This window comes from Nothobranchius furzeri, chromosome 5, assembly GCF_043380555.1.
Source record: "Nothobranchius furzeri strain GRZ-AD chromosome 5, NfurGRZ-RIMD1, whole genome shotgun sequence".
NCBI classification, from domain to species: domain Eukaryota; kingdom Metazoa; phylum Chordata; class Actinopteri; order Cyprinodontiformes; family Nothobranchiidae; genus Nothobranchius; species Nothobranchius furzeri.
The window spans coordinates 62,274,263-62,346,351 of record NC_091745.1 but is presented as its reverse complement, the minus strand read 5'-3'; the positions used below and the strand labels follow the sequence as shown (position 1 = coordinate 62,346,351).

At 42.3% G+C, this 72,089-nt stretch overlaps 2 protein-coding genes across 6 annotated transcripts in view; one reads left to right on the top strand and one right to left on the bottom strand.

Annotated features, from left to right (window-relative positions):
* rgl2 (ral guanine nucleotide dissociation stimulator-like 2) overlaps positions 1-17,675 on the bottom strand; it is a 40,920-nt gene extending 23,245 nt beyond the window's left edge. Inside the window, exons 1-2 of one of the 3 annotated variants that reach the window (XM_015949757.3) lie at positions 17,458-17,675; positions 14,451-14,620 (exon numbers count right to left, since the gene is read on the bottom strand). In XM_015949757.3, coding sequence (XP_015805243.3) covers positions 14,451-14,609 — 159 coding nt within the window. In that variant the 5' untranslated portion in view covers positions 14,610-14,620; positions 17,458-17,675. Of the gene's footprint in view, positions 1-979; positions 1,245-4,097; positions 4,351-14,450; positions 14,621-17,457 lie in introns of those variants that run through there. The other 2 variants (XM_015949759.3, XM_015949758.3) reach the window with 2 other exon arrangements.
* A 2,348-nt stretch (positions 17,676-20,023) lies between these two features.
* phf1 (PHD finger protein 1) lies at positions 20,024-70,289 on the top strand. Of its 3 annotated transcripts, XM_054740861.2 has the most exons (16): positions 20,024-20,129; positions 20,985-21,094; positions 21,693-21,771; positions 21,874-21,955; positions 24,937-25,023; positions 28,297-28,391; positions 29,100-29,248; positions 29,528-29,623; positions 35,244-35,312; positions 35,462-35,585; positions 38,016-38,083; positions 38,559-38,690; positions 60,436-60,514; positions 61,587-61,702; positions 67,782-67,871; positions 69,809-70,289. In XM_054740861.2, exons 3-16 carry the CDS (start codon positions 21,694-21,696, stop codon positions 70,152-70,154), a joined length of 1,611 nt encoding a protein of 536 aa, XP_054596836.1. In that variant the 5' UTR covers positions 20,024-20,129; positions 20,985-21,094; position 21,693; the 3' UTR covers positions 70,155-70,289. The 3 variants fall into 3 exon arrangements, with proteins under 3 accessions (XP_054596836.1, XP_054596837.1, XP_070407095.1); XM_054740862.2 differs by lacking the exon at positions 20,985-21,094 and having other exon boundaries at positions 20,032-20,129; XM_070550994.1 differs by lacking the exons at positions 20,024-20,129; positions 20,985-21,094 and adding an exon at positions 21,231-21,366.
* Positions 70,290-72,089: the final 1,800 nt, after the last annotated feature.

Below are 72,089 nucleotides of genomic sequence, written 5' to 3'. Positions count from 1 at the left end.
CTCGACTTACTGCCGGCGATGCAGACCAAGCTCTGACACCGGTCATACAGGGACCCAACGGCCCATATCAGAGGGCCTGGTACCCCATACTCCCAAAGTACCCCCCACAGGGCCCCCCAAGGGAACACATGTAGATTCTGATGTTTGACAATCCAACTGACCCTCCTCTCCAGAACCCCCTAATAGTCCTTACCAGGGAGGCTCAGCCCGATCCACTTAAATCAAACACATAAAAATATTCAGTAATGAATTCTTCATTTATACAGTGAGAAGTAACCTGCTTTGTTTTGTTTTTTCAAAAATTAAACTCCTGAATCTTTAGGAACACTTCATCCGTGATCTTTACCTCAAGGATTTCAGAATAAAAGATCTTGAAGATGACAGTTGGTGCTGCGATGGGTGGGGCTGCTCTTGTGTTTACATTTCATTCAAGTCTCGCATTACTTTACATCTATTGCTTTTCCACACTTTAAAACCTACATGTCAAACTCGTGAGCACAATCTGCTGTTCTCACAATGACTCCTTATGACACAACTGGTTTCACCTCCATAACACAATAGTCACACCTTAGACACACTCATTAAAAACACTACTAAAACCCATAATTTCCGCTTTTGGTTCATCCAGAAAATAATGTTATTTTACTTATTGCTGCAAGTGGCCGTTACAAATGTGTGTTCTAAGATGCAGACTGAGTTATAACAGATGGTTAAAGCGGCACAAGCGCCTGCCAAGCTACAGTAATGGTGCCATTATTAGTAATGAGACCATTTTAGCTTCCATTAGCCTCTTTATATTACCTTGACTTGTTCTTTTTGAAGGTCAGAGCTCCAAACAAAACCTCCTGCATTCAAACGGTCCTAAAGCACGAGCACCAAACCTGTTACTCAACCTGCTCTCTGTGTTGGAGGCAAATCTGCCTCAACGTCCTTCTTTCCCACGAAATCTGTTCACAGGCAGACAAAGTAACCAAGTTACCTGCTCCAAGGCAAGTCCTGACAGGTAGCGATCCCTGAGCTTCCTGGAAACCTTCAGGATAAAACCACAGACATTTTTCCTGTTTTCTCCTCCGCTTCTCATCTGGGGTTTATAGTTTTCCAGAGTTTCTCTAAATCCAGCGTCCGCTGACCCAGATCTGAGTTTTTTTGTCTGATGCGTGTCCCTCTCTATGACTCCAGGCTTTGATTCACACACACACACACACACACACTCAAACACACACACGCACCTGAAGCAGAACCCAAGTCCAGCCCCCACAAGACTGCATCATGTGGACACACCCATTACACACACACACTCACCAAACTGAGATAAGAATACGTCGATTCCTGTTTACCGTCCCTCACGAGTTTTATGCACACAAAGGCCTTCATCAGTGAACTCATATATAAGCAACACACACATACACACACACACACACACACACACACACACACACACACACACACACACACACACACACACACACACACACACACACACACACAGAGCCCGGAAGCTATTCCCAGTACAATACACCCTCTCATTATTTCTCCCCTCCACTCTTCTGCCCTCTTTCTCGTTCCGATGACCTTCCTATGCAGATAAACCAGTTTGTCTGTTTCCGCTTTAATTCAACACAACCTCTAACAGGCTAGCGGACCTCAGGCCTCACGCTAGTTTTGTTTGAAAACCCAAGCTGTTGTTTGAGCAGTAAGAGGAGTAAACGCTTAACGAGAGGATATAAATGTTCAGATGTACCAGGAAGTAAAAATGGTGTTTGTTTAAACTGGCAACAGCGTTACAGAGTGGAGTCAGCTTCATACAGAGAGTCATTCACTTGATTGTATTGCTAACAAATATAGCCTTTGTTATTTAGAATATTTTACCAAAAAGCAATAAAACTCCATTCGATTTTTTTGTTAAACGGAAAGAGAGTTGATAAAATGCATTCCAACTAGGAAACATTTTTCATTTAAAAGCTGAAAACTTTTAAAATTGTTAGCTCAACTGCTTGTTAGATCGTTATTTAGCTCCTACATCAAATAAAAAAAATCAAGATGTTTGAATAAGTGCTGAAACATTATTACCTTATATTATTATTATTATTATTATTATTATTATTAGTAGTAGTAGTAGTAGTTGTTGTTGTTGTAGTAGTATTACCAGGACACATATGATGACTTTAAAAAAGTTATAATAGTTCTATTGATTCCTATACTTCAAACTTTATTAAAGACAAAGCAGTTTGTTAGATCAAAACTGATATTGTCATTATTGAACTAATATTAATGTCTTGACTGTTAAGCATCTGGTGTCTTATTAAACGTAGCTTCATCCTTTTCATCCTGTTGATAGATACCAGGCTCCAGTAGGTCTTACAGGGAGGAGTAGGTTTTACGAGGAGGATGACCTTGCCTTGGGACCGACCTTTATCAGTAAAACTCCCTTGAGAATGTCTAGCAATAGTTTTGTTTGATTTAGGGTGCACCTGGGGAAAGTTCAGACTCCCTTTTACAGCTTTCCCGCCTCAGAGTCTAAGGAATGTCAAAATGTGTGTGCGTTAATCTTTGTGTGTGCTTAATAAAAGTTTTTGGAAGGCATCAGTCTGATGAGAGTGAACTGCAACCCTTGTCTGGTGTGTATCTTTTCTCTCCACTTTGCAAAGTCTAAATTGATTGTTTAAGATTGGTATTGGTGTTGATCGATTGATTACTATAACCCCCTGTGCTTTAAACTTTCCCTAAGGTAATCTTGGATTGATAAAATTACCCAACACAGTTGTCCATACTCTAAAATGCCAAAGATGAAATAATAAATAGAAGTAAAATGCCCATAAAAATTTCAGTTACATTTCCCATCACACACCATATAAGCAGTTGTTCCAATATTTAAAAAAAGCCAGAGGAATACTTTCCTGTCACTTTAAGAAAACAAGCTGTTGCTGGCCACACCCACACACTCCCTGACTGGCTGCTAAAAGCTCTGACATCTAGGAGTTCGTGCTCTTCCACCCAGGGAGGTGGCTATGCTAATGTCCCTGTTTGTGGGACTTTTTGAAACAGCAGATTTCTGACACAAAATACTAACAGAAAACAAACGGACAGTTCTTTTTTCATGTTTGGGTGTTTATAGAGCCAGTAGAGACCCATATGGCTGCACAAAATGATGCAAAACGTCAGATATGTGCAATATGTCCTCTTTAATATTACTATTAACTTTGATGTAATATTACACCTACATTAAAGGTGCCTTATGTAAGAAGGAAATAATAATGACATCATGTGGTCAAATTTGGGTACTGCAGCTCACTTTCCAAACACATGAGTAGCTTTCTCACTACCATTTTGAGAATTTCATGTCCGTTGCCAGCCATGGCCCAGCGCCACTAGATTCTAGATGACGAGCTAAAATGAGCCCACACACCATAAGTTGATGAGTGTATAAATATATTTCACTGTAATATTGAGTTGTTGATAATTGAAAAAGTTGTTTGAGATTGTTTAGAGTAAAACACAAAGATGCCGTGGCTTCTAGGGGTACAAGAAACAACTTCTGGGCCGCTCTCGTTTACTGGCTTTATTTACAAAACGCTGCTGCTGGCCTGGGTCGTATTACACATGTCGGCACCGCACTGCTGACTCAGTGCAGACTAAGCAACCCTGCAGTCTCCAAGATTGTAAACGACTACATCCCTCGTTGGCCATTTTGACATGAGAAAAAAAAACTGACAATCCCCTCTGCCTGCTGAGAAGGGAATTGTTTCAATTTAACAGTTTTGTGATCATTTCATTGTAAAATTGCACCTTTAAAATGTAACCATTATTGCACAAAATGAATAGGAAATTTTCTTTGCTTTTATAATTTATGGAAATTAAAGTTTTAATGATTTATTTTTCCCCCTTACCTTTTGAAAATCCCCATCATAAAACATTCTTTCATCTTTTCGTTTACAAACAGCATATTTGAAAAAATATTAGTCTAAATGCTTGTAGAATATCACCTCATCAAACCTCTTCTGGTTTTAAAGAAGTTAAGCACAATTTTCCAGAACCAGGAAGTATTTGGGTAAGATAGACCACAGCTTTTCATTATTTGTGTGTAATTTTGAGTTTACCTGCATCAAAAGCAGCTGGATAAGAATCATGATTACAAGTCTGAGCAGCGTCTCATCCCCGACTTTCCTCTCATCTCTTTAAGCTTCACCAAATCTGGAGTTGTATTTTCTGGAAGATGTGATCTCCTCTTATAACCCTGAGCTCTTCCTTTTCTCAAATTTAGCCCCTCCTCTGGCTAGACTACAAACAGGAAGCAGATAATAAATGGAAACAAACACAGGAAGCAGGACATGCTGTCCCGTTTTGGAGCTATTTTTCATCCCTTCTTCGTCCATCAAAAACTGCAGGTCATATGAACTTCTGAACACAAACGTCAGCTGTTGAATGGCACCAGGAAAGAAAGCTTTACCTCTTCCTATCTAATTCCAATCTCACATAAACAACCTTTTCCATCCTGCCGTGCCTCCGCCAAAAACACGGGAGAAACCCTGACGCCAGTATTTTCAGCCCTGCACCAGTTACTTTCCAGACGGGGTCATAAACACATCTGCTGGAGCTTTATTTAAAACATCACTATTGTTAATTTGACAGCTTCACCAACCAAGCTCTTCTTTCCTGTCTTACTTTATGCTCCTCTTCTCATGCTTTCATCTCAAGTTTCCCTTGATGCTCCTTATTATCGACTAGTTTTCAAGAAAATTTGAGGCATTCAAGGCAAAAGTCTCCTCTCCAGGTCCAGTTATACCAGGAGATTTCATTAGTCTGTGATGTTCAATGTGTTTGGAAAAAATATCAACAAAGATGCAGCTTTACTTACTTCAGTGTGAAGTGGGTTAACTGAAAATTCTCATGTATTCATAATGATGATGATTTTATTTACAAATGATGAAGCTGTGTGCATGGACGTAATTTTCACTTTAGAAGTGGGGGGGGGGGGGGGGGGGGGACACGTGGAGGGGGGGGGTATCTTTATAGTATGCTCTAATGGGAAACAGGCTTCAACACAAATGGTTGTTTTCTGCTTGGTCCTAGAGCTCAACCAGTGTCAATTTAATATAGCGTAATATTGTTTTTGGATGGTAAAAAGTGCAGGGGTCAAAACTTGACTTTGGAAAAAGTGGTGGTGGTGGGGGGGGGGGGGGGGGGGCATGTCCCCCCCCCCCCCCCCCCCCCCAAATTACATCCATGGCTGTGTGATCAGTTACTACAGACTGCCCTGAACAAATTCTCTACTTTGAAAAAGCCATAAATGGAAAGATATAGCTTTAACTATTAATTAACTGATTAAATGCCTCATGCCAACATGTGCTAATAATAATGCCAACATGTGCTTTTAATGCAAACATGTGCTGGTAATAATGCCAACAAATGATGGTATTGATGCCAATGTGTGCTTTTAATGCCAACATATGCTGGTTAATGCCAACATATGCTGGTTAATGCCAACATATGCTAGTAACAATGCCAACATGTGTGAGTAATGCTAACAAGTGCTAGTAATGCTAACACGTGCTAGTAATGCTTACATGTGCTAGTGGCTAACATCTCAATACTAATTCTGTTAATGAGACAGAGGTCTTGGAAATTTAGAAAGAGGCCATTTTTCTTGGATTAAACAAAGGTGTTCATAGAGCTCTCTGTATTTGTTGAGGTTGAGTCATAGCTACAACCGCATCAGACTTTAGCTCAGCATCCATAAAACTAACTCAGTTTGGTCCATTTTTTGTATTTCCAATCCAATAAAATACAACTTTATTAAATTAGCATACTGCATACCATAAAGGTGAGTGCTGTGTGGACAGAATATATCTTCTATGATTTTCGAAAAAGGACAATTTTATTGGATAAAAAGTCTAAAAGGTTTGTATGAAGTATTCAAAATAGTAGAAAAACACGATAATACGCAAAAATAAAATAAAATACAAAATAAGATAAAAATCTGACCAATGTGAGGTAAAACCATAATTTGCAGAGCCAAACATTCAGGAAAATAAATTATAAATATTCTACAGAACCGACACTGATACTTGTCTGATATGTAGAAGCAATGTATTCCAGTTTTTTGGGATTATGGCTGCAAAGGTGTGATCTTGGAGTTTCTGGTTAGTTTTGGGAATGATCTGGAGCACCTGGTCAGCTGACCCAAGAGAAGGTTGGTAGAAAATAAGCAGCTTAAAGTGATAAAAAAAATTACATGGGATAAACATATTCTCATGTGACCCAAAGCTCCATTTAATTAAATAAATGATCTATTACAGCTAAGTATATGATCTACAACTTAAAAACAATGAATCAGAAACTAAATCTCTGTTTTTGGTCCTAAATAATGATCTCTTTGTCTTGTTAGAGCAGTAAGAACCTATCAATAAAAGATGAAGGAATGTGAAATACATAATCAGCATCTTTAAGCCAAACAGGAAACCCATTTATTACTTTAGAACTTCATTGTTCACTTGAGGTTATTCTGTCTGACTCAGATGTCTAAGTTTCCCTCATTACAGAGTGAGCTGGAAGCTTGTATCGGATTCCACTTGGCTAAGTGTCCTTGGAGACTGCCTGTGATACCAGATAGTGTTTATAGTGAGAACAGGTGTGTGCCGCATCAACCAGCCAAACCACTGCATGCATTATTTACTGTGAAGTCCAGCAGCTGAAGTGTGATATTACATCAGAGGAAGTCTGAGCAGTCAGAACCCGAGTGGGTCGCTTCTTTTTATTTAACACTAAGGGAGGTTCGTGAAGTTCAGGGAGAAGTGAACTCACAGAGACGTGTGCAGGTCAGAAGAAATTTTCTGTCAGCCCTCTGGCTGCTGATGAAAATAGACTTGTTTCTAAAACCATCTGTTCAGGCTGGACAAGCCTCACCAGCAGGTACCTAAACATTAACAGAAGTGAAAGGTTGTGATGAATGCACCTGCGTTTGAACTCCCTAACCTCCTCCATTTACATCTCTACAGCTTTGGTCCACTTTGCAAACCCTCAATGGCACAGCGACTCAGTAACTTAATGAAAAGACCAGCTACATGAGGATGTCAACAGTGCCACTCAGAATCAAGTTCTTTCACCAAACCGTTTGGAAGAAGATCACAGACTTCTTAATAGCATGGTGTACAGTGTATTATATATAATGTATATGCTAGTATAGTGGTATAGTATATTATATGTAGTGTATGAGTTTAGTATTGTGGTAAAGTTCATTATATATACTCTATAAATTAGTATAGTGGTATAGTACACTACAGTGGTACTCGCTCTTGGTCCTGGAGAGCTGGTATCCAGTATGTTTTGTTGTTCCTCTATTCCAACACACCTAATTCAGTGGTTGAATCAACTGTTCAACAGCTCATCGAGCTCTGCAGAAGCCTGTTAATCACCTGCTGATTGAAATCAGGCCTGCTGAAGCAGAGGTAACACTAAACATGCTGGATACTGGCTCTCCAGGACCAGAGCTGAGTACCACTGGTTTATTATATATAGTGTATAAATTAGTAGTATAGTTCCAGTATAGTATTAGTTGTATAGTATATCACAAGGGAATGGTGAACTGTAGACACGACCATGCTTGAGAACTGTTTGGTCTAAGTGTCAAGCAGGGAGGCATTGGGTACCATCTTTAAAAGTCTTTGGTAGGACCTGATCATGGATTTGAACCCATGATCTCCCAGTGTCACGGCGGACCCTCAACCACTGGCCAACTGAGCTGTTATAGTGTATTATATATAGTGTATAAATTAGTATAGTGGTATAGTGCACTATATATATATATATATATATATATATATATATATATATATATAGGAGAAGTTTTGTGTAGTGTTATAGTTTATTATAGTGTATCTGTTAGTAGTGATATAGTGTATTATATATAGTGTATAAATTAATATATTGGTACAGTGTATTATATATAGTAAATACATTTGTATAGGGATATAGTTTACTTGTCCGGGGATCTAGTTTTCTTGTCCGGGGATTGGACCGCCAAGGCTCCCGCCTTGGTCTGCCACCCGATTCGCATTGCACCGGACCCTTCATGTTCCTCCTGCGGGTGGTGGGTCCACAGTTGGACGAGCCCATGTATCCGGTTCGGGCTGGGCCCGACCGGGCCCCATGGGCGAAAGCCCGGCCACCAGGCGCTCGCTCACGGGCCCCAACCCCAGGCCTGGCTCCAGGGTGGGACCCCGGTAACCCTCCGGGCCGGGTACTCCGACTCTTCGTTTTAACCGCCATGAAAGATCCTTCGAACCGTTCTTTGTCTCACCCTTCACCTAAGACCAATTTGTCATGGGAGACCCTACCAGGGGCACTAAGTGCCCCAGACAACATAGCTCCTAGGATCATTAGGGCACTCAAACTCCTCCACCACGATAAGGTGACGGTTCAAGGAGGAGGGGGAGAGGTCCTACCTCAAGTGGAGGAGTTTAAGTATCTCGGGGTCTTGTTCACGAGTGAGGGTAGGAGGGATCGGGAGATCGACAGGCGGATTGGTTCGGCGTCTGCAGTGATGCGGACGCTGAGCCGATCTGTCGTGGGGAAGAGGGAGCTGAGCCAGAAAGCCAGGCTCTCGATTTACCGGTCGATCTACGTCCCAATCCTCACCTATGGTCATGAGCTTTGGGTAATGACCGAAAGAACGAGATCGCGGATACAAGCGGCCGAAATGAGTTTCCTCCGTAGGGTGGCCGGGCTCAGCCTTAGAGATAGGGTGAGGAGCTCGGACATTCGGGAGGGACTCGGAGTAGAACCGCTGCTCCTCCGGATCGAAAGGAGCCAGTTGAGGTGGTTTGGGCATCTGGTCAGGATGCCTCCTGGACGCCTCCCCGGGGAGGTGTTTCGGGCATGTCCTGCCGGCAGAAGGCCCCCGGGTCGACCCAGGACACGTTGGAGAGGTTACATCTCCAATCTGGTCCGGGAACGCCTTGGGGTCCTGCCGGAGGAGCTGGTGGACAAGGCCGGGGAGAGGACGGCCTGGAGCTCCCTAGTTGGGATGCTGCCCCCGCGACCCGGACCCGGATAAGCGGAGGAAGACGACGACGACGATATAGTTTATTATATATAGTGTATAAATTAGTGTAGTGGTATAGTTTATTATATTACTGTATACATTTTGTATAGTGATATAGTTTATTATAGTGCATATGTTAGTAGTGGTGTAGTGTATTATATATAGTGTATAAGTTAGTATAGTGGTATTGTTTGTTGGTCTGGAAATTTAGAGGGACAGTAGTCAAAGCAAAATGACTTTGCTCTGCATATTGGTCTAGCCATGCTCCATAGGAGCTTCAGTAGGTCAGCCATTGGCCTGGGCAGTATTGTGTCATGCCAATCAGAGTGATCTATTGTTTTGGTGGGACAATCACAGCCCTCTATTGCAGTGATTCTCAATTCTGGTCCTGTAGGGCCGATATCCGGCACATTTTAATTTTTTCTCTGCTCCAACACACTTGATTCAGTGGTTGATTCACTTGTGCAGCAGCTCAAGCTTTGAGGAAGCCTTTTAATTGCCTGCTGATATCAATCAGGTGTGTTGAAACAGGGTTAAAACTAAAACATGCTGGATACAGCCTTCCAGGATCAGCCTTCCAGGATCAGGATTGAGGATCACTGCTCTATCCATTTGGTGGGCTAATCACAGCACTCTATTGGTTTTGTGGGCAGGATGATGTGACAAAGTGAAACAAGATGGCAATGGCTTGTTTGAAAAGGTTTTGGCATCAACTTTGGTCTATTTAGACCTGAGTCTTTCTTTGAGTCAAGAGCAGATAGAGGTACTTAAGTCCTTCATTTAGAAAATGTATGGATTTGTGTCTTCTTCAACAGTGTTTGGTGGACTACCTCGTTGACTGGCATCCGTAGTGCTGAGTATGTCACGTTGTTTGTTGTCCAATAGCATCTGAAGACAGTTTGAAAGACAACCATGGATTCCGTCCCATGACTGAGCTCTCCCTATGGTCAGACTACATCATCACATATGCAGGACGGATTGCGAGGCTAATAGTTTGTTCTCTATATATATTGGTATAGTTTTATAGCTTGTTATATATAATGTACATATTGGTATAGAGGTATATATTTATTATCCATCTAAAATAAGTGGACTTTTTGTTAAAAAAAAAAAACATTAAAACAAATATTGCCCAGATTTCCCAAGTGATGGATGGATAGATGTAGGGCTTCAACACCACTTAACTTTCTAACTTGTGTGTTTATCGGACCAGTGACGACATGTTTAGCCACATGCTGTCCTTCAACCGCTGGTTTTCTAGGTGGTGTCCTGAAAACAACGTGGGCTACATTGATAATTGGAAAACTTTTTGGGGAAAACCTGGTCTGATGCGAAGAGACGGCATCGAACAGTCTTTGGATGGAGCAGCTTGTCACGCGCACTGGCGAGTGAAGCGGAGATGAGGATCCACTCGCAGGTGAAGAAGGTAGGCAGGCCGACATGATTAAAGGCTTTAATAATGAACACGCTGACATGAAAACAACGAATTGACAAGACACACAGAACTGAGAGGGTTTAAATACATGGGGGCTGGGAGCTTGGGTGATTGGAAAACGAGAGTCAGGTGGGAGTAATCAGGAGACACAAGACAGAACAGAGTGGGGAGACAGGACAGGGTGCGACACAGCTCTTCTTTCAAGGGACATGGACAATTTTGTTAGTCCTCCATGACAACCCAGGGTCCGGACCAAGAAGTCGCGTTGTAGTTTAGCACACCCCTCTGCAGCTTCTGTACTGTTACTCACCCACTACCCCATTGAGACAGTGTCCTGCCCACAGCCAAAATCACACAGATTAAATATCAGGCTTAATAAATCAAATCATGAAAACCATAAATATTAGAACAAATTCAACTGAGCAGAAAACTAGAAAAAATTAAATGTGGGTTATTGAACATTAGGTCTTTTTTTTCTAAGACTTTGTTAGTTAATGGCTTGATTTGTGATAATCAGATTTCTTTGCTCTCTCTCCCACAGAATCCTGGCTGCAGCAAGAGGACTATGTTAGTTTAAACGAGTCAACTCCTGCTAATTATTTAAATCATCATATTGCTTGAAGTACCGGGCAAGGAGGAGTAGTAGCAACCATTTTTCATTCAGACCTATTAATCAATCCCTTACCAATTAATAGTTACAGTTCTTTTGAGCATCTTATTCTTAGTTTTCCTAATACAGATTGTAAAACTGTAAAACCACTCTTGATTTTAGTTTTGTATCGTCCACCAGGCCCTTACTCTGAGTTTTTGGATCAGAGTGTGGGGGAAATAACAATATTTCCACAAAATCCAGTCCTCTCTGACCACTTTTTGATAACCTTTGAGTTTTTTATAACTGAGTTCTCGAGACATGAAAGTAAATTTCACTATAGTCGGTCTCTATCTGTCAATGCTGTTGCATCTTTTGAATCAATTGTTCCATCTTTAGTATCTTCAGCATCTCAGAGGAACGTAGCTGAGGGCAATATTTTCATTTCTAGCCCTTCACAAATTGATGATCTAGTTCATAATGTTACTTCTTCTTTACATGTGCATTACATGATTTTGCCCCTTTAAAAAAAGAAGGTAATTAAGCACAGGAAGTTGGCTCCCTGGTTTAATTCTGATTTACGAACTTTAAAACAAAACTCTAGAAAATTAGAGAGAACATGGCGCTCTAAACACCAGGAGGAATCCTACTTATCCTGGAAAAATAGTCTTGTGCTTTATAAAAACAAGCTTCTACAAACTAGAACTGCTTATTTTTCTTTGCTAATTGAGGAGAATAAGAATAATGCGAAATTTCTTTTCAGTACAGTTGCCAAACTTACACAGAATCATAGCTCTGAATCATCTATTCCCTTAGCCCTCAGCAACAATGACTTTATGGGACTTTTCACAAGTAAAACTATTTCTATTAGAAACAAAATCCTTAGCATCCTCTCTCATGTGATTTCTTCTTCCTCAGTAAGTGAGGCAGCATCAGAGGTAACTGTAGAACCTCATCTGTGTTTGAACCGTTTTGATCCAGTTGAGCTTTCAGAGTTATCAAAAATATTAGCTTCATCTAAACTTTCAACTTGCATTTTAGATCCAATCCCAACCAAATTATTTAAAGATGCATTTCCTTTGGTTACTGCCCCCATTCTAGATTTAATCAATCTATCTTTAGTAAATTAATATGTATCACAGGATTTTAAGGTTACTATAATCAAACCTTTACTTAAGAAGCCTTCTCTGGATCCACATGACCCAGTGAATTATAGACCAATATCTAACCTTCCATTTTTATCCAAAGTTCTTGAGAAAATAGTGGCCAATCAAGTATGTGAGCATCTAAACACTAATGATCTGTTTGAAATTTTTCAGTCTGGTTTTAGAGAGTATCACAGCACTAAAACTGCATTAGTGAAAGTTACAAATGATATTCTCATGGCCTCAGATAAGAATCTTGTGTCTGTTCTAGTCTTGTTAGATCTCAGTGCTGCCTTTGACACAGTTGATCACAATGTTCTTTTAGAAAGACTTGAACATGTTGTAGGGATCAAAGGAGCAGCGCTAGGCTGGTTTAAATCCTACCTGTCTGATAGATTTCATTTTGTAAATGTACATGACAAATCTTCTTCTTACTCCAGGGTTACTTGTGGAGTACCACAGGGTTCAGTGCTTGGACAAATTCTTTTTACTATATATATATGCTTCCAATAAATAAATAAACAGTAGATATGGGATACACTTCCACTGTTATGCCGACGATACTCGGTTATATCTATCCATTTACCCTGATGAACCTAATTGGTTACTTAGACTACAGGCTTGTCTTGAAGACATAAAAATTGGATGACTCAAAACTTTCCACTTTTAAATCAAGACAAGACTGAAGTTCTCATCTTTGGACCTGACATTCAGAAAAGGAAATTGCTTAGTCAATCACCTGACCTGAACAGCATTAAATTAGTCCCCGAGAACAAAGTGAACAAAGTCTTCGACCAGGACATGTCATTCAAATCCCACGTTAAACAGGTTTGTAGGATTTCCTTTTTCCACCTTCGGAATATTGCTAAGATTAGAAGCATCTTTTCCAGGAGTGATGCTGAAAAACTAGTTCATGCATTACATAAAAACTGGATTACTGTAATTCATTACTCTCAGGAAGTCCACAGAATGTAGTTAAAAGTCTTCAGCTTGTCCAAAATGCTGCAGCTAGAGTTCTGATGAGAATTAAAAAGAGGAATCATATCTCTCCTGTCTTAGCTTCTCTACATTGACTACCTGTTAAATTCAGAATAGATTTTAAGATCCTCCTTCTCACATATAAAGCTCCTAATAATCAAGCTTCATCATACATCAGTGACCTGATTGTTCCATATGTTCCTAACCGAGCACTCGTTCTCAGACTGCAAGTTTACTGGTGGTTCCCAGAATATCTAAAAATAGGATGGGAGGCAGATCTTTTAGCTATCAGGCTCCTCTCCTGTGGAGCCAGCTCCCAGCTTTAGTCCATGAGGCAGACACCTTGTCAACTTTTAAGACTAGGCTTAAAACATTTTATATGATAGGGCCTATGATTAAAATCTGATGTTAGCCCGGATCTGGACAAGTGGGGGAGTAGAGGGAGGTGGAGTGTACAGTCGGTAAAGACGGCTCTCCCTTGCCCTGTCTCCAACATGCCTCCATCTAAAAGGCTAGGTTATCCAGAGTTATCTCTGTAGTTATGCTGCTATAGGCTTAGACTGCTGGAGGATATACTGACCACTTTCCACACTCAACTACTTTCTTCTACAATTTGCTCTTTAACTGTATTATCCTGCTATTTCAGCTGTTAACTTTTTTCTCTAAGTGTTTTTCTCCCCAGAAGAAGCTACACTGATGTTCTGCTGAGCTGTGGTAGCCTCATGGAGGGGGCCATCGGCTTGAACACTGTTGCTAACCACTTAAACATTCTCCCTCTCCTGATAATAACATTTTACTTTATTTGACATTGAATGCACTGCTACTAGTTTACCCGTTTAATTATAGATCCACTAGGATAAATACAATAAAGTTTATCCCCCCATTTATCTCATCATTTTTCTGACTCATACAATCTCACACCCCATCTAGATGTCTTCCCATCATATACATTGTGCTTTTAGTCCGTACAGCATCTACTGTGTATTTAACAAACCGGTGGCAGAACTCAGCTTGAGTGGGAACTTGTGACTTTGATGCTAGAGAGGAAGAGTCGATGAACCATGACGAATACAAAACATCTCCATCAGATCGTCTTAAGGAGTGAACCTCTGATGCTATCTGTATATATATATATATATATATATATATATATATATATATATATATATATATATATATATATATATGTAGTTATAGGAAAACATTGTTACAGCTTTATCACATACAATTCTAAAACACTTGAAATGCAAGGAAACATCTCACCTGTGAAGGATCCGAATAATCGTCTTCCTCGCTCCTGTCTGATTGGCTGCTCGGGGCTCCCCTGTCAGGTGATAAGGGTCGGTAGCCAATGAGAGGCACATCAGTTGAATCCACCCCTGGCAGGTCAAAACCACCGGTTCGCAGGTGACGGTGGAGCATGGTTCTAGCTACTGCAAAGTAGCAAATAAAGAACATCAGGCATTCAGTCAATCATATCCATAGTCCGCTGTTTTTCTTTAGATCTTTAGACCCCACGAGAAAAATATTTTAGGATCAAAATCTCCACAAAGACAAAAAAGTGGATCTCAGCCTTATGAGTGTGCACCAAAACAAATTCCTCATTTGTATAATTTGGTAAAGAAACCTGATTCAGATTTATTTTTAGGCTATAAAATGAAATGTCAGAATCTGTGTCCCATCATGGAGACAAAACAAGGACAGATCTGATAGCTTTTTTTTATTTTTAGCTTCTTTGTCATGTGTTTTTGCTGACTTAGCCTGGGTTTGATGCTTTTAAAATGTCAATATTCAGCTAGCTGAATATATGCTTCTGCGATGAAACTAATCTAAGAATTTGCTGAAATTAAATGTATATTTGAAGAGGAACCAAAACGTTACTGTGAACGAACGACTGATTGGAAACTCAAAAATCTTTGTTTTGGTTCACAAACACAGTTTCCAACCAGCTGGTTAAAAAGATGTCACTTTTGCTAATGCTAAATGCTAACGGATGCTAGAAATAACACATTTACTATGCATTGGTTTTAAATGCAGAATTTGCAAGTGAATTATTTTTTAAATGACATGTTAAAGTTGCAATATGTGTTTTTCTTGCTGTTCAACCAGGCATGGACGTAATTTGGGGGGGGGGGGGGGGGGGACATATCCCCCCCACTTTTCCCAAAGTCAAGTTTTGACCCCTGCAATTTTTACCAACCAAAAACAATATTACGCTATATTAAACGGACACTGGTTGAGCTCTAGGACCAAGCAGAAAACAACCATTTGTGTTGAAGCCTGTTTCCCATTAGAGCATACTGTAAAAATCCCCCCCGTCCCCCCCACTTCTAAAGTGAAAATTATGTCCATGCAACCAGGCAATGTTTTGAATGAACAAATTTCTATGGTCCAACACCATGTCCAACACCCTTTTTTCTTCTAAAGGAAGGATTTTAAGTTCAGTGAACTTACAACCATTTTCCCTCTGTTTTCTCCGTGTCTGGTTCGATGACGTCACCTTTGTGATGCGCATTTGTAGTCCTGCACTTATTTTCACACAAAACCTAAAATAACATTTATCCCCCTTCAAAAATAAGCGCATTCTTGGTATCAAAATGTGTATTTAAAATTCACGGACATCATATGTGCAATCCACTGAACATAACAAGCAGAATTAGAAAATAGTGTTTTTTAGCTCCACTGACTTGCATTCTTTTTTTGCTTCTTCCGGGGACCCATGGTCTGGAAGTAGATGGGCGTGACCTAGGCTCCCAGAGACATGAGAGACATGTGCAGAGGGGGGAAGGACAGCCAGGGCAATGTGATGGATGGATCAGGATCCAATCATTAAGAATGGGGCCATCACAATGATTACATAAGGTCTTTCCAGGATTGACTGTTTCAGAGACGATTCAAATTATTCCTTTTGTTGACAAAACATTTAATTTATTGGATGCCATTAGTATGTGAAGAGCAATTTGAGCAATATGGCAAAAAGATTCTCCTGAAAAACACTCCTTAACCTCATGTTTGACTCTAGTTCTCTAAAACCACTCATCACTGGTTTCAGTGGGTCTGAGTGGTACAGAGATCAGAAATTGGTATTTACTAAATAAATTTTTATTCTCATGAAAGATTCAAACAAACATTTTGCCTTCCTGAACGTCTATCGTTTAACAAAAAGCTTCAGTTTAAAGGTCTGATAAGGAAGTACCTCATTGTTTAAGTTTGTTAAACCTGATCATTTGCGTGGTTTTGAACTACTCGCATGTTTTCTTGAAATGAAACAACAACAGGACAGCTGATGGTAAGCTGGAGGCATTGCTTCATTTGTTTAACACATTCTCTGTGCCAGAAAGCAGGCCTGGATTTGCATAGCAACCTTTCCTACCATTTCCCTTTCCCCTCTTTGGTATTTACAGTCAAGATAAGCATCAAACAAACAGCTTGAAGAAGAGCTGTGGTTTAAGATGGATGCAGGCTCTTAGACAGCAATGCTAACCTGAAGCATTTTAATTTAAGCAGTGTGCGTTCCTGTTTATTTCAATCTGAGATCATGTATGCTGCTGAACCTACAGAGTGTGTGGATGACCTTTATATAAAGCAGCTGAAGCAATGTCCCTGCTTTCTTCTCTTTTTGAACAGATTTGCGCAACACCTTTTCTTGCATAATACTGCTTGTTGTAGAGAATCTGCTCACTTTGTCTAAAGAACAAGTTTGCATGGAAGAGAGAGAAGGAAAACAAGCAGGCTGCAGGGGAAACAGGGCACTAACAGTGCAGCATGTGCTCTGACCAACGGCTGTGCAGAAGTCTGAAAGGCTGCTATTCAAAGGCTCTGACCACAAACAGACCATACATGTCTGAGGCACACACACGTTTGGCTTGCTACGCTTGTGGGGACCAGTCATTGACTTCCATTCATTTTAGTGGCTGCATTATAGGCATACAGAGGCATTGTGCAGAGGTTATGTCATTACCATTACGAATTCCTAACCTTAACCCCAATGAAAAGTGAATTCAAACCAAACCTTTAAAACCACACACACACACACACACACACACACACACACACACACACACACACAGCATTTTTGTGCTAGATGACAGCAGCTCGGCTTGGTGTGGATGTCTCAGATGAAAATATGAGGCAGTAAAAGTTTGTATGTGACGCTGGGAGGAGTGACCCGTGTTGGTTCCTGCTGTGAATCATGATGACGAGCAGGAACAGTATAAAAATAAAATACAGATAAACCAAACAGACCCAAACCCTCCTCATGCGGACTTACTCTGAGATCAGTGGGCTTTCCGGATCTGGATCAAAGGCAGCATCGGTTCGGTTGTGGGTGCGATAGCTTCGGGCTCAGCTGGAGGAAGTCGCACCCATCTGTGCCACCGTCACACCACCACCAACAACAACGAGGGAGTCTCCGTCCACAGCCTCGCCTCTCCTCGCCACCACCTCTGAGGTCTCCCCCTCTATCAGCGGCCACACACTGCTGCTCCGTCCAGCCTTCAGCAGCTGATAGCGCACTTTGTTGTCCCTCCCTCCCCACTGCTGCTCCAAACGTCGCAGTTCCTGTCTGCTGCGCGCAAGGTGTCTTTGGCAACAGATCCGGGTCTATGGGTGGCTCACGGTCCCGGAGCAGCTCCTACACCATCAACTGCGGACGTACGGCGTGGAGACAGCGCGGAAGGACGCGTTCTACGCACGGCCGGCTCGCACGCACGCCTCACGCACATTTATTACACTTTTTGGTGTGTTGTCACAACAAACACATTCAGGAACTTGAACTTGATCTGAACACGAGCGCATGTTTAGGGTCTTTAAAGCTTTTTAAATTCATTTTTTTAACTAAAAAACGAATTAAGGTTTTATGATTCAATCATTGGTGGAATTCAAAAGTAAAGTGTTCTAAATGTCACCTAAAACTCCAACGTTTTAATGTTCCTACATTTGGAAAATAAGAAAAACGGATGAATTGTTCTAAGAAGTCTATGGTTCCAGACAAACTGGAACCACCATTTATTTGTGCTTTCAGGTCCTAACTTCTTTATCACTCCCATTTTCTTCCTCGGCATCACATAATGACGTCACAAATTGCCCATTAGTCTGGTTCTAAACCCATGAGCATGATGTTCTTCTCATCTGTGTTCAGAATGTTTGACCAAATGAACCAAAACATGTTGAGAACATAAAACCTTCTGTAAATGAGGCATCAGAATAGTGAGATATGTCCTGTCCGATTAAAATATCCAATTAAGGTTCTAAAGTGTATTTGGTTCCTGGAAAACCACTCCCACCTACTGCATCCCACTGTGGAGGCCATAAACAGCTGCTTCAGTATAGCAAACTGAGACATCCAAGATGTAAAACAGAACTGTAGGTCATTCATCCCCACTGCAGAAAGAGTGTAATCCTAAGTTTAACTGGTGCTGGCATTATCCCGTTACAAGTAACAAGTATCAATGCAATAATAATGTACATTAAATGTCTGTGTCCCTTATGCCGCATAGTTCTGGAAACTAGTTTCATTTTTATTTGTTGTATTTAGTGGTTAAAGGTTACAATAATAGTTTCCTGTCTTTGTGAGTTTACCTGTAATCTTGTTAGTATTTTCTTTTTCCTTTTCTTTAAGTGTATGTGCTACTGTAGCAAGTGAATTTCCCCATTATAGGATTAATAAAAACTCCTCTATTCTATTCTATTCTATTCTATTCTATTCTATTCTATTCTATTCGTTAGTCCCCAAAAAGTAAAGAGCAAGTCACCCCTTACCAGAGTCTTAATCCACTTCCTGTTTGAAAAATGCAACACATGATGTTGCTTGGCGGACCAAGAGCGCAAAGCCGCTAACAAATACACACACAGGCTCGCAACAACATTGTGACATCATATGGTACCAGCTCACGTCATAGGGTACCTCTTAGCCAATAGCGATGGCAGATTTAAATTCTGCCATCGCATTGTGGGGCGTCGGTGGCACAGGAGTTAAGTGCTCACTCCATAATTGAAAGGTTGCAGGTTCGAGCCCCGCTCAGACTGTCGCTGTCGTTGTGTCCTTGGGCAAGACACTTAACCCACATTGCCTGTTGGTGGTGGTCAGAGTGACCGGTGGCGCCAGTGCTCGGCAGCCTCGCCCCTGTCAGTGCGCCCCAGGGCAGCTGTGGCTACATCGTAGCTCATCCCCACCAGTGTGTGAATGTGTGTGTGAATGGGTGAATGACTGATTGTGTTGTAAAGCGCCTTGAGGGGTTCCAGGACTCTAGAAGGCGCTATATCATACAGGCAATTTACCATTTAACTAAATCAAATGCAGTGCAGACTTTTTACCAGAAGAGAGCGCAACACTGACAGTTTTAGGCAGAACATTTTAACTAAAATGCACTAAAGTGCCAAAATGTTGGCTACGTGTGTACATCATGATTAGATACTCATTATTATAGTTTTTCTGCAAAAAAAATTTTGGGGGGTGATGACAGATGTGAGTCATAAAGAATCAGCATCAGAAACCACGTTTAATGTTTATTTTGATCAATATAAATAATATTTCTGTTTCTGTCTCTTGGTAACAATTGCAACTCTAAAATCAGATCAACTCTCATCCTGATCTCAGCTTTTAAAAACCACTGATCTCAGGGCAGTTTTAGAGTCAACATCATCAAAACCCGTTTTTGGTGTCTCTTGGTAAGTCTATTTTCCTGACAACCACACAAGCGTGATTTATGATTGTCTGACACTTTCAAATCTTCTCTGATTCTCCAGCTGCAGTGTTTCCAACAGACTTCCTTGTGTTTGCGCGCCATCTAGTGATCACTTACTGAAAATAACACTTCACCTTCTTTTGAAGAAATATTTACCAGAGGCCATTTTGAACCAGCGGTGTTACCGTGCTCGTGTCTGACTGGTGAAATAAACACACGAACAATCTGGGATTTGTCAGAACTAACCAGTAAGCACGTAAGTGAGCTAATGTAATATTTTAGGGTCTTTTATTAAGTACTTCTCATTTTATTTGAAGTTAACTCATGTTGTTGGATAACTTGATTTATATCGGTATAGTTTCATATTTTGAGAAAATGTTGAAGCAAGTGTGCACGAGTTCCTCATGATGAGTAAAACGAAACTTTTCAGAATCAGTTGTATACCGCTGATGTCCTTAAATGACCTGTGAAAGAAGAGTAAAGTTCATGTCAGCAGAGACTAAAATTACAAGACCTTTTAAAGTGTTCTGCTGTTAAACTTTTCTCCACCGGTCTCCTAAACTTGTTGAAGACCAATCAACGAGGCGGGAAAATACACTAATTGGCTGCTTAATTGGCCGCTGTTACGCGCGCTTCCACCGAGGCTGTGGTGCCCTCCTGCTGCCCTTAGAGCTCAGGCATCACTGTATTGTCACAACTGTTTACCGGTCATGCTCTCAGACGATAAGGAGCCCCCCTCCTCGGTCGGATATGTCGGTGTTTTATGTCTGCGTCACAACAAGTCGGCGGAGAGCGAGCGGGAGGGATGATGGCGTCTCTGGCGGCTTGATTCCGGCGCAGCTTTGACAAACCCGCACCGTATTAGTAGCTGGGGGGGGGGGGGGGGGACGGAGGGGGAGCAACAGCGACGGGAACATGACGAAACGGCATCGCGGAGGACGGACAAACTAGACTGAAAGACGGACAGTCGCCTTTGTCCTCCTCCTCTTCCTCCTCCTCCCCCTCGCTGACGGCTTGACTGACACACTGGCGCCTGGCAGAGACACAGAATACATGCACATCTTCTACTTTTCTGTTTCCTTTTCTTTTTTTTTTTCTTTTCCACCAAAAGCTGCGCATCGCAGCAGGCAGGAATCTGGGCAGCAGGGATCCACGGCAGATGAGGGCATTTCCTGTCCAGGAATCACCGTGACCCCGACGGAAAGGAGTTCGACTTGACAGGTACCCTTCACCGGCCAGCTCACTGTCCAATTGGCTCCATCCTCCATCAGATGCTGCTCAGCATCCTGCATCTGCGTAGACCTGAGTGCATGCACCGGAACAAATGCAGTGTGGAAAAAGAACAGTGTCTGCAGTCATTTCACGCATCTGTTTAAGTTTTCTTAAAAACTGAGAAGGTGGCGACAGCAGCAAAGTCCACCGAGGATGCTTCAAGTGGCTGCACAGGGAGCTCTGCCTGTTCAGTGAAACTGTGTTGCAGTAACCATCATGCAGTGAGTGTGTGTGTATGTGAGTGTGTGTGTGTGTGTTTGATGTGTGCAGTAATCATTTATCTTCCTCTCTGGTTGTGTATACTCACTCTCATCCTTCACTGTGCTGGATACAGGCTGTATGCTCAGGTCTAAGAAGGAGGAGGGGGGGGGGGGGGGGCGTTTAGATTTGAACCCATTTGCACCAAAACCCGACTGTCTGAGAGGCAGTCAGAATGCCGGGGCTGTAAACCCCTCCGTCAGCAGCGGCGGCGGCAAAGTGTTCAGCAAATAAATCGGATTTCCATTTCACACGAGCCCTGCTCTCTCCTCTCTGTGTCTCTCCTCAGGATGGGGGGTGTCAGTGAGGGAGATGATGTGTTGGCTCGTTGGAGTGATGGACTACTGTACCTTGGCAATGTAAAACGGGTATGTGTGTGTGTGTGTGTGTGTGTGTGTGTGTGTGTGTATGTGTGTGTGTTGATCCAAAGCACTCTGATGATGATGATGTTTGGTGTCTGCTCTCCTCAGGTAGACGGAGTCAAGCAGTGTTGTCTGGTGAGATTTGAGGACAACTCTGAGTTCTGGGTTCTGAGGAAGGACATTCACTCGTGTAAGAAAAACTTTCTTTTCCCGTCAGCTGGAGGAGTTAGAAACTTCCCTGCGCCGAGAACTTTTCTGACTGAGCAACAGATTTCAGCAGCGAGTTTCCTGCAAGTCTCCAAATTATTTCAGGCCACGTTTAGGAAGATTTCCTGTTGCTGCTGCTGAAAACGTTTCTGAAAGCTATCATTAACATGCATGTTTTCCTTTTTCAGACTAATGGTTAGAATGTGGTCAGTGAAAGACTATTATTTTTTTACACTTTAATTTGAAGGATTTGGGCTTTCTTGTAAAGTTTTCTTCAGTTCTCTCCTCAGGTTTGATTCTTTTTTTGTCATTTTCTGGTCATAGCAGAATTTTAAGGTAAACATTTTTTTTCATTTGCTTTAAAATGAACACATTTGAGGCCAAAAGAAGTGTCCGAATTAAAGATGCGAGAAAAGTCAGGATGTCTCTAAAGAATCAGGGCCAGAGAGATCCATCATCCTTAAGCTTGATGGCTCTTTCAGCTTCACCTTGTTGGAGCGAAAATCCGCATCTGTACCTGTCAAACTGGGAACTTTTTACTGCCTTTTTAATAGATTCGGCTAAAAACGGAACATGTTGTGTATGTGACAGGCTTCGGGTAACGGCAGAGCTTAAAGAGCCAATTCAGAACTGGTTTTGTTTTGTGTTTACACAATTCTGGCTCTTCTCTTGGGAGCCTTTTTCACATCTGAATGACAGATCAGAGATTTACCTCAGCAAGTCAGGAACCTTTAGTGTCGAAGTCAAAGGGTTGTTACTATGGATGCACATTATATATCTGCATCAGGTCGGTATCAGTTTGATAAGTAAATCTGGGCCGATATTGGCAACAAATATTTCTTCCATCTTGTTTCTGTTTGTGTTTCAGTTTCAGAGGGTGAGAGTGATGTGTGACTGTTTAGTCATGTTACAATGATGCGTAAATGTGTGTGTATGTAATAACACACACACACACACACACACACACACACACACACACACACACACACACACACACACACACACTGGTATCGGCCCAAAATTTCATATTGTGCATCCCTAGTTGTTACTTTATAATAAGAAATGCAGATACACTGCAGATCCAGCAGTGGTGCAAAGAACTGCAACACCCATAATGCATTGTGTAAATGAGCTATTATAGGCCTTTCTAAACACGAACACCCTATTTAGCATTTGGTTCTGAACTCAACCTGTAAATAACTCCTCAGAATGCTCAGCAGTTTCCAAGAAGAATAACAACAACAGTAACAATAACAACAACAACAACAACAACAATAATAATTACAATCAGGTGAAGCTTTTCCTAAAACAGCCTACTTTCAAATTTTCTGTCCATTTTTTGACTATAAAATTGACACTCCCTCGTTATTTATTTCCTAAGTTTCTAATAAAGAAGCTTAATGAACCATTAAAGGACATTCCCAAATGTGGTTGGAAAAGCAGCTGAAGTTCAAAAATGACTTTGGAAAACTTCTGAACAGGACCTATTTTTTAAACAAGGCCTTTTTATTCAAGTTTTAACAGTAGATTTTAAACTTACCAAACTATACGGGACTAAACCCATCGTCCCCACCCACAAAGGAAATAACAGAAACAAACTATAAAGACACACTATCAAATTAAGACAGAAATGGAACAAAACCAGATCCACTACAAGGATGTTTTAAAACAGATTACAATATAGCCTGAGTGCTTGGAAATAAAGAAATAAACAACAAGACTTGAGACTTTTGCACAGTTCTGTTGAAAAACCACAATTTTTGACATTTTATGAAATAAAACTTTAGCTTATCCGCTGTTTGCTTGGACCTCACATGTGCAGTCTTTAGTTATTATGAAACCTGATATAGTCTTGAATATAAATCCCATCAAGATTACTTCTAGGCTTCAAAATAGTTTACTTTCAGACTTAAGCCCTGTCCACACGTAGCCGGGGATCTGCCAAAACGTAGATATTTTCTACGTTTTGGCCTGTCATCCACATGAAAACGGAGTTTTTTCACACGAAAACGGATCTTTTTAAAATCTCTGGCTAAAGTGAAGATCTGCGTTTTCTCCGTTTTGGGTGTCTGCGTGTGGACAGACAAAACCGGAGTTTTAAGGTCCGCAACGTCACTTTCCGCGGCAAAAAACGTTGACATCACGTGTGCGACCTGTGTTTACACTAGCCGACAGCATGGAAGCCCTCGAAGCTGCGCTCTGTCACTACCCGATCCATCAATTGTCCAAGCGCTTTCTGCTTGTTTGTTTTTGCAAGCGGAATTACTGCTCCTTGCGGAAGACCACAGACGAAGGACGAGGTTAAGAACGGGGGAAGTACTGCCGCCTACAGGTCTGGCATGTCCTTAACAACGCATTTATCCGGGTACGTGTGGACAGAGTTTTGTTTTAAAACGTGGTGGTGTGGATGCAAGTTTTTGGAGGGGCGGATATTTGTTTTTAAAAAACCCCGGCTACGTGTGGACTAGGCCTTAGAGAAAGCAAAAAAATGCATCTAACCATCTGCTTCAAAAGGATTATTTCAACCCAAAATGCATCTTTTCTGACCTTTCTGACCTCAGATGCTCAAAGGATGTTAGCTCTTATTTTCCTGTTTTAAGTTACAATAATTTGATTCTTTTTAGCTCCAAGATCTCTTGGCTGTCCTGGAAAGTGCAGAAATAAAAATGATTGGGATGTTTTAAAGGCACGAGGCTCTTATGAATGTGGCAGATTAATGACCCCATAGGGCGACGTCTCCCCTGATCCACCTGACATGGAGTCAGAGGGGACGTTGGACACTTGTTAGGACAGGTTGAACATCAGCGCGTCCAATGAAGTAAAGTCTGAAAGGGTGCAGGAGACACTGAAATCAATGAGGTGGCAGTGATGTGAATCAATATACATAAATTAATACAGCTGACTGCTTCGTCTCTGACTTCCTCTCTCACATCCCCCCCCCCCCCCCCTCTCTCTGTGTCTCAGTCTCTGCCGGGGTGGAAGAAGTTTGCTGTATCTGCGACGCTCCGCCTCTTAAAGAGCCCCTCATAAATTGTCTTAAATGTCGCCACGGTAAGGAAGCGCCCTTTATCACACGCACTGTCAAACGCTGCTTCTCCGTCATTCCTGTTGTGACCTTGAAGATTTGACACAATATGGTAAATAAGAAGGCAGAACGCCACACATCATAAATGATCTATGAGCTGTCGCATCTGCAGTCCGACTGAAGTGAAAATAAACGAGATGTTGCTGAACAAAACCTACATTATACACAAACCGATGGAAAAGAACCAGTTTGTCATTAGCAGAATTAGCAATCAGGCGTTTTCCGGAGTTGGATTAATCTAGTATGAGCATTCATTTATTTTAGAAGCCATCTTGTGTCTGTGTGTCACAAACAAATCCGAGAACCTCAGAAAACACCGTCAGTGCTCATTGAGCTGGAAAGGAATTTTAAAAGGATCTCTAAATAGTGAGAAGGCTCCATCTGTCCTGGTGGAGGTGTTTTATCATCCTTGTTCCCCTCACACACTGGACCAACAAATATCTCTGCCTTCAAAGTCCCAGGATGGCTTCTAATCAGATGAAAGGCTTCATTTGCATCAAGTAATTCAAAGCTTTGTGTGTTTGCTGTAAAGAAAACGCTAAGTTGTAAATGATGTACATGACAGGTCTGCAGACGTAAAAACTCTGCTGCTAAAATAAGCATTTATTTTCTCCCGTAAATGAGCCACTACACAGCTGGAATGATAATGTGATGCATTAGGTAACAATAAAACACTTTGGTTTAAGTTGTCTAAATAATTTGGGGAACTGGACTAACCACATGGTAACGGCGGTGGCTGTATAATGGTTTGTGGATGTTTGGTTGAATCAGAAAAATGTTAAACTCATCACTGAATTGTTGGAGAAATATACAAATGTTTACTGCAAACTGGTTATTGTTAGGTTTGCTGATGGCTAATTCATGACCTAAAAAGACTTTTTGGCAATTTTCAAGTGTTTTTTGTTGTTGTAGATGGCTCCCTGAAAAGCTTCTGTTCAGAGAAATATAGTTTACTTCCATCAGGGCTGATGAACGTTTATTTCCATGGAGTTCTGTTGTTATACACAAGGATCATCCAGGGGTTAGGTCCAACAGAAATCTGCTGAAACTAACCCTGTAGTTAGAAGTTCTGTATTTAAAGTGGCAGCGTGTAGTTTTTACCATTAATACATCAAAATGTTGTTCGAAATTAATGAAATGGTGCCCAGTTTTGAAAAATTTTGGCAGCTTTGTAACATATAACCATAAAAATTGGGTCTAAAATTAATGGGAGCGGGTCTAAAGCCCTTTCTACAAGACACGTTGTGCCGGCAAACCTGCGTAAAATTACCGCAACGGCGTGTCTTATAAACGTGGCATGCTGGCATGGCATTCCGTGAATTTTGCAGCATTCGTTCCACCTTGCTTGGTAGTAATATTGTGGTAATTTTTGGTCCTATAAGGCGCAACAGAGGGAGCTGTCATGATGACATGAGGAGTTACTGCCGAGCTCCGACCGACGACTATATTGAAAATGAAAGTAAACAAGTTTTGCTTTTTGAACAAAATCAGCTGAGAACTGAGCAAACAAGAGCGCTGCAGCACTCCATGAGCATCTCTCCATTGGAGCTGAAGCTCAGATCACCAGAGACTGCACGGGGACTGATGGGGACAGACACCTTTAGGAGCGGCTTGTTAAAAAAAATGTAATGATCACGGCTTCAATCGCAATGAAAAGCAATTTATGTCCAAGATAAATGGAAATCTGCGGCACCGCAGAGACCGCCCTCATCCCTCCTTTATGCCGCTATCGCATAATCTTTTATAAAAAGGACACGGTTGCACCACATTACCGCCGCTGTGTGACCACTTATAAACGACCTAAGGCTCCCTGATGCCGCCACGGCGTTGCGGCAAATTGACGGCATTTTTTGTAAAAACAGCTTAAGTCTCCAGGCGACGCCATATTAGACACCCTGTTTCCTTCTACATTAACCCATGAGGACAAGACACATTTGCTGATTTGAAACAAGCGGTTTAAAAACTTTCAACATTCATAGACATTGGTGTTTTACACATTTACCTCTTCAGGTAAAGGGGGAGTCTGATGTGTTTGTCAAAGACTTGGGTATCTGCTACCCCCTATTGCCAGAAAAAATACATTCCATCACTTTAAACAACTCAGAATAAATTTTGTCCCGGAAGTAAGAGCCCAAACTTTTGTCTTTGTAAGATACATTCTTTGTCATGTAAAGATTTATTAAACAAAATTTGATATAAGGTTTAGGAGATTGGAGCCATTTTAATATGGCAGCATCACATTTCTTACTACCTGTTAGCTCATCAATCCTGAAGAACGTAAACTCTTCATTTCCCTGAACAGAGGCTGTTCAGGGCGCTGTCTACAATTGGTGGGGATGGAAACACTTCAGTTCTAAAGAAATGTGGGCATCAGCTGTTATGATCATACAGAAACATAAACTTGTATTTTCTAAGTTTACTGAACTGTGAGCATTTAACCCTAAATGTTGTATTTTTGAATTAACTGGCTTCCATTCAAAACGTTCTGATGAAAGGGTAAACTGATATATCAGCCGACCGATACATTGGGCTGATATTTGACATTATTATTTATCAGCATGGGCTGAAATACCTCCTTAGTATGTACGATTTTAAAGTCAGACACATCCACAGGCAGCTGTAGAATTTAATTTAAATGTAAATTTATGTTCCTGGAAAAACAAACATCTTCATAATAAAAGCTCCAAAAGATATTTTCAACTAAAATTTCTTTTTTACTCAACAGTTTTGAATATTTAGTACTTGGTCAGTTCATTGATTTGTTTGATTAACTTTAGTTAAACGTCTGGTTTTAACACTGAGCAGTGGTTCAAAAACTGATTCAACTAAAGAAATTTTGTGCATCAGCCGGTGTTAATGACACTTTAGCATGCAAAAATGTTGGAAAACATTTAGATATTGACCATGAAAATTGGCCCAAAATCGGTATCTGCAGCAGATAAAACAATATCTGTCCACTTTCACACTGACTTCATACTCATCAGATGTGCAGGTTTTAAAAATGCCCAGCAGCAGATGCAGGAAATGGTTATGTCATTACAGCAGCCTTGCGCAAACATGGTTAGTGTCAGTCTGAGGAAGGTGAGAAGCAAACATGGCTCCCTACCTACATGCTGCTAAATGTTCTGCATGCCTTTAAAACCAAAGTCTTTAAAATGGAGCTGCTCTGCCATTACTGTCATCCTGGCTGTCTGTCTTATAAAGACAAATTACACGCTCTGCCTCCTCCTCTGTTACAGGTTATCATCCGGAGTGTCACACACCGACTATCGAACTGGAAGCAGACAGCGATTCGTGGATTTGTCGTCAATGTGTCTTTGCAGTCGCAACCAAGGTCAGGCTGCTAATCTCTCCGTCTCACCCATAAAAAACACCATTCAGTCTGGAATAATGGAGGAATCCTGTCAAATACATCAAGGCTGTGTGCTGCATGTAATGTGTTTATCTGAGGCTGAAAACACACTCCTTCTCTCAGCAGTGGCTCTGATATGAGGCGCTCTGCATTGTGTCTGAGGAACTGTGGACAATCGATAGTTATGTTGGTTTACAGGAAATCAGGAGCACATTTAAAGTCAATCCATCACATGTGCTCCATTTCTGTACCTGAAAGATGAAAAAAAAAAGCAATTATCGATCTGTCAAAGTCCAGATCTCAAAAATTCTGGTGCCAAAGAATTCAGCTTTCATGAATAACCTACAATAAAATGAGATAATTTCACTGGAGGTTCTACGGGCGGAGCCACAGAGGCATTAGCTCCTGCTGAAATCTGATTGGCTGCCTCTCAACTATCCTTTGTCCGTGATTAGATGTTAGGTGGATACGATTCCAAGTCCAAACACAAGTGGCGCTAATCAGCCAAATAAGAACTTCCTGAGTTAAATCTTTAGTTTAGTTGTAGGATTAATACTTGGCTCCTCTATAAATATTGCGGCCCCTTGATGGCCCCAAGATGGTGTCTTTGTTTTTGGACATGTCTACTGATTCAAAAAGATTTAATGGCTCACGTGCAATCAGTTCTGTCCCAAATTTGTTTTTTCCCAGAGAGGCGGAGCTCTGAAGCGAGGACGCTTCGCCCGACTCATGCAGTTCATGAAACTCCGTCTCCCCTACCAGCTGTCGTCTTTAGACTGGGACCCGCAGCATCTGACCAACCAACAGCAGTGTTACTGCTACTGCGCCGGACCTGGAGAGTGAGTTTAAACACACTGTTCATGTCTGCTCTGTCACCTGGCTCGTCCTCTGGATTATTTATGATTGGCTGGACGTCATGTTGTGAAATAAACTGAATGCAAAGCGATTTGTTTTACTTGGCGTTAATTTATTTATTTTTGTTTATCTGCAGAATAAAACAAACGCAGTATTTTTTTGTTGTTGTATGTGAACCCAGAATCATTGTGTAATTGGTGGTGGACACATTTTTGTGCAGATGAGTTTAATGTCGATTGGGTTTTCTTGTTGCTGGGCTGCAGGTGGAACCTGAAGATGCTGCAGTGTGGAAGCTGTGGTCAGTGGTTTCACGAGGCCTGCACACAGTGTCTAATGAAGCCTTTGCTTTACGGGGACAGGTAGGTGACAGATCACTAATCTGCATATGGACATCTCTAATTGGACTGAATGAGTCTCAAAAGATACGTTTTTAATTATTTGTAGCATTAAGGACTATCTTTGATCCACTGAATTTTGCATGGCCGTAAAACAGATCTGGATCAGTCAGCTGGCCTGCTAAGTGATTAGTTATATGATGTTCTTGTAATGAAATCACTTTAGAACAGTTATTAGCTCCATAAGAGAGTGGGATTTTGTGTGATCGTAAACGCGTAAATGACATCGATATAGCTGTGACATGCTGTCAGTTGACTTCTGGATCAAATCCTAACTGGTAGCAGCCCATTCTTCTTCAATGGTGCTTGGATTTCAGTGATATTTGGCTCCCCGAGCCACTTAGTTGTGACTGTTCCTGGATTGTTGAAGGAGTTCCTCAGGGAGGATGTTTAGGCAACATTCTTTCTTCATGGCTATTCTCAGGCTAAACTGAGTGACTCCCCTCCCTTGGCTGAGAACGTCAGTCTGTCTCTGATTCTTTTCTTGGATAGAAGTGACTTCTTTGTTGCTCTTCCTGACACCAAGTTTCCATCCAGAAGTCGTTTTCTCATTATACTGCAGATGGACTCACACCTACCTGCTGCTCTTTTACTCGGAGTGAGTGGTTGACGTTTGTGTGTCTAAAAACTTTGAACTCCAGCTGTGTTTCATAAGAGACTCAAACTGGCTCTTATATTGACCCCGGAAAACCTCAAAATGAATGGACCAATAATATTTCAGCTGAATGGTGAAAATGTCTGAATTCTGATAATAAATTTGTTACAATGTGTCCCTGATGAGAGACGTAACAAAGTAAGGAAATTCCTGGCAAATAGTTGGAGACGCAAAATTGCAAGAACATATGCAAATTAGTTGAAACATCATTTAACTTTGAGTGTTTTTGTGAAAGTTGAATTCTTAAAATTAATTTGCAATGTTTTGTAATTCGTTTACGCTTCATCTTCATTTTCTAGCATATCTGCCACACTCTTAATGTCAGACTGTCATGTCTTAGTCTCCAGTTGCTCACAAATGAGTTTAATTTGGTCTCCAGCTTCAGTTTCATTAGTCTCACTCTTTTTTTTTAAGTGTTTGGCGTTCAGAGGCTAAACTTTGAGCTTTGCAACTATTTTGAGGAAATGGCTTAGTGCAATTTTAGGTTTACACATTTAAAATTCTAATGACACGATTTGTGCTGCAACTCACCAAAGGACATTGATGCTCTACAACCTTTTTATTATAAATTTAGTTGAAATACTTGACAACACAGGTTTATTGTAATAAATAAAGATAAATCCAGACATTCGCTGCCTTATCGAGCCTTTCCACCAGACACAAATGCACGTAGTATGCAGCAGTTAGCCACCAATATAGTGAATGAGTGTGTTTCCATTGGCCCAATAAGCGTTACGTTTAGGAAGCACACCAGAAGCGTATGTATGAGTTGCCTATGCTTCAAGTCTATTTTCTACATACTCTTCCAGAACATGTCAAATTCAGCTTGGGCCAGACAGAAAGTCAAACATGAACGCAGTGTAAAACATCCAGAAATCTTTCAAAATAAAAGTGGAGTTAAAAATTCTGTTGTGTTTGTATGAAGAAAATATTTTTATTATTCATTTTGTATTTATTTATTTATTTATTTATTTGAATCTAATATCAGGAGAGAATTGTCTGTTATTCAATGTTTGGTGGTTAAATTATAAAAAGTTTTTTTTAAATGAACATTACAAAGCTACATCTCATCAATCTGACCAACATATTAATTGGGAAAAGAAACAGTTTTATGGAGCAGGAAACTGCGGATCAACAGACCATTTATCAAAATTCATAACAACACATTAATCATCTTGTTTAAAGCGGCTGGCCAGAGTGAAATTGACTAAGACGTCTCTGAGACAGCTTCCCCTTTCAAAGAATCGTCTTCATTATCCTAAATGATCGGTGGACATGTGGAGAGATCCAGGAACATCAAATCACCCTAAAGCAAAAGGGAAAAACAGCTGAACAGATCATTCAGACACGAGTCTGGGTGAAAAAGCCGGATGAGATTCATCTCGTCCATCGGTTTAAGTTTGTGTTGTCGTTAACCGTCTCTGGGACGCCGGTCTGTTTTGCTGCCCAGGCTTCTGGAGGGAAGGAGGATAAAAGAAGCAATGAAAGTGAGATTGACAGTTGGGGAAAATGAGGCAGGATTGGTCGAGCATCTGCTGAGCAGGTGATGGAGTTAGAGCGGTCTGAGTTCACAGTCAGAATAGCAAACGCGCGCTGCCGTCACAGCGCGTCGGAGCTTCATTTCTGACTGTGACCTTTATGCCAATAGAGCAACGGGCTGAGTTACAGGGGTCGCTCCAAACAGAATGGTGTTGCTTAGAAAAATGTACCATAGTGTTCATTTCCTGTTCAGCTCCTGTTATTATGTACAAATCAGAGGTGGAAAGTAACGAATTACATTTACTCACGTTACTGTAATTGAGTAGCTTTTTTGTAAATTTATACTTTTTAAGTCGTTTTTAAAATCTGTACTTTTACTTTTACTTGAGTAAGTTTTTAAAAAAGAATTGTAATTCGCTACATTTTAAATCATATCCGTTACTGAGTAAAAATAAATTGTAGGCTTAATAAATTAAAAATATTACGTGCAGCAGCGTCGGAACAGAAAGAGACACCTGCATGAGCACCACGTCTAAACCGGGGAGGGGGGGCTACACGCTTTATGATGAGGACAAACAGCCATTTTTACCGCAGTTTTGCTCAAAAACAAAAGTTCTGTGATCCACTCGCTGTTTACCTCCTCTCTCCCTCCTCTCCTGTGGGTTGGAACCTGCACCTTCGCGCACCGGTGTGACGTCATCAGAATTCTGCTCGGTTCGGCAACCAGACTCGGTTCCGTGTTTGAAATGTGTTTCCATACCGCGCACGGAAGCGGCAAAATTACGTTTAGCGCTCCTGCGTATTCTCAGCGCTCTACAGAAGACCTGCAGGCCTCTGTGAGTTAATCCTGATACTGTTCAGGTGTAAACATTGAGCTCATCCCTGTGTTTGAACTCGGAAGATGCTCCTTGATGCCACAGATATGTGATGATTTAGCTTGTTTCTTTAATTTACTCCAGAATAAGAGATCAAATTATTACAAAAGCAGTTCAGTGTAGTTAAATTAGTCATTCAAATGATTCTAACATGCTGCAGTGTGTGTGTGTGTGTGTGTGTGTGTGTGTGTGTGTGGGAGACTGCATGAGACAGCATGGCTTCATCAAATCCATGCATCCAATATCTTGGCTGAAGTAACGGCTCAGGAAAATAACTTATATTTAATAAACAATGACGTCTCTGCATTGTTTATGATAATGTTTTATCTCATATTGGACCTATTTTTGGTCTGGGAGGTGTAACATATCATGATACAAGCCTTTTAAAACATGTTAAAGTGTTACAAGAGGAGATAAATGCATGAATTTGAAGTTCATGTTTGGAGACCAACCTTCACAGTTTGGAGGCTCACGCTGGTGAGGAGACACCATTAGTTCGAGTAACTCCTGGGCTCCCACGGCCTGTTCTGACAGGATGGACGTTACGGGACCCTTAAGGATTCCAGCTGGATGATTGGAGGATTATTTAGGAGGACTGGAATGAACAAACTGATTTCAGTGGTGAAGGGTTAAAGGTATTGGCTCGGCATTAAAATTGTAGAAACGCAAAATAACTACACTTTATTATCTATATAAACATGTACTGGGTCCAGTTTTTTATTTTATTAAGGACTTTTGTCATAAATGATTACAGAAAATCCAAATCCTCTCCTCCAGACAGTGAAGAACTGTGTTTCGCATACGTCACTCCAGCACGTAAGCTAGCTGCTGATGCTAATATTGTGAATCACTGTTATTTGTTTACTTTCATGCTCGTGATTATTACGTAAAATTGCGTTTACAGCTGCAGCACAATGTCCGAGCCATGTGTCTGTGTCCTACACGCATTTTTAAATAACAGGTCTGATCTAAAATAATAACCTACATCTATAAATCCATCTAGAACCGCACCGCTACTTCTGGACTCCAGACGAGTCCCGTTAGCATGACTGCAGCAAAACTAACCGTGTTCGCTCCGGTAAGGAAAGAACAAGTCCTTTGGGGACACACACACACACGCACGCACGCACTCTCTCACACGCACGCACGCACGCACGCACTCACACACACACACACACACACACACACACACACACACACACACACACACACACGCACACTTACACACTTACACACAGAGAGATATAATCTAAAAGATGATCTCTATATTTCAACATTAGAACCTCCATGACATCCTGGATTAGTGCAAACAACGAATTGAGCTAAGGAGTTACTCCAACATCAGGAAGATTTATTCTGGTAAATTGTAGGTTCATTATTTTCCAGAGTTATGTCAATAAATACACACAGCAGTAAAACTGTAGATTACTGAACTATATTGGGACACATGATGGAGCTAAGACCAGCTGAAAACTTGCCAGCTTAGAGCTTCCAGTGGAGCACAGAAATGAAATATTTAAGAAAAGTAAACAAACTGTACCGATTTTGGTTCTGAAGATGAACAGAATCCTATGTCCAAATCAGGTTGCAGGTCTTCTGAGTCAAACGGTCTAAAACATGTCTGCACCTCTGGTAGTGATATCCAGCTGGCGGGGTCGAAGTTCGGTTGAACTTCTCCAGTAATCTAACATCCGTTCTCGTCGCCGTATCCCAGAGAAAAAACACATCTGATGGACTAGTAGAGGCTTCAGAAGCTACATCTGATTGATGACACATTGTTCTCTGCTATAACGCTAACGCAGAAACAGCGGAGCCAGGCGTTGTTTACTACAGCTGTTTCAGCAGAGCTCCATGTGAAACGTCAACTGCTGCCCAGGGCTTAGACCGGAAGTTAGTTTCTGTTTTTCCTGCGCCGGTCACAAACATCAGATTTTCTTACAATTCCAGCCGTCAAAATCCAAAAACTTTTTTCATCTGAGATTTTAATACACATTTACACATGCTGTTCAAACGAATTTTGCCTCTGGCCGATATCTTTAAATGAGTGAGTGAACCCACTACCAAAGATGAACTCTGCTAACTTTAAAAATCAGCTGCTCTAAATAAGCATTCAGGGAAAAGTCATGGGCTTGTGACTATAACCTAATTTATGTTACTAGTTTGCAGTGTAACTGCCTTTGTACTTCAATATGCATATTTGTTCATTTAATTAAAAAAAACGGCCACTTTGACATTTATACCCCATTGCCTTTTTTTAACTATTCAGAAGAGCCCGTCCTTGCACAGTCAAAAAAGTAACTAAGTAACTTTTACTCTGACTACATTTGAAATAAGCTACTTTTTACTTTTACTTGAGTACATTTTGAGGCAGGTAATTTTACTTGTAATTGAGTAAAATTTCATGAAAGTAATTATACTTGTACTTAAGTACAACATTTTAGTACTCTTTCCACCTCTGGTACAAATAAGAGGGTTGATTTTATTTAAGGAGGGAAGAAAAACCCTTAAGTACTAATAAAAACACATGACATGACTTTTGACACATGAAGATGGATTATTTTGTATTTTTGCTCAGGTTTTACCAGTTCCAGTGTTCAGTTTGTACAAAGGGACCTGAGACGATCCTGAGACTACCCATGACCTGGTAAAGACGATCACAAATACAGATTCTTACATGTCTAATTCTATAGATTAATGCATGAAACTTTCAATAGATTAACAATGTCCTTGTTTTTTGTATTTTACCTTTGTGAGTTAATTCTCTAATTCTCAACTTTTGTATTTGAAATGCAGGGTGGATTTGGCTCATTTAGTGCTCTACCATCTCTCTCTGTGCTGTAAGAGGAAATACTTTGATTTTGACCATGAAATCCTGTCCTTCACCAACGAGAATTGGGACTCGTTGCTCCTGGGCGCGGTATTGATATTTCACTGTTTAAGCACCATGATGAAATGATGTGAAATACTGTCAGGCCTTTTACTGTTTGACATTTAAACTTTATAAAGCACCATTAAAGTGAAATTTAATGTATGACCTCTATGGGAGCTCAAAAGGAGACACAGAGTTAAAGAATTCAGTGTTTTGGGTAAAAGTCTGTTGAATAATTTAGCTGAAATATTTCTTATAGTTTGATCCCCCTTTGCTTCTAGAGTCTGGTTTAAATTATTGACCTGGAGCTCAGTTAATCAGCTGTTTATATTTTAATCATAGTTAGCAAATTAGCATGATGTTTCAGTACTTTGAAAGTGAATACATTATTGTTTTAGCTGTTGAATGTAAAAAAAGGCATTTTAACTTTGGATTTTCACAGAGGCTCAGTTTGTTGTTTGTGGCTGTGTCCATGTGGCTGAGCGCACAAGGGGAGGTGTGTGTTAACCCCACATTGGGCGCCACTTTAGCTGAACAAGCCACTGGCATTCACATTTGTGACGCTGGTAGGTCACCGTGGTGACCCTTCAAAAGTAACTGGCAACAGCTTTACCCGGTGTTGCCAACTGTTTTTGACTGAAAGTAGCTGAAGTTGCCCTCAAAAGTCACTAGATGTCACCAAATTACGTCATGTGCTAATTTGCATACAACACAATGACGTCATCTGGTTTGCGTGATGACGTCACCACGGTTGCGTCATGACGTTGCAGGTCTTGAATAGTAAATCGAATAAAACCCACGTGATTTAAAAAATATATATTTAATTTCTTTTTTAATATTTTATTAAAATAAAAAACCCATAGAACACAAAACAGCAGCCTTTAAAACATCAAGGAAAGATGGCACAAAACAATGGAAGGAATATTTATATTTTGTCTGAAGAGAATGGAACTCTCAAACACAAAAATATTAAATTGATAGGAATGTATGTATGATTGAATTAAAATGAATTTTCTGTTGTAGTTTTCAAGTGCCTTGAGATGTATTCTTCTGTTGTGATTCAGTGCTACATATTGACCTAAAAGATTTTATATATATATATATATATATATGTATATATATATATATATATATATATATATATATATATATATATATATATATATATTGTTTTTGTTTGGTTTTGTTGTTTTTATTACTTTTGTGTAAATAGAAGCAGGTCGTATTCAGTATTCAGAAACGTTACATGCAAACTGCCAATGAACTGCCAATGACTTACAGTATTATTCTGTTTGTTATAAAAGTTTTAAATGTGCTACGTTATTGAACTCATCATAGAGTTCCAATGTTCCTTGAATGCACCACAAGTGGTGCGAGAAGCCATGTGTGATTGCGACACTGGTGCCAGCCGAGCTCAGCTGCCGAAATGCGGCAGGATGGCGGAAGGAGCGGTCACCCTTTATGTAGCTCCAGTGGCTATCTCAAATAATGGACTTGTGAAAACCCACAAAAGGTTTGATTGGTCAATGGGGTTAGCGTGATATGCGCAGATAATTTTCTTTCTGATCATCTGGAAGGAAGGACGGTCCTGTCGCTTCAGATGCCTCGCTAATCCGCAGGTGAAGTCTGCTACAAAGTTGTAGTCAAAGTAGCTGAGGGGGGTCAGAAATGTTGCCAGAATTGTCGCTAGGCGCTTTAAAAAAAAAGTCGTTAAGGGGGTCTGAAAAGTCGTTAGAAATGGTGATAATGTCGCTAAGTTGGCAACACTGGCTTTACCATTTCTTTAGATAAAAACATATTTGTATATTATTTATCATTTTTCATCGTTTTTACTTATTTAATATAATTTTTGTCTTAGATTTTTTTAACCTTAAGTAATTTTGTGGATTTACAAATTTAGAACGTTTGGTGCTTTTCAAAGTTTCTTCTAAAAATTTTCTAATTTAAAATTAAAATCAACCTCCATTCTGTCAGAAAATAGAATATTTTAGGAAAATAGTCATTGTTTTGATTTGAAAAATAGATTAAATCTAATAACTCCTTCACTGATTTATAAATGATTATGTACTCATAACTTTGATAACATAATGTTCTTTATTGACTTTTTATGTGCACTTCTACCAGCCATTAAACATATTTTTTGTTGCCACAGTATTTTTTCCGGTATGCAGGTTTTATCACTGCAGACAGCATTTTTAAATACATTTAATTTAAGATTTTTTATTCATTATTTGGATGAAAAGTTGAATGTTTAATGATTTTTTTCTGCATGTGTCAGAGGTTTCTCCTCCGTTCTTTCTGCAGACATTTAGAAATGTGTCGTTTAATAACAGCAAATTATGGATCCAGCAGTTAATTGTTCATGCCACCATTACTGCTGTCAGCAGCTGGAAGAAAGAAAGATCTTTTGCATTTGATGCATATTGTTACTCTACAAGTTTATTCATTTATTTCTCTTTCTGTCTGTCTGCCCTCCAGCTCTCAGACACGCCAAGGCAGGACCGCTGTCACAATCTGCTTGGCGCACTCAACTCCAACAAGGACAGGTAAGTCATCGTGTGTGATGGGAGAAATAAAGATGGAGCACACATGACCGGGCTGATGAGTAGGCCTACTTTGAGCTGTGCTTGGTAATTTGGGACCTGCTGGTTAATATAAAGAAGGTGACATCATGTGTGATTTTGAATAAAGAGGGAGAAAAAGGCAGCTGACAAGATGAGGAGAAATGTAACAAATGTAAGTCACCGCCCAAGTTGTTGGTATTAAGTTAGTACATTCAAAAAAGAAAAGGAAAAAGTGGGTTTTCGTTCAATTTTGTGTAAAAATAACCTTTGCAGTGAAAGAAAACGGCACATTTCTTCAAGCAAAGTTTGTTCTAATTACATGCAAGTTAATTACAGAGTCCCTCCTTTTGAAGTGTTCCCATCAGCAGGAAAAGAACATTGTGTCAGACGGCTCTAAACTCGTTATTAGTGAAGAGAGGGAACAAAAAAGACCTATCAATGGGATGTTTCTGCTCAGGTTCGTCTCTGGAAAAGAGATCAAGAAGAAGAAGTGTCTCTTTGGGCTGCAGGTTCGAGCCCCGCCTCCGCTGATGTCTGATTCATCGCCTCTTATCACTGATCCACCAGTCAGCATCACCCACCGGAGAAGGTCAGAGTGAGGACACTGGGTCCATTTTTTGGCTCATTGAACAGAAAGAAAAATTAGGAAATTTACCAAAAGTGTTTTATTTAACAACCTCCAGAGCTACATCTAAGAATTCTTCACCCTAACCCTGATGTTTTTACAACTAGTTTCATGGTTTTTGCCTGTTTTCTTTCCTGAATTGCTGAAAAATGCTCATTGTCACTTTTGAAATCAGTTTCTTCTTATTTAACAGTATTTATGAGCACAAAAGAAAATCAAATATTAATTTCCCCGCTCATACATATTTATCAACATAATGTAGTTGAAACTAACCAAAAGGAAGCAGTGCTTAAATGCAAAGGCATCAGTGGTGACAAAAATTCTTGGTTGGGCTGGATGACCTCCAAAACAATCAATTATTTCCTTTTCCAAATGAGTAGTTTTAACAGACGAATTGGAATAAAATAATAATTAAAAAAATACACAAGTGTTTGCCTTTCTAGCTAACACATAATGTCCATTTTTGTCCTTGCCCACATTTATTTTGACTTTAGTTTGTTTTCCGGCTTGAGTTTTCAGTGTGTTTTAATCATCTGCTCATAGCATGTGCACCTAAAAGTGCAATAATTTGCTCCACCAGAGGGTGGCACAAACACAACAGAAATTGAATTAGATATCCTGTTTTCAACATTCAATTCTCTTAAAATTGGCTTAAATAAACACATTTTACTTCAGCATCTGCATGCATGATTTCAGCTCCATCTATATAAACAAACTGAGTGTGTGAATGAGTGGGTGAGAGAGAGAGAGAGGAAAGGAGATGCGAAGTCTTCTAGCATGATAGCTAGCAGTTTTCTGTTTCGGGGGCGCTATCAGACAGTGCCCCAGAGGTATTGATTCCAGTGATGCAGATTGGCCAAAAAATCTCCAGTTCTCCCTAGCAACTAAACATGATTGGCTGTTTAGCTGTAGTTCAGAGTGCTTTTCCCAGTACCCCAGAAGTGAAATTAGTGAGTCTTTTGGAGGAAATCCACTGTATAATGATGACAGCTGGTGAGAAAGATGTGCTAATAATTCAGGCTGCATGTGGGCATGCTCAGTTGAGCAAAACTGACACAATTTAATTGAATGTATGTTGATATTATATATTTTGTTTACTTTATATACTTTTTTCCTCCCTCCATTAATGGAACGCCCTATGGAAGAACGCCTCTCACAGGCATACATTTAGCATTCATTTCTTATTGATGTCAAAATTTTTCAAAGCAAAACACTTTTCAGATACGTCGGTTAGGTTTAGAATATTAAATCTGGTTACGATCTGGGTTAGAATGTTGCAAACAAAGCATGTTGTGAATGGACTTCTGTTTTTTTTCTTTACAGGATTCATCCTTAACATTATCTGTTAAATCCATTAGGAGCAACATTTTATTGACTTCCTGCTTCCTCTGTGACTCAACTGACTTTCAGGGTATTCTTTAAATTATCTGTAGTGAAATTGTCATATATTTATGCAGAATATCTTGCAAGTACTCTATTGCGTCCCCACTCACCCACCAGGAATATTAAGGTTTTATGCATACTGTAATATTAACTCTCCAGGTTTTCATATTAACATTTCAGAATGCCTCTCCTTGTACGTGCTGCAGAGTAAAATTTCACCATCTCACACTTTGATAAATCACTAGTATGATGTCATGGTGCGGGAACTCTTGTTTTCTCTTTTTCTTCTCTTCTGTGTCTAAACACAGAAATAAGTTTGCAATAGTGGAAAAACTAATAAAAGCACAGCTGTTTTAGATTTCAGGCATTTTGGTGGGTGTTTCCTATGAACAAGAGAGGTAGTGGTAGAAAAGTGAATGTTTTTTTTTTTTAAAACAAAGGTTGTGTGGAAGATCTTAAGTAGTTGAAGTAATGGGTGACGAAAATAAAGATATGACATCTCAATAGTTCAGTGAAGGTTTATAATAATAATAATAATACATTTTATTTCAAAGCGCCTTTCAGGACACCCAAGGTCACTTTACAGAAAACACGTAATAAAATACAATAAAACAATAATAAAACCCAAAGAAGAAAAAACAAAGAGAGAAACAGTTCAATAAAATCAGAGGTTGTAGGCAGATTTAAACATGTGTGTTTTGAGTTTTGATTGGAAAAGGGTAAAACTGTCGATGTTCCTGATGTCTGGGGGAAGTGAGTTCCAGAGACGGGGAGCAGAGCGGCTGAAAGCTCTGCTCCCCATGGTAGCGAGACGGGCAGAAGGAACCGCAAGATGGATGGAAGAAGATGATCTGAGTGAACGGGATGGGGTGTGAATACTTATAAGGTCTGAGATATATGGAGGAGAGAGGTTGTGGATTTCTTTGAAGGTATGGAGGAGAATTTTGAAGATGGACATGAATTTAACTGGGAGCCAGTGAAGCTGCTGGAGAACCGGGGTGATGTGGTGAAAGGAAGGGGTTCTGGTGATAATACGGGCTGCTGAATTCTGGACCATTTGCAGTTTATGAAGGAGTTTGTTGGGGAGACCATAAAGAAGTGAATTGCAATAGTCGATACGGGAGGTGACGAGGCTGTGGACGAGAATGGCGGCAGTGTGAGGGGTCAGTGAGGAACGGAGACGGTTAATGGAAGGTAGATGGAAGTATGCTGGCCGAATTAAGTTATTAATGTGAGCTTGAAAAGAAAGTGAGCTGTCAAGAATGACACCCAGACTCTTGACGTGAGGGGAGGGGGAGACTATGGCGCTGTCAATAGTTAAAGAAAAGCTGTCAGATGTTGAGAGGGTGGAGTTAGTGCCAACTAGAAGAAGTTCAGTTTTATTGCCGTTGAGTTTGAGGAAATTAGAGGTGAACCATGATTTGATTTCAGAGAGGCAGAGTGTAAGGGAGGATGGTGGGAGAGTTGAGTTGGGCTTACTGGAAATGTAGAGCTGGGTGTCATCCGCAAAGCAGTGAAACTGGATATTGAATTTGCGGAAGATTTTGCCGATAGGGAGGAGGTATACTATGAAGAGGAGGGGCCCCAGGACAGAGCCCTGGGGCACACCTGACTTGACTGGGGAGGGTTCTGAGGTAAAGGATTTTAACTGGATGAACTGAGTGCGGCCAGTAAGGTAAGATTGAAACCAGCTGAGGGGGGTGTGAGTGATGCCTAAGGAAGAGAGTCTATTGAGGAGGATGGGATGAGAAATGGTGTCAAAGGCCGCACTCAGATCGAGGAGAATAAGAATAGAGATTAAACCAGAATCAGCAGCAATGAGTAGGTCGTTAGTGATCTTGATGAGAGCTGTTTCTGTGCTGTGGTGGGGACGGAAACCAGACTGAAACTGTTCATAAAGGTTATTGCGGGTGAGATGGGAATGGAGCTGAGATGCAACAGTTTTCTCTAGGACTTTGGAAATGAAGGGAAGATGGGAAATGGGACGCAGGTTGTTGAAATCATTGGGATCTAAACCAGGTTTTTTTTTAGAATAGGGCTGACTGAAGCGGATTTGAATAGGGATGGGACCGTACCAGAGGATAGTGAGGAATGAATAATGGCCGTTATAAAAGGGAGCAGAGAAGAAAGGCAGGATTTAACTAAAACTGTTGGAATAGGGTCCAGTTGACAGGTGGAAGGTTTGGATTTGGTGATGCAATCTAATATTTCTGAGGGATGGGGAAGTTCAAAGGAGGAGAACTGAATGGTGGGTTCAAATAAATCAGGAGAGGGAGGGGAGGAATGAGGTAAAGAGAGATGGATTCTATTGACCTTATCATTAAAAAACTGAAGGAGAGAGTTACAGGTTTCTGAAGAGTAAAGATGGATGGGTAAGGAGTCGGGAGGCTGAAAAATGCTGTTCATGATGGAAAATAATGCCTTAGTGTTGCTGGAGTTGGACGAGATGAGACCGGAGTAATACTGAGATTTGGCATGGGAGATGGAGTCCTTGTAGAGAGAAATCTGAGCAGAATATAAGTCTTTATGGATGGTGAGACCGGTTTTCTTGTAGAGTCTTTCAAGCCTCCGGTTGGTAGCTTTCAAGGAGCGTAGGGCAGGGGTGAACCATGGAGCAGACCGAGTAAAATATACAGAGCGGGATTTGATGGGAGCAAATGAATTAAGGATAGAAACCAGACCGTTATTGTACTGAATGACAAGATCATCGGGAGTAGAGGACAAATTAGGGGTCAGGGTGGCAAAACTGGAGGACAGGGAGGCTAGATCAATGTCCTTAATATTACGAAAAGAAATTATACGTGGTGACTTGATGATGAAGAGACGGAGGGGAACAGAAAAGGAGATGAGGAAGTGGTCCGTGAAAGGGAGCGTTTCAGCTGTACAGTTGGAGGGGGTCAGGCCGGAGCAGCAGATTAAATCCAGGGTGTGATCTTTAATGTGAGTGGGAAAATTGGCATATTGATGAAAACTGAGGCTGTCCAAAGATGAGAAGTCTTTGCTGAGGGGGAGGGCCATATTGTCCATATGAATATTAAAATCACCAAGTAAAATTACATTTGGGGAAACGGAAGACAGATGGGATAAAAGAGCAGAGAGTTCATTTAAAAACTCAGAGCTGAACTTGGGGGGACGATAAACAGTGACAATTATTGTGGGGGTCGGGCCGGAGAGTTGACAGGCGAGGCATTCCAGAGTGGTGAGAGGAGGAAGGTTTACGGGAAGGATCTTCCAAGTCTCGCGATAGAGTATCGCGAGACCACCGCCGCGGCCCGACCCACGGGGTTTGGAGAGGTAAACAAATCCGGGAGGAGTACAGTCATTGAGTTGTGAGAAATCGCTGGGTTGTTGCCATGTTTCGTTCAGACAAAGAAAGTCTAGCTTATGGTCACTGATGGTATCTTGGAGGAGATGTCCTTTACCAGAGAGGGAGCGAATGTTGAGAAGACCAAAATTAGCATTGCGGAAGTCCCTGGCGACAGGAGCATTAGCCCGACTAGCCAGCCGGGCTAACACGCTGGAGTCGGCAGCTCGGCAGGTATTCCTGGGTAGCCGCCGGCTAGTCGTGGACCAGAAGGAGGGTATTCCTTTGGAGCCGTCGAGATGGAGGTTCCGCCGGGACCCCCGATGGATATACCGACGGCGAGGCTGGAAGGTGATGCCGGGGAAGAGGCACAGAGCTGGTGGTGGAGATCCGGAGTAGTGAAAGCGGAGGTTGAAGAGCTCCGCCGCCGAGTACTGGAGAAGGCCATCCACGGACAGAAGAATGAGCGACAGGATGATCCAGGCCAGTGCGAGGCACAGAGAAATCCTGCTGGACCACATTATGGAGTGGAGCAGGGAGGTGGTGATGTGGAACCAGAACGCAAGCTGAGCAGGTAGGTGAAAATGAGTTTTCACCGACACGGATGTGACTCGGGTAAAAAAGAAGAAAAAAAAACACAAAAAGTTTGTTTGCCAGCGAGCAGCGGCAGCGAGACGCGGCAGCGAGACGCGGCAGCGAGACGCGCCAGCGTTCACTCAACCGGACGTTCACTCAACCAGACCGAAAATTATATATATATAATTTTTTTATTATATATATTATATATATTTGTTATATATGTATATGTATATATATGTATATGTATATATATATATATATATAATAAAAAATATATATTTTTTTATTTTATATTATATATATATATATATATATTATATATATATATATATATATATATATATATATATATATATATATATATATATATAATATATGATAAAAAAAAATATATATATTAGTGATGCACCAATATGACATTTTTGGGCCGATACTGATATCCGATATTAAGATCACTGTTAAGGTCGATAACCAATATACTGACATTAATGCTTCTAAAATCAGCAGAGTTTGCATAGAATAAAAATTATTGAAGCTGAATTTACGTTATTATGTACACACAACACACACATTTACTCTTTTGAGATGATTACAATCACTGTGGCATGACTAAACCATTACACATCACCCCCTCACAAGATGGAAAAAATATCTGTTGTTAATATCAATCCTTTTTTTTTATCAGACCCATACCAATATGTTAAAAAATGACTAACATCGTCCGATACCAATACTGATGCCGATGTATTGTCCATCCCTAATATATATATATATATAGTATATTTTATTATTGATTGTGACTATTGTTCCTTTGGAAGGTGTAAGGAAAATGAGAGGTTCCACCATTTTATTTAATGAGCCGTAAGGCTTGGGACTCCATAGTAAATATAAAATCCACCTTACGGATCTAGGGTTATTTAAACCAGAAGATTGGATCTTTTTAATGCAGAGATTATGTAACTGTTATGTATTCCCTCAGAGACAACAGAATAGAGTCAAATTTAAAAGTTAAGAATTTGGTTCCTACAAATTAAACTAGTCTGACTTCAAAACTAAGTGTATAGTGTAACAAAAAATGGATGAGACGGTGAATGGATGACGTGTCATGTAAATCAGAACCAGCAATTCCGAAGAAGCGATTAGTTCTGACGGGAATTGAAGTTGTTGTTCTGAAATAAGCTTTGGTTAGTTTCAGAACCGCATGAGACACCATCAAGCCGGGTCTCCCTGCCTTGTGGAAGTCCTCTGGTAGATCAGGAATGCCGAGGCCCAGCGGACCCTTTCTGGAAACCGAGCTGGTAGAAGAAGCCGCGGTTCCGACCAGACCCTTCTTGAGTTACCTCCGACACATGACTCTTTTATTGGCGTCTGTTCAGACCCAGCCTGGGTCGGTGGAGCTTTTATTCTGAAAGGAGCTGTTGTTGCCGCTGGTGGTTATAGCGACTGGATTTTTCAGCTTGTCGTGGTTCTTTCGGTTGAAGAGTTAAAGGTCGGATTGGCCACTCGACTCTTGCTCTGGAACGCTTTTGAACTGGCGTTAGAGCTGACGTGGCATAGTTTTATACCTCGGATGTTATGGTTTATTGTCGAATGAAAATTACCAAACACTGTCAGAAGCACACCTCCGTCAGATCTGTAAAGTTCTGATTGGATCAGTGAAAGAATGTGTTATGTCTTCTTAACACTACGTGAATTGAGTCCTGTTGGAATCCTTAAAGTCACAGACTTATTTTCTAAGATCATCATAAAGTAATTAATATTTTAATTTCACAGGTCGGTCACATCTTATTATTGACTAACACTTTGATGGATTAGCTTTATTAAAATAGAGTTCTTTGATTAATTAAAAGAAAAGAGTTCATTCTTCATTCTTCTGTCTTCATTGCTGGAACGTAAACAGTTTAGAAGCGAATGCATGACCTTGAGGCTGTTTCATGCACTCTGGCACTGTGTCAAAAGGAAACGGCTGTTAGAGGGTAGAAATGGCTCCTTCATCACGTTACAAAGGTGTAAAATAGTATGATACAGGTCCTTTAAAGGGAAAATATTCATATTGTTATGTTTGATTAAAGTAACAATGTGTAGGTTTTAGCATTAATCTCTGGAAATATCCATCAAATTGTTGTTGAAAATAAATTAAATGATGCCCAGTTGTTGAAAAATATTGGCCGCTTCGCAACATAAAACCATAAAAATCTGGTCTAGCATGGGAGTGGATCTAAATCTCTGGGCGACGCCATGTTAGACACAGTGTTTGCCTCTACGGGAGCATGTGAGTACAAAATGCATTTACTGATTTGCAACAAGCGGTTACAAAACTTTCGTCATTCATAAACATTGTTGTTTTCCACATTTACCTCTTCACTCGTGTTCCTCATTTTGCAGAGGAGGTGGAACGATCTGATTAAGTACTCGTTCAAAAATTGCACGCCCAGAGATTTTTGCCCTAATGGCCATTCGTTGGTAAGATCTTATCCAAACAAAAATATTGCTTTCTTGCAATAATTTAGGTATGTACTGCCGCCTATCACCAGGGTAAATATTCACTGTCACTTTAAAACTGTTAACAGAGGTGTAGGTTCTGAATTACTTGTCGTAAATCCAGTTCAGTTGCACTTGTTTCATCAGTAAGATGTAGCTTTTACTGTTCATCAAGTGCTGAAATAAATACAGACTTAAGGTTTCCCCCTGATCTGTGCTCGCAGTCCAGATCGCCAGGCTTATCAATTTTTCTGGGGGAATCCCTGGATTTCAAAATGAACCCATGGTCTATGAAATATATTGAACTTATAATTGCAATGTTGTTTTAGAAAAATGACTCAAAATGACATGAAATGACCCTGGACGTGAGGATAGTAACTTGAGATTTACTCAAGCAGTGACTTGGTCTCATATATATATATATCAAGCTACATGTCATTAATCTGTGTTACAGCACGTTCATTTTCTTTTATTTTGTTTTTACTACATTTAGTGTATTAGATCTAGCATACTTACCAGTGTGAACAATTTTAAGGTAATTTATTAAGTAACATATTTTCATCTTGACAAAAAAGAAAATTTTGTAAAAATTGTAAAAATGTAAAAAATATATATACAACAGCCAGTTTAATATGTATTTTTACATTTTTTTTAAACATTGAGATAATTGAAATGTGTAACGGGTATAAATAAGCTGTGCTTTTAACCTTTACCTTGTCTGTAAATGTCCAAAGGCCTAAACATGTAAAATCTAAATAAACATTCACTTAATCTTTAAATTGAAGTAAACCTGATAAATATTGTAATCCTAAACTGGCCTACCACTGCTGTCCTTAACAGAAGTGCTCTGACTGTGTTCTGCTCCTGTTTTATTTCCTAAAGGATCTGTTGGGGTTATTAGGAGCGAACAATTCGTAAGCGTTAACTTACTTTTGGATTCTTCAATAAATTCTGTAAATATGTAAATATTTACTGATTTATTAATTAATTAAGATATTCTTAGATATACGGGGCACCATTCCCCTTTTTCCGGGGAAAAATTGAATCCAAAACTCTTATCAGTCTTTCTTGAAGTTCGTAGAATCCTTGGAGCAGAGACTTCTCTTCGACACAACAAAGCTACTGGACACAAAAATCTGAATTTTATAACATTTAATTAACAATTTGTCAAATGAATAAACAGTGGAATAGATGAATAATAACCGTGTGATATGATTGAAGATGGATGTGTTTGCATGTGATGGAGGATGTATGAATGGGGTCCTTTGTTCTCACAAAGGAGTAGTGTGTATGTGTGTGTGTGTGCGTGTGTATGGATTCAAAATGGAGTCTTGAATACAAGATGGCTGACCCCTTTGTCTGGCTAAAGTGTGGGTGGCAACTTGCACTTTAACTTCCAAAGCACTTAGAATCAGTAGTAACTTAACCTTAAATCACTCAAAACATTTCAAAAGATCATGAAACAACACAAAAGATTAATCACAAATTAATATCTTTTAGTTTCAGCCTGGCCATGACAGAAACCATTTTAAGATACCAAACAATGATCAATAAGCAGTTTATTCTTCAAAATGACCCGACGGACGTGTTTGGGACGAAAGAGGAAAACACGAAGCTACTTTTAAGCAATAGACGCGGTTTATTGCTTATTCGAGACTATAGAGGAAACGGGAGAAGGAAAGAATGAGAGAAAGAGATGAGTTTCTGATCACCAGAACAGTGAAGCGTCCCTCACTGTTTTGATTTGACGGTTCTCCGTGTTTCTCCGCAGCTTTCAGCGTCATCCGCCGGTTTGATGCTTTCTCCGTTGTTTGGCTCCACGAGTGTTTCTCCACGGCTGGACACAAAGAAAACGAAGTTCCTTTTGGGCTGAGTTTGACAACTTACAGCGTTTCTGAGAGCTGGATGGAGTTGTTGTTTCCCTCCGCAGTTCTGTGTCCTCAAACATCAGCTGGAGGGGAGCAGAAACGAGCAGATCTGATGGGCTTGCAGTTTAGTTTCCAGCAGTTCCGTGGCTCAACTTGGCACTTAGAGCTTCCGCGTGCTCAAAGAAGTCGGAGCGTTCGACAAGCGTGTCCTCACCGCCAGGTATCCTGGGCAAAAGAACAAGGTTTCTTTGTCTCTGCTGAAGATTTATGGTCTTAGTTTGCGGGAAAACTCCACGGCTTCCCGCACATGCGCAGAACGTGTTTCTGGTACTAGGCGGTGACGTCATCACAATGCTTCCGTGTGCAAAGCATCATGGGAAATGAAGTTTCTTGGCGCTGATGTGATTATTTGCTTTTCAGAGCAATTTAAGCACAGTCATTTTGGAGAAAATCACTGCATAGTAATTTCCTCATGAGGTCAGACCCTCAACATTCCCCCTTTTGGTTTCGGGGATCGCGCCCAAAGCTCGATCGTCGGAAGCACAGATGGGTTTGTTCCTCATGAACGTAGGTCGACTTGATTGTCGGAAGCACAGGTGGGTTTGTCCCTTAGGACGTTGGTCTCCTTGGACGCCTTTGTCTTTGGTCTTTGTCTTGGATCCTGGCGCCTTTGGTCTTTGATCCTGGTCAGGCACAAAGAGGATAGGAAACGGGATAGTCCCCAACGCGCATAACGAGAAGAAGCCACTCACGCAGGTGGTACGCAATGATGATGTCGTCCATGCGAGAGGTAGTAGTGTAGAAGGAGGAAGGTCGGTGGGCGGTTAACTCCACGAGTGGACACAAAGGCATCTCACCGCCGGCCATACAGTTCAGTTTATGGAGCACGCGGTGATGTACGAGGTCCATAGTTCGCAAACGCGCATTGACCTATGTGGTCCCAAGATTCCCCCCTTTTTGGTCCAAAGGGTGGATCAGGACAGTCTTTGGGCTAAAACAAGGACCATAAAACTAAGAGGTACTACAATGTGCTGGTGCGTCAGACAGAGTCATTGACAGACTGAGCTGGGCCGGCACATAACCACTAGTTAATATGTGACCAAGTAAGAAACAAAAATACAGAAAACCCAAAAAAAAAAAAAAAACATATAACATCCAAGAAAATTCATAGCAACCTTGAGGTCTCATAAAATACATTCTTAGGTCATACATTCAGTGTGTAGCTTATAAAGAATGTGACATACTGCAACACTCAGATAAATATGTGAGGTAGACTAAAATGAGAACTACTCTTAGGGTTACAAAATAATAAAAAAAACGTTGCTCACCCCCTTTAGACAGGTGTGGTACATTCACGCTTGGAGTCTCCCAGAACGCGGTCACGAGGCACACCGTAGGTGAGCAAGTGCATCTTATCTTGGAGTTTCTTAACACGCCTGTAGGCGGAATAAGCTATCACGGCCGTGATGAGCCATTCCATCCCCAGGGCGACCAATGTGCAGATTAAAGTCGTATAATTTGTCAATGTAGCGTCTTGGGCGTCAAAGTAAGTTCACGCGGGTTTTGTGTGAACTTAACAAATTTGGTTCCTTCAATCAGTAATTGTTGGTCAATTTCTAAATCGAAGGCAAACCCAGGAAAGCGTCCATGATCTCAAACTCTGAGTCATGCTGTTCGAGGTTGAGGTGATGGAGTGTCAGGTTTCTAGTTCAAAGTGGAAATGCCTACCGTCCTTTCAAATACCAATGTTCAGCATCGACCTAAACCTATAGATGTGAGGTGTCACAATTATGGGAACGTTTAACAGGAAACCGAGTTCTAATTTTTTTTTTTTCAACGTGAATGGGCATTGCACTACTTAGGCTGTACGCTAGGTGGATTTGTGAAAGGTGCACAGTAGAGGGGTAGCAGCTGTCAAGCTAACTTTGAGCAGGTCCAGTGGTACCAAGTACGGGGAAATACGACTTTCAACCAAGCTGTCCAGCGTGGAACTTACTTCCCTGAGCAGGTCCTACATCAAATCTCTCACCACTCGTGTGTACACAATATCCTGAGGTATGGTTTCAGACAAAGTCTTGATTGCACGTAGAGATTCATTAATCAGAGCCTAGAATAGGTACCAGAGCACCCTGTAAGGTTTTAGTAGGTACATCCTGTTAGCGGTCTAGGAAGGAGTTTCTCTTGGTTAGTGAAAGTGACGGCGGGGGGGGGGGGGCCTGGTTCTTTGTCGGTTAGTACATGTTAGTGGGTTAAACGTGCACTTCCCCCCCTTTTTCATTTCCATGCATAGAACTATGTAGCGACTACGTCTACCTCCTGCGGGGAGTCTGGTCTCTGTACCCGCGGGGATGGTTTGACGTAGGGTTTGATTTGGTTTGCATGCACCCATTTGTAGACAGGCTCCTGTCTCGCTTTGGTGATGCGTAACCTGTATGCAACTGGAGAGAGTTTTGCCACGATCTCAAATGGTCCTGACCAGCAGGGCAGGAACTTCTTAGGTTTGCGTGCCGGTTGGGCGAACCGAAAGTAGAATACTTTGTCACCCACCTCGTATTCGCGGCTGGTTGTCTTTTGGTCGTAGTAGGCTTTAGCGCCTTCTACGTTGGTCTCCAGTTTCTTCTGAGCGTGCGCGAACGTAGCTCTGAGGTGTGTTTTCAAGTCTGCCACATACTGATGAGCGGTATAGGCAGTGGCAACACTGACATCCTCTGGGTGATACAGGAGGTGCAGTGGTAGAGTCATTAGTCTGCCGGTCATCATCTCAAAGGGCGTAACCCCAGTGGATCGCTGTGGAGTGGACCGTATGGCCATCAGGACCAGAGGGAGCTTGACGTCCCAGTCCTTCCCAGTGGAGCAGACGTACTTTTTGAGCATAGAGACGACCGTGCGGTTCATCCGTTCGACCTGTCCGGATGACTGTGGGTGATAGGGGAGGTGGAATCTCACTTCCACTCCCAGAAGTTCAAACAGGGACGTCATTACACTGGATGTGAAATGAGTTCCTCGGTCAGAGTCAATGCAGAGTGGAAGTCCCCATCGACTGAAAACGTGGTTAATCAGCAGTACAGCGGTTGTGACGGCTGTATCGTTTGGCGCTGGAAGGCATTCCACCCACTTTGTGAAACTGCAAGTTACAGTTAGCATATATTTGTTTCCTCTTGCTGATTTGGGAACCGGTCCAACCCAGTCGATCTGCAGGTGGGACCAAGGGAAGGTTATTCCCCTGCGTTGCAGTGGTGCTCTAGCAAGCGGCTGGGAGGGTTGAAACTGGGCACAGACGAGGCAGCCTTGGACATAGCTGTGTACGTCCTTGGACATCGACGGCCAATATGCTACTTCTGTCGGTGACGCGAGGGTAGCTTTTGCTCCGCGGTGACCTCCAACCGGAGTGTCGTGGGCGTAGGCAAGTATGACTCCTCTGTGGTCAAGTGGAACAACCCAGCGCGGCGGGCTGTGATCGTCACGCATGTAAACTAACAAATCGTTTTGTAGTTTCAGGTGCGCGAGTTGACGATGCAGGGTTACCAAATCTCGGCTTGCGCCAGTAGGTGGTGACGGTTGTTTAGACATCGGGCCCTTTTGGAGAAGCTCGCGGATGAGCTTCAGGTCAGGATCTTGTTCCTGCATGGTGACTAGGTCCGCATCATGTGGTTGTCTGCCTAGAAACACGGGTACCCCAACGTTCTGAGGTTCGTCTGCCTGTTTAGCATGGCGACGAGTAATCGCGCAGACCTCGTGAACGGCCTTGGGTGGAAGCCACTCGTCTTTGAATTCCCAGCAGGTTCCCTGGTCAGCACCGAGCTTAGCAAGGCGGTCAGCTTCGTCATTACCATCTTTCTCTGGACCTATGGTCCTGGAGTGACCTTTGACCTTTTTCCAGTAGACCATTATGCCTTTCTCAGTGGTGAGCAGATCACACGCTAGGAATAACTCCGAGTGTTTCACATCTCTGTTCCTGGCGTTTTTCATGTGGTTCTCCTTCCACATGGGGAAGTGAGAAATGAAGCTGTGTCTAGCGTAGTTTGAATCTGAGCAAAGGACGATTTGAGTGATGTCCAAGGCTGCTGCCTGCTGGAGGGTTATCAACACTGCAGCGATTTCGGCGTACTGACTAGACTTTTGGCCCAACCGGTAGTGATTTGGTTGCTTAGTGTCACAGTCCACCCAAACGACTCCAACCCCAGCACGGAGCTGGCCTTCGTGAAGATAGGCACATCCGTCAGTGTAAACTTTCGGAAGCCCTTGGCAAACATTCTCATCAAAGTAGCGATGATTGGATGCGGTTGGGTAGACTGCGGCAGGTGTGTCCAGGGGGCCCATGACGGAGTCAGAGTCACAGTGCTGGCAGCCAGCTAGCCCTTGTCCTAGCGCTAGCTTGGTGTTCTGACCATACTTGACCTCAATGTTGTATCCTTGGAGCACCATCATCCACGTCGCAATGCGGCTGTTTGACACTCTTCCTTCGCGCAGACGCTGGCTGTTTAGGAAGGTGGCAGGCTGATGACACGTTTTAATGATCACTTTCTGTCCACCGATGTAACTACGAAAGTGTTCGACGGCCCAGACTGTAGAGAGGAGAGCTCTCTCGCAGTCTGAGAACTGGAGTTCCACCTTGCTCAGAGGCTTGCTGGCGTATGCCACAACTCTCATGTCCTGATCGTGTTTCTGCTTCAAAGCAGCGCTCAGGCAGTGAGAGGAGAAAGTAGCCTCTATGTAGAACTCTTTATCCTTGTCTGGGTAAGCCAGACAGGGTGCGGACGCCAACTTCTGTTTTAGGAACTGGAAGGAGTGTTCTTGGGGTCTGTCCCACACGAAAGGTGTGTCGTTCTGAAGCAGCTCAGTGAGGGGCCTCGCTATTTCAGCGTACTCCTCAATGAACTGCCTGGAGTAGTTGCAGACTCCGAGGAAGCTCCTGAGTTCGGTCAGATTAGCTGGGGCTTTGATGTCCTGAATGGCTCTAATGCGTCCCGCTTGGGGCTCGACTCCATTAGGGCCAACCAGCAGTCCAACATACTCCACTTTGGTTCGACACCACTGTCCCTTGAGAATCGCCAATTTAGCTCCGGCGTCAGCGAGCTGTTGCAGCACGTGACGGAGTTCGGCCAGGTGCTCCTCGAAGGTTCGACTCCTCATCAAGATGTCATCGACATATATGAGGTTCCCTCTGGAAGCAGCATCTGACATGGCTTTGTGGAGGAAGATGTTGAACTCGGCAGGTGAGTTAGAGTAGCCAAAGGGGCAGCGGTTCCAAGTATATTGGCGATTTCCAAAGGAGAAAGCCAGTTTATACTGGTCCGCCGGCTCAACCTTCATGGTCCAGAAGCCGTTGGCTACGTCAACCGTAGAGAAGAAACGAGCATCTCTGACTCTGGCTAGCTCCTGATCTAAATGGATCATAGGCCACCTGGAGAGAGGTACTCGTTTGTTCAGTGCATGATACTCTATGGTGAGACGCCATTTCCCAGTCGGTTTCAGAACCGGCCAGATGGGAGAGTTGTAAGTGGAGTTACACTCTCTGATGATGTTTTTCTCCTTCAGCTGATCGAGGATCTCTTGGATCGACTCATAAGCAGCGAGGGGAATCTTGTACTGACGTACAAAAGTAGGAGGGGCATTCGGGTTCGTTGGAATGCGAACCGTATGCAGGTTTGTGAGTCCACAGTCCAGGGAGTCCCTGGATAAGACGGACTGAAACTCATAGAACAGGCTTCTAAGCTCTGCTCTCTGCTCCTCTGACTCCAGCGCATCCGCTTTGTCAAGCTGCTGGCTGACTTCGGCCTCGAAGCCGTCATAAGGTTCAGAGGAGGAGGGTCTCTGGTGTTCCGGGCTTTCAACCGGTGACTCAGAGGGTTGAGTATTTATTGCAAAAACCGTTAGACACTGACCGCCGTCAGTATCTAAGGTTGCACTGCAAATGGGTTCCTCAGGAAGGGCTTCATGCCGCTTGATGGTAATCATTTGTGAAGGGAAAGTACTGAATGTGTCTACACCAACCTGTCTGTCGTTCAAGAACAACGGAAGTTGTCCGATCACGGGGACTGAAAGTTCGAAGTCATGGAATGAGCTATCTATCAGCATGCCCAAGGGCTTTCCTGCCGGCATGTGGATAGGACTCTGGGTCGGATTTTCGACCAACAAGTATGCAGAACGATTGTTCAGCTCCAAGAGTGGCGTGCCACAGACGGCTAAGTTGAGCTCCAAGAAGTGTGGTGATGGCTGGAAGAAGGCCTGTGTGCCTGGCAGCTTCTGATGCTTCATCAGAGTCAGACGAACAGGCACTCCTTTGACCAGTGGGGGCAGAACCGTGCTGGCCTCAACCACTGCACGGCAGGCCTGTGGAATGGTCTGACCGGACAGCAAGTGTTCAGGGCCTTCTGAGCGAGGCTCAGAGGATGGTGTGGCTCGGGCCCAAAGGACTTGATTGCAAGTGTCCAGCTGGGCACCGAGTCGAACCAGCAGATCTGCTCCGATGAGTGCAGGTGGATCAAGCTGTGGTATGATGCTGAATGTATGTGTGAGCTGTCTTGCTCCAAGTTGGATAGTCAGAGAGCAGACCTCTGGCGCTTTCAGGAGCCTCTGCGGCCAAGTAGGTGACAAGAGCCGATGGCTACGTGTCACACTGACCAGAAGGGGGTCCTTCTGACGCAGGTGTTCCAACGTCTGCTGGCTGATGGCTGACTTTTCAGACCAAAGAGCAAGGCGAGCATCTGAGATGTGGGTGCAGTTGATGGTAAGACCACCAACTATGTGTGGTGCATATGGCTGCAGGCTGACGTTCTTCAGCGAGCAGAGAAAAGATGAATGTGCGCGGAGCGGAGTTCCAGGAGCGGTTTCGTGCCTTTGCAGGCGGTCATCGTCTGTGGGAGCCGTAGGAAGGGGCATGACCTTGGAACAAGGGTTTTGCGGCTCACTTATGCTGACTTCAAGAATGGAGGATGGTCGGCTGCTATCCGGGTTCCAGGGCTTAGGTGTTTCCACCTGGGCCCACAGTTGACCCTTCTGGCAGTCGATGAGGGGAGCTAGACGTTCAAGCAGGTCCTGACCAATGAGAAGTGGTTCAGTGTCTAGCTGGCAGACATAAAACGGGTGAACCAGAGTCATGTCTTGGAAGGTGATATCCAGCCACGCCCGGTGAGTGATACACTCCCGGGTCTGGGTGTAGCTGGTGATTTTCAGGTCACAGGGTTCTACCTGGACTGGTTTCCCGAGCGACCGCATGGTGTCAGACACGCGATGGAACAGTGTGGAGCACATCAGGGTGATTTCTGAGCCGGTATCCAGCAGAGCATCAACCTGTATGCATCCACCTACGTTGGTGCTACAGTACAAACGGCGAGCATGATCATGGTTTGTTAAGTCACCAAGGAACTTCAGAAATTTAGTATCAGGTTTCTCTGGGGGGTAGATTTCAGGAGACTCCTGTGATCTACCAGTAGTGTTCCCCCAGCTGATCAGGTAGGTCCTGGCCACGCTGGGGGGTTGAGCCACGCCTAGTCATGCGGACGTTGGCTCTGGGTCTGGCTTCTTAGAAGAAGACTTTGGTGCAGGGGTCTCTTCTGCAGATCTCAGCTGTTCCTTCTGTTTAGCTAGGAACTGCTGAAACATCTCCTGGAGGTCGGCTTTGGTCAAGTACTCACCTGCGGAGTTGTGTTCGGGACCTACCTGTGGGCGGCGCTCCTTAAACCTTCCACTGTTCCGACCTGCTTGCCGTTGGTTTTGGTTGGGCCACTTCCTGTCTGATTGTCCAGACCTAGGCAGCCAATCAGCACCCCCCTTCCCCTGTTGAGGAGATTGGGACTGCTCTCGCGGTTTAGCAGGTCTAGGTTTAGCAGATTTTGGCTTAGTGGGTGGAGCTTCTGTGCCTTCAAGCTCCAAACGCGGCTCGGTGTCGGGAGTTAGGTGCATGACGCGGTGATGTGCGTCAGGCTTTTGGGGCTTTCCGCCGGCTTCCCAAGCCTGTTGAGCGTATCTCCTAATCTCCTGAGTTGTCAGTTTTTTCATCCGACAATACATTGAGACTTCGGAGCGAACACACTCGTGCAGGTTGTGAATGAACAGGGATCTGAAGGCAGGGTCTTCCTCGAGCCCAGGGCCGTTTCGACCTTGGAAATAAGCACTTTTGAGTCGGCGATAATACTCTCTGGGGGGTTCGTTCCTCCCGTGTTTGATGGAGAAGGCCCCCATTGTAGCTGACGCAGAGTCTGCATACGTGGCGTATTCATCTCTCAACGCTCGGCAGAGCGAGGAGTACCGATCACGAATGTCAGGTGGTAGAGTTTCCATGAAACCGTGCACCGTTCTAGATGTGGTTTTCCAAATTAGCTTGAGCTTTTCCCTTGAAGAGGGTGCTGGAAGATCAAGCAGACAACGTTCTATCTCCCTGAGATAATTGTCGACGTTGGATTCATTGGTGTTAGGATCAAAGCGTTCTATGTCTTTAGCTAGCGATTCAATTTGACGTACACGGAGCCCTGACTCACAGTACGGCGCATCATCCTCTGACTCTGACCCACGGTCTGTCTCAGAGGGCGCTGGATATCGCTGGTGTGCTCTGGGCTCCCAATGTTGACTCCTGGGGCCCAAATCGGGGTCCGGCATGTTGTGGCGGGCTGCTGGCACGTCACGTGGGTGTCCTGGGAGATCCTCCTCCCGGGGCACGTCTGCGTAGTGCAGCCTGCGTCTTTCAACTGGGGCATCTGCGTAATACGCTTTGTCCGGGTACGGACTGGCGTATGATGCTTTGTCCTGCAGCTGGTTATCGGCATGCCGAATACCGGAGTAGCTAGGATGGGTGGATGGTGGAGGTGCAGGTTGGGCTTGTGCATAACCCCAGCCGGCACCTTGCACCCTTCGTGGACTGGGGGAGCGGTCTAAATAGAGGTGCCGCTCAGCTGGTCGACTTCTCACTGATTGAGAAGGCCGTGAAGATGAGGGTGGTGGTCCAACCTGGGATTCGAGGGTGAACTGCTCTCGGCCCCTAGGTGGTCCTGAATGCCCTATAGTGTGTGTAGGGAACGGGGCCGAAGGTTGGGACAGATAAGCTTCATCTCTCCCCTGCGGCGTGCGTCCGTCCAGAGAGTCCCACACCACATACTGTTGATTATCGTATGGAGCCGTATCAGGAGGTAGCCTACCTTTACGGCGGGACGGCGGTCCCTCGCTACCTTGGGTGGAGGAAACCAATTGGTCTTTGGCGATCGTCCTGGGCGGACCCTGGTTGGCTTTGCCGGCTTGCTTTCGTACCGGTGTGGGAGAGCACTCTGGCTCAGCCTCAGAGTCACGGTGTTCCCCCCCTTCCCACTGTCTGTTGTCATCAGCAGAAGGGGGCGGGGTCTTCTCCCCATCTTCCCCAGAATCGGTGCTGGCTTCCTCCTCGTCATCCTTCTGCCTTCCATTTTGCTGCCTTTCAGCTAGCATGCTCTGGAGCTTCATGATCTCTCGATCATGTTGGAGTTCTCTCTGATAGAGGATCAGGGCTAACTTAGCTAAGTGAACCTGGATTGGTTTTGTACCATCCGGGTTTTCTATTTGATCAATTACAGCTTCTAGCTCGTCGCTACGCTGTTCTTCAGTGAAATCCCTAGAAGGGTAGTCGGGTTCTCGAGCAACCGCGACCAGTTTGGACAATATTTGTCCAGAAAGTAGGCCAGGTTCATAGTCGTGGGCCGCAGCGCCACCTGGTTGCTGGGAGTTGGTCAGTTCACTACTCTGTCCCTCCATTTTAACAACCGAACCAAAAATAGCCTAGTAGAGCTTCTGCAGATAGCTCAAGGCTGCACCTTTGGCAGCAACTGCTAGCTTTGTAGCAGAAAAACACTAAATTAACCTTTGTGCGCACAGGTTTTAGCGTTTTAAGATTGCACGGAATGCCGTGACTGATGCTTAAAATACTATTCCTTTCAGTATTTTAGCAAAAGCTGGTGCGTTGCCGTAGCAACGTCTTACAACACTTGCAGTGTTAAATATGCTAGTTATTCCTTCAGAATATTAGCAAACAAGGTGTTATCAGTCTTTGAGTGAAGGTTTCAGTTAGTTACAATAGCCACTGTGAGTTAAAGTCGCTAAATTAGCAGTTAATTTTAGCCTAAAAGGGTTAGTCAGAATTACTTACACGCTGCACCTTTAATGAGGAACTGAATTTTAACCTAAAAGGTTAGCCAGAATTAATTACACGTTGCACCTTTAAGGAAAAACTGAATTTTAACCTAAAAGGTTAGCCAGAATTAATTACACGTTGCACCTTTAAGGAAAAGCTGAATTTTAACCTAAAAGGTTAACCAGAATTAATTTACACGTTGCACCTTTAAAGAAGCACTGAGTTACTGGTGAGAGTTCGATGCAGCTTCCTGCTCAGCGAAATCAGCACCACTCTGTTGCTGGTTCAAGGCTGAACAACGGATTATTTTTAATTCAAGCTCTTTGGATTTATTTGTTTGTTTGTGCCGGATAGAAATCTCTGTGTATCCAAGCCTCACACGGCCGCACCAATAAAATGTTGGGGTTATTAGGAGCGAACAATTCGTAAGCGTTAACTTACTTTTGGATTCTTCAATAAATTCTGTAAATATGTAAATATTTACTGATTTATTAATTAATTAAGATATTCTTAGATATACGGGGCACCATTCCCCTTTTTCCGGGGAAAAATTGAATCCAAAACTCTTATCAGTCTTTCTTGAAGTTCGTAGAATCCTTGGAGCAGAGACTTCTCTTCGACACAACAAAGCTACTGGACACAAAAATCTGAATTTTATAACATTTAATTAACAATTTGTCAAATGAATAAACAGTGGAATAGATGAATAATAACCGTGTGATATGATTGAAGATGGATGTGTTTGCATGTGATGGAGGATGTATGAATGGGGTCCTTTGTTCTCACAAAGGAGTAGTGTGTATGTGTGTGTGTGTGCGTGTGTATGGATTCAAAATGGAGTCTTGAATACAAGATGGCTGACCCCTTTGTCTGGCTAAAGTGTGGGTGGCAACTTGCACTTTAACTTCCAAAGCACTTAGAATCAGTAGTAACTTAACCTTAAATCACTCAAAACATTTCAAAAGATCATGAAACAACACAAAAGATTAATCACAAATTAATATCTTTTAGTTTCAGCCTGGCCATGACAGAAACCATTTTAAGATACCAAACAATGATCAATAAGCAGTTTATTCTTCAAAATGACCCGACGGACGTGTTTGGGACGAAAGAGGAAAACACGAAGCTACTTTTAAGCAATAGACGCGGTTTATTGCTTATTCGAGACTATAGAGGAAACGGGAGAAGGAAAGAATGAGAGAAAGAGATGAGTTTCTGATCACCAGAACAGTGAAGCGTCCCTCACTGTTTTGATTTGACGGTTCTCCGTGTTTCTCCGCAGCTTTCAGCGTCATCCGCCGGTTTGATGCTTTCTCCGTTGTTTGGCTCCACGAGTGTTTCTCCACGGCTGGACACAAAGAAAACGAAGTTCCTTTTGGGCTGAGTTTGACAACTTACAGCGTTTCTGAGAGCTGGATGGAGTTGTTGTTTCCCTCCGCAGTTCTGTGTCCTCAAACATCAGCTGGAGGGGAGCAGAAACGAGCAGATCTGATGGGCTTGCAGTTTAGTTTCCAGCAGTTCCGTGGCTCAACTTGGCACTTAGAGCTTCCGCGTGCTCAAAGAAGTCGGAGCGTTCGACAAGCGTGTCCTCACCGCCAGGTATCCTGGGCAAAAGAACAAGGTTTCTTTGTCTCTGCTGAAGATTTATGGTCTTAGTTTGCGGGAAAACTCCACGGCTTCCCGCACATGCGCAGAACGTGTTTCTGGTACTAGGCGGTGACGTCATCACAATGCTTCCGTGTGCAAAGCATCATGGGAAATGAAGTTTCTTGGCGCTGATGTGATTATTTGCTTTTCAGAGCAATTTAAGCACAGTCATTTTGGAGAAAATCACTGCATAGTAATTTCCTCATGAGGTCAGACCCTCAACAGATCAAAGGAAATACCCTGACATGTTAGAACCACCATCAGCAGACCCTCATGCAGCCATGATGAGAAATCAAACCCATCCAGAGAGGAAGGTGTTTGCTAATGTATGCGTGTGTTTTCTCCCCTCAGCCCATTGTCACTACCCTGCCAGAGAAGAGTTGGAGGGCCGGAGTCTCGTAAATCAAAGCGTCGCATCATGGAGACACAGGTCAGCGCCTCTGTCTCAGGAGGAGGGGGGTGGGGGTCTGGGCCACTATTCCTGGCTTACATTTTCTTCCTCTTATTTTTTTTAAATGCACCCAGGTAAACATCCTTGTGTGACCCAAATAACCCGTCATTCTCACAGAGCCGTCTCCTTCAGCCTTGCTGCTCCTTTCACACTCCGCTGCCTCTGTGTTTGTTCTCTCCTCCCAGCAGGAACCTTAAAGCCTGCTAATGTGTTAGAGAACACAAATAGATTAAAAGTAGCTTTGAGAAACGTGGTGGCGCTCCGCTAAAATGTATAATTCAGATCCAATCTTGCTAAAACCTGCTCTTGTATTTCAGCAACACCTGCGATTCAACGACACATTTATCAGCATCATCAGAGCCGATTCCCAGCGGACGGCTCTGAAACAAGCAGTCTCACATGTGCTGGTTACTATTTTTACTCTGCATTCTTAAGCGTGAACGTTCGTCGTGCTTTGTTCCTCCTACACATCGCTCTGATCTGTGTATGTGCACGTAGTGAAATCCTGGAACAATACGCTCTGCACTGCTCCTGTTTTTCTCTCCACTTTGGCTCATCCAAGCTCCATTGTTCTCCTCTGACGGATGCTAATCTCAGTCTGTCTTGGAGGAGTAGGTCTGAGGAAAGTGAGATGGGTAAGAATGCTGATATGCGGAGTCTGGGATCACTTCCAAGTGCACTTTGCAGTCAATTACATTTTGGCCAGGTGGCGCTGGCACCTTGACAGCGCTACTCTGACAGAACGTCTCTGTTTAAAGGTGCAGACATAAACCGAAGCCTCTGATTAATAATCTCCCATCATAACCGCCATGCTACAGAAGTGGCTCGGTGTGCTGCTGTGTGGTGACCACCTCCTAGGTGATGCTTTTACTTTGTATGAGTCAGCAGCAGCTTCCTCACTAACCCTTTGGGCTGTGGACAGTTTACAAAAAACACAAAATACCCCAAAACCTGAACTTGACACTCGAGCGAGCACAAAGGTAACAGTTTTGGAGGGACTGATGATGTTGGTTCAGACACCAGCTGATCCCTGTGTCTCCCCTCTGCCCAGACCTGTCAACCCCCGGTTACTGCCAACCCTGTTGAGCTGCTGCCATGTTGCCATGGCTACATGGGAGGAGCCAACCTTTACAACTCCAGGAAGTCGGAGGAGGAGCTTAACATGTGGTAAGGGCTGTCTGTACAGGTTGTTTTTGCTTTGTTCTCTAATATTATTATTTATTCTTATTTTTTTTCACCAGCTGAAGGTTAACCACAACACTTTGTTTTGAAATATTACTGATATGTGATCATTTCTTATCTTATGTTTTTTAACAACACTGGAAAAAAATAAATAAATACAACATACCTGAGTGTGGCTCACTGCAGCTCACTACTGAATGCTTTTGTTTAAATATTTATGTGGTATTTATTTTCACAATAACAAGAAATGTATTTTTTGCATTCCTATAAAACATATTTTCCAGGTCCACTTACATTTCAATTAAAGCTACAACCCAGAGTATTTTTTTCTCAGTGTCACCATCTAGAGGCTCACAAGTGTATCTCACATTTTTTCTCACCATTTTTGTATTCACAGCCAAAATCAATGCCTCTCGTTCATGAACGTGCACCTCTAGCTGGATAACAGCATTAAAATGCACTGTTATATTACTATTCTCACTTTATACTGTTCATTTATAAATTCCTATGTACAGTTCCTTCTAAAAAAAATTAGCATATTGTGATAAAGTTCATTATTGTCTGTAATGTACTGATAAACATTAGACTTTCATATATATTAGATTCATTACACACAACTAGGGATGCCCCGATCAGGTATTTTTGCCCTCGAGTACGAGTACGAGTCATTTGATTTTGAGAATCTGCCGATACAGAGTCCCGATCCGATACTTTTGATACATAAAAAATAAATAAATAAAGAAAAGGAAGAAACAGTTCCATAATGTTCCTTATTTTTTATTTAATTCACTTTTTATTTTAATCTGTGAGGTAGCTTGAACAATCAATTAATAAATAACATAAATTCTTCACTTTTGGACTTTATTGCAAATTTAAAAAGTCTTAATATAAAAACAGATAGCACTTCAACTTAAAATACCTGGCAGGGGTCTATTTTGCCTCGGCCCCCAAAATGCTTAGATACGTCCCTGGGCATGGGATGGAGTTTTGAAGATGATCTGAATTGTATCAACTATATAAATACTACATGCTGATAAATTATTGCCTTATACAGGTACAAATGTGTAGTGGGATAAATGACCTACATTTTATTTTTTAAGAACTTTGTTTGGTTTTGTTTTCTTGGTTTTTATTTTCCTATCTTCCTGTCCTGTCTGTCTCTGATCTTCCTGCATCCCCACAGTCCTCCAGAAAAACTCCTGCCTGCTTCCTTCTTTTTCACCTCACAAGTAACTTTTTAATTAGCAGATCAAATTGATCTATTGACCGCAAAAAAAGTGGAGTGTGCGCTGCGCTGCCTGGCAGCGCCAGTGACTAGCGCTGCAGCGGGGGCACGTCATGCTCAAATAGACTGAACTCACCAGAGAGAAAATGGACACGAATGATTGTGCGTTAATTGTATATGTTTTGGTGACGCCACTTAGAAACTTAGAAAATGTTACTGTGGCCGTGTGCAGAACACAGCTGGAGTTCATGAATAATCAGCGGTCTGCCTGCCGCTCTCTGCGTCTCTGCTCAAAAGAATCCCCGCTACACTGAGTCCATATAATATAGGTAGAAACTGGATCTTTTTTGTGCTTCTTCTGGCTGTGTAAGTTAAGGGCATCAGGGGAGCCTGACAACCTTTAAGGAGAACCAAGTTGCCCTCCTGTAATTTGAACCCAATATCCGAGTCCGGATCAGGGCTTGGATCGGGAAGTAAAGCACGAGTCCCGATCAGTCTGAAACCACGTGATCGGGACCGATTTCCGATCATGTGATTGGATCGGGATATCCCTGCACACAACTGAAGTAGTTCAAGCCTTTTATTGTTTCTAATGATGATGATTTTAGCATACAGCTCATGAAAACCCAAAATCCATATCTCAAAGAATTAGCATATTTCTTCCGACCAATAAAAGAAAAGCGGTTTTAATACAAAAAAGTCAACCTTCAAATAATTATGTTCAGTTATGCACTCAATACTTGGTCGGGAATCCCTTTGCAGAAATCCCTGCTTCAATGCGGCGTGGCATGGAGGCAATCAGCCTGTGGCACTGCTGAGGTGTTATGGAGGACCAGGATGCTTCGATAGCGGCCTTAAGCTCATCCAGAGTGTTGGGTCCATCGACATACATTCATGGACAATGGGTTTCCATAGGCTCCAATAACACGTTTTTGTACTAAAATGGGAGGTGGCCACCACCGCCATTTTGACTGTGTCACAGGTTCCATCAAGCCCAGACAATTCCATAAAAGGGAAGAGAGGAGCTGAGGGTGGAGCTGTAAGGCTGGGATCAACTGACGACACCCGATGTCGGTACAGGATCTGCTCGGGTGCAAGATCGGCTCGGGTGCAAGATCGGCTCGGGTCCTTCGACTGCCGATGACGTCAAAGTACGGCAAACCCACTCGGACAAAATACAATACACATCTTTATACTGTTGGAAAGAATTTAGCAGTTTCGTTATTAAAATAATGTTAAGACGTAAGTTTGTGTTTATAATGGTATTTGTAAAATAAAACACTATATTGTATTCATAATGTTGAACTCCTCTTTCAGCACATCCCTTGAAAGATCATCTGTATTAGCAACACCTGTGAAATTGTATTTGCAGGAAAGAAGTGTGTCCCGTTTATTGAAGTATTTTGTGTTTAGTTTTTGACGTCTTGTCCATGCGTAGTTCAGTTACGCTCATAGCTGCTATAGCCAAAACACTGGAGTGAAAAGTTTTCTGGCTTTACTAAAATACCTGTCTGTACTTATTTGATTGATGGTAGTTTTACTTTCTATTAGATTCCAAATGTAATCATTTGGCATGTTTCTAATTCATAATTTGTAAGAATGTAATCGGTGATATTAGCATTAGCATTCCTATGGGTTTTTCCACGTTTATTAGCATTGCACTAACCACTCGCTGCCAAATTGCAGCCTTTGCGATTAGAAAATCTCCTTTTGTCACATCGCAATTTAATTGCACACGCAGTTAATCGTTCAGCCCTAATATACATGCAGCTCTACGCTAAAAGTGTATTTTCAAAGAGGTAATGATGGATTTCTTTGTAAAAGTTGTCCATCTTTCCAACAGAAAGATTTGCCTGGACCAACGTAACATGATAACGACGTAACGTGATTACGTAATTCCGTAAGGTTCATGTTCAGCCAATCAACTACTTTGACGTCACCGGCAGTCGACGGACCCTGAGCCGATCTTGCACCCGAGCAGATCTTGTACCGACACCGGTCGAACTAGCTACAAGCTAACCTGAAGCTAACCCAAAGCTAATGCGGAGGTGGGAGCTAAGCTAACGGAGGTAGCAACCTAGCTACAACCGGAGTTAACTGTGCACAACACCAGAGCTTCTGAGTCAGAGGTACGCCGGGCTGACCGCTGGGTAAAACCGGGTGGAACACAGAGGTCTTCGAGACCTCCACAAGCCGGCAGCCACACAGCAGACAAGCTCCGCTGCGATCTGAGATGTGCAGAGCTGCCGCTGGGGAGAACCGGGTGGAAAGGTTTCCATCCCAGAGCTCCACAAGCCGTCAGCCCGCGCAGCACACAGAAGCCTCGATCAGACAGAGATGCGCCGAGCTGCAGGGAGACCCAGCCATCAGCCCGCGCAGCAGACAGAAACCGCAATCAGACAGAGATGCACCGGGCTGCCCGGAGGGGAGAACCGGGTGGAAAACATGGGTCTCCCGAGAGCTCCACAAGCCGATAGTCGGAACCCAGCTCCACCAACATGTTATATTTCAACCCATTTTCTAAAGTGCAGCATTATGTTAAATGCACTGGGGTTTACCCTATTAAATTTAAATTTCATGGTTAAACAGTACATGTTAAAATCTAAGCTCAGCTCTGCAGTGACCTAAAATACATAAATATAATTTTACGTACCGAAAAAAATGAAGTGGAGACTCCTTGGACGCTCTATTAGTGCAATTAATGCCACAGCAAGTCATTTTGTACAACAATTGCACTAAAAGTATCCAAAAAAGAACGCACAAACACAGAGACTCAAAATCCCGGAGCAGTTTCCAAGCCAGACCGAGGCTCTACTGAGGCCTCTCCACGGAGCTAGCTCTGTGGTCACGTGGGTCGGATGCTCATTAATTATACAGAATTTTAGGCTTTTAATACACTTAAACAGAAGAGTGAGAGAAAAAATTCACCCCCTCCGAGCTGTCATGAGTGTAAACTAGATCATTTAAACCAAAAACATGTTTTGGTACCAGGCTGTAAACATGTTTATTTCTGCTGTGAAATTGGTATTTTTAACATGGGAGTCAATGAGGATTTGCTCGCTTCTGATACCAGCCCCCAGCGGATGAGGGTGGAACTGCAATTTTTGGTACTTCCGGGTTGAGACCAATTTTAGAGCCGCTTTGTGGGGGCTTGGTTGGGTCTTGCGTCTCTCAATTTTCTCTTCACAATGTCCCACGGATTCTCTATGGGGTTCAGGTCAGGAAAGTTGGCAGGCCAATTGAGCACAGTAATACCATGGTCAGTAAACCATTTACCAGTGGTTTTGGCTCTGTGACCAGGTGCCAGGTCACGCTGAAAAATTAAATCTTCATCTCCATAAAGCTTTTCAGCAGATGGAAGCATGAAGTGCTCCAAAATCTCCTGATAGCTAGCTGCATTGACCCTGCCCTTGATAAAACACAGTGGACCAACACCAGCAGCTGACATGGCACCCCAGACCATCACTGACTGTGGGGACTTGACACTGGACTTCAGGCATTTTGGCATTTCCCTCTGCCCAGTCTTCCTACAGACTCTGGCACCTTGATTTCTGAATTACATGCAAAATTTGCTTTCATCTGAAAAAAGTACTTCGGACCACTGAGCAACAGTCCAGTGCTGCTTCTCTGTAGCCCAGGTCAGGCGCTTCTGCCACTGTTTCTGGTTCAAAAGTGGCTTGACCTGGAGAATGCAGTACCTGTAGCCCATTTCCTGCACACGCCTGTACGCGTTGGCTATGGATGTTTCTACTCCAGACTCAGTCCACTGCTTCTACAGGTCCCCCAAGGTCTGGAATCGGTCCTTCTCCACAATCTTCCTCTTATCGTTGTGCAGCGTTTTCTGCCACACTTTTTACTTCCCACAGACTTTCCACTGAGGTGCCTTGATACAGCACTCTGGGAACAGCCCAAAAATTTCTTTGTGTGTCTTACCCTCTTGCTTGAGGGTGTCAATGATGGCCTTCTGGACAGCAGTCAGTTTGGCAGTCTTGCCCATGATTGCGGTTTTGAGTAATGAACCAGGCTGGGAGTTTTTAAAAGCCTCAGGAATCTTTTGCAGGTGTTAAGAGTTAATTAGTTGATTCAGATGATTAGGTTAGTAGCTCATTTAGAGAGCCTTTTCATGATATGCTAATTTTTTTAGAAGAATTTTGGGTTTTCATGAGCTGAATGCCAAAACCATCAATATTAGAAACAATTAAAGGCTTGAACTACTTCAGTAGTGTGTAATGAATCTAATATATATGAAAGTCTAATGTTTATCAGTACATTACAGAAAATAATGAACTTTAGCACAATATGCAAATTTTTCTGGAAGGACCTGTATATATATATATATATATATATATATATATATATATATATATATATATATATATATATATATATATATATATATATATATATATATACACAGTGGTCATTTGAAATTGCATGGGGCTGTATGGGACAGGCTTAGCAAAAAAGAAAAAAAAACCTGTTGCCTGCTTTATATCACGGTAAGACTATCACTTTTATGGATTTCTAAAAAAACAATCATAAGTAATTCCTGAAAGGGGAATACAATGGATTGCTGCTTTAACCCAGATCTACTTCAAAATGTCTTAATTTTTTTCTTTTAATTTATTTCTTTTACTTAAATATCTATTTTCATTTTAAATTATATTTTTAATAAAGAATTTGGTTTAAGTTGCAAATCAGGCATGCTAAAGTCATCAAATGTGGTCTCTCACCTTGTAAAGGGTTGAAAAAAAGTCAAATAACAGCTTCAAAAAACATGATTTTTTTGGGTGGATTAAAGTCGTAATCATTGATGCGTTGTTCTGTCCTCACTTTCAGCCCTCCTCCCAAACGAATGTATGCCTTCTACCACAGCACTTACAACGGAAACACTACTGCATTTCCCAGGAATCTTCATCACTACAACAGGTTTCCCTCTCTATTCTTCTCATTATTATCATTAAAGGTAGGGTAGGAGTTTCTGAGAAAGCCATTCTAGTTCTTAACGTGTTGCACCTACATTACTGCATAACTAGGGATGTCCTTACACAACTTTTTCACTTCCGATACTAGGGATGTAAGAAAATATCGATTTGGCAATATAACGTGTCCCCCCCCCAGCGATATTGTAGCAATATTCAAAAGCCGTGTATCAAAAATATTGATATCGCAATGTATCATATTTTTTCCTGCAATATTATATTGATGTTCAAAAGCCATGCATCTAATTTTTGGAAGAATTTACATGCAAACATTTTCTTTTCTTTTGATGCAATTCAAACGCTGACCACTAGTTGGCAGCAGTGTGCAATGGGTTTTGTTTCCACCATTGGAATGTAAACCCCTCTATTAAGGTTCAGATACCTCACGTTAAACATGTAAAGTATCAGTTTGGGCTGTTTATTGAATTTTCCTATAAATCAGTCTAAAAAAATTGCTAATGTTGTTTGAATGTATCGCAATAAATCGTGATATATTGTATCTTCTCCCCTGTATCGTGATACGTATCGTATCGCCATACTTTCACTATACACATCCCTATCCGATACAATACCAATACTGCAGCCTTCAGTATTGACTGATACCAATCCGATATGAAATCAGCACAAATCATACAGACTTATACTTATTTCGTAGTGTGGAATTTATGAAAGGCTTAATCTAGTGATATTACTCAATCGGAGAACAAGAGCCAATAACAGTAAGTATGAAAAAAAGACAATTTCTTTTAACCATTGGTTGCAAAAATGTAAACCTTAACGGACTGCTTATATCAGAGATTTTTGATGCAGTCCGATATAATTCGATACAGTGTTTTTGGGCCGATATCGAATTCCTTCCGATATTGATATCGGAATGGGACATCTCTTTGTATAACAATGAAGTATGCTGGCTAATGTATGCTGGCTAATATAGTTAGCTCAGCTCTGTCACTTCCTCTTCAGCTGCTCTGAGCCAATTAGTGCACATAGAGGGGTATGGCAGAGCGGGGAGGGAAGGTCAGAAGAGCAGTGTGATGGATGGATCAGGATCCAGTCATTAAAGTTAATTGAGAAACTGTTTTTTACCTGATATTTTTTTAAGTATGATCTTACACTTTGAGTTTAACATGCAGGCTAAATGTGAAAATAGTCTTCTACTATTTCCTGCATTAGCCGCCGATAGAAATTAGAGGGGGAAATGCTTAGGTGAGAAAAAGCCACACAGATCTACATCACACGGTAAAGTTAGCATACATGGACTCACCCATCTGGGCTCACGACGGGAAAGACTGTTGTTGATTTAGTATCCAGCAGAGAACAGAGCACATCTTGGCTAGTAGAAGCTAACTGTTAGCTTTAGCAACTCCACCAAACAGCAGAACTTCTTCAGGCTTGAGGTATTTGTGAAGACAAAACATCAACGTTGCAAAGAAAATGGAGTCAGTGGTAGAGTCGCTGTTAGCCAATCAGAGGCAAGATGTCTGAATATGAGGAAATGAGACTCCAAAACCTGCCGTCTGCCGCTCCCCTCTCCTCTGGCTCACTTCTAGTTTCTGAAACAGAAGCGCCAGTTTCCCCCACAAAGGTCGACTCATTCATTTAAACTAGAGACGACTGCAAATGTGTTGGGAAAAAAAAACGTGTGAAATTGGTCATTAAGAAAGTGACGTTCACTGTTATTGGAGGAGGATTTTCTGGGATGATTTCATTTATTGGTTGCCATCAGTGTGTGGAGAGCATTTCTAACAAATGGCAAAAAGGCTTCAGAAAATGACCTCTTACCCTTTCTTTAAAAAAGTCAAATTTAAATATCTGATAAACAAATTATTTATTTGTGTCTGAAAGAATAGTCACGATGGTGTAAACTGATTTATTTTCTTCCAGCACGGCAGACACCTGCAGACTTACACCAGCGTGCTTCCCTTATTCCTTTGACTCCAGTGGAAACCATCACCACCATCTCTACCAGCACCACCACCACCAGCACCAGCCAGGCCAGAAGCAGCTGGAGCCCCTCGTCCTGCGTGACGTCCCTCCCTATCAGGCCGGTGTGGGCGCGGGGGGAGGTGTTGGAGCAGGAGGCAGAGCAGGGATGGGGATGGGAGGGGGTGATGGGACTGTAGCCAGGAGCTGGGGAGGCGGGGAGGCGGTGAGGATCCTGGCGAGGCGTGTCACACCAGATGGGAAAGTGCAGTACCTGGTAGAGTGGGACAACGTGAGTTTGTACTGAAGCAGGAGGCACAGTGACTGTTGTGTATTTAATACGTGTTCAAAAAAAAAAAAAGAAGCGTCCGTGTTCCAGATCCAGGTCCTCCTCAGTTCCACGCTCTAACCTCACTACTCGTGACTAAATGTGGTGTCCCTCTGATATTTGTACTGTTCCCTTTGGAAGATGCCTTTTACAGTGACACTATTTTAGCCTGCTGATGGTTTGTTTAAAGTCGGAGACGCATCATAGAACAAAACGTTGCTCAACATTAGAGAAGAAAACTCGTCTTTTTCCTTTTGCATCAGAAATGTTGCTTATTTTCCTGCTTTGCCATAAATATCCTAGAAAGAAGAATGTTTCTGTTAGATTCAGCAGGACACTTGGACTGAGTGGAAAATGAGAATAAAACTAAACCCTGTGGAAGTTTTATGATGACATGAGTTTATTCCAGGAAGAACGAATCCAACCTGTTTTTGACACCACGTCTTCAGCTCTTTTGTTCTTGCATTTAACACAAAAGTCAAAACACTTTGTAAATGTTGATATTTACTCCTCTGATATGTAAAGGATGTTCTGGCATCGAGGGTCTGCAGTAGTTTGTTTTTCTGTCTCTGCAAACTCAAACGGGTCATGAGTCTGGTCCAGAACCTGTCCGGGCTTTGTGATGCCAGCAGAGCGTAGTTCTGATGGATGTCTCTGTTCCTGATGCAGGTGTGGCTTTAACCCTCCCACTGTCCTCATGGGTGACCCCGCGAGGAAAGTAGGATTGATGGTTTACCCCTTGAGATCCATGTGGCAGGGGTGAGGTGGTGCTCACTCCTCACCCCTGCCACATGAACCCAAGGGATTAACCATCAACCCTGCTCAATGGTCAACTCTCCTCGCGGGGTCACCCATTAGGACAGTGTGAGGGTTACAGGCCCTGCTGTACTTTTCCTCATTAATGCTCTGTTCCAAGGTGGCACCATCACACATCTGGGCTCATGGACTTGTTTGTTTCTCACAACCATTTCTTCCCTCGTACATCTGGAATACGGATCTGTCCGACCACCTGAGGTTCTGATTCATCCCACATGAAGCCCAGAGAAGCTGGTGCCTGGGATTAGTGCTCTGGGTTTTAGAACAGTTTCCTGATGGTTCTGGATGTGACCACTTCCTTCATGGTCCTTTAAGAGATAAAACATACTAGTTACAAGTCACTGACCTAACTTTTTTATTACAATAATCAGAGGATTCAGAAAACTAAGGAAAAATGCTGTTCTGAATCTAAATGTGTCTAAAAGTTTAGCTGAGGGTTTCCTGATGAACAAAACTCTGCAGTCTGCCAGGAAGTAGTCTGTTCCATTCCTAAACATAGTCCGTGACCCTACCAGACCCTTTCTGAACTGCTCAGCTGTGTGCAGGAAGAGGAACAAAAAAAGCAGGAGCTCAATAAAACATAATTTAATTCGTACTAAAGCAGACGCCCATAAAGAATGAAAACAGATTCATAATCTTTTTCCCAAATTTGAACAAACAACAAAAGTGGCCATCGCTCAGGGCTTTAAGTGACTGTGTGTATTTTTCCTGGCGATCGTTGCACGCAAGCAGTATTTTTGTGTTGGAGGAAGATCTTACCAACGGATGCCAATTAGGGTCAAAAAGCCCTGGGGGGTGCTAACTTTAGCTAAATAACAAGCATATCAGAATCCCTTTCATCAATGGCAACAAGTGAAGAAGTAAACGTGTAAAACAACATTTAAGAATGGCGAACATTTTGTAACCATTTGTTACAAATCAGTAAATGCATTTTGTCCTCATGGGCTCCTGTAGAAGGAAACATGGCATCTAATATGGTGTCGCCCTGAGACTTAGGCCCAATCCCAACACTCACTGCGCCCTGCGGTTTTCAGCAAAGTGCACTTGGAGAAAGTGCGCAGTAGGGTTCGAGTGCGTAGTACACAAGTGTGCAAATAA

Bases quoted from the DNA above. Each gene is read 5' to 3' on its own strand.
- phf1 (XM_070550994.1), top strand. The intron at 21,956-24,936 runs GTAAGAAAAACT...TCTGTGTCTCAG, and splicing joins GAGGAAGGACATTCACTCGT to TCTCTGCCGGGGTGGAAGAA. The intron at 35,586-38,015 runs GTATTGATATTT...TCTGCCCTCCAG, and splicing joins ACTCGTTGCTCCTGGGCGCG to CTCTCAGACACGCCAAGGCA.